The following is a 72,089-nucleotide window of genomic DNA, read 5'->3' on the forward strand; positions in this document are numbered from 1 at the left end:
ACATGTAGGAGCATGTAAGACTCAGACTATGCAAAGGCCTTAAATTCCATATAATGAAAATGATTTGGGCCTCATCCTAAAATGAGTAGGAAGTATGAACAATCTAGATGCTAAATTAAGGAGTTAAATACCATCCTGATCATCACAATGACCCACTGAAGGATTAAAAGCTGAGTTATCCAGCTTTCAAAAACAATTCTGGTCTCACTTTGTTCACTTAATATTTATTAAGAATCTATTATGTGTCAGGCACAGAACTAGAGAAAAGATTTGCCTATGGACAAAGCAGATGAGGTTCTTGCTCTCTGAAAGTTCACACTCTCTTGGGAGAGATGAATTTGAAGGGAACAAGATGAATCCTGTGTGTCCTCATCTTATAAACTATATCATGATTGTTGCATATTCCAAAGAAACAGAATACTCTAAAGTACATCAAAAAGCAATATGGTCTTAATTGTCTCTTGAGGAGATATCTGTGGGGTAGGGAGCAATTGTGACACTCAAAAATGGTGTCACGTAACACAAACTGCATAAAAAAAATCTCTAAAAATCTTCCTATATAATATTCATTCAAATTTGAGCTTTAATTTAAAGCAAAAAAGATGTATAGATATATAAAGAACATTAGATAATGGAGACCAACATAAAAAAACAAGATGTAGTTTTAGTGAAATTTTATGTACCACATAACATAATATGTATGTAAATAAAAGAAAGATTACAGCAAATAAAAAGGGAAATAAAACCATAATTATTGTAGAAGACTTTACAGGACAACAGAAGACATATATATATATATATACCAGTATATAAAAGATGTGTATATATACCATATATAAACTTATGCAGTTTATATATTTGTCTACATAGCATTTTTATATTTACATGGGACCATAGATCTAATACACAAACTTATAAAATATATAAGTTTGAAGCTTTTTTTTGATAATTTTTCTAAACTGTGGTGGTAGCTAAACTTATATGTTAGGTTACAGTTGAGAGTATCAACTGAGCTATATATGATGATAAGAGTTTATTAATTCTTCTTGAAACTTTTATAAAATATAATAAAAATCTTGTTAAAAAGCAACTTAAATTTCCCAAAAGTATAAATCTATGGACAAATGATTCAGTAAAAGTATAAACTCAAATAAATAAAAACCCTTGAAATCAATCACCTAATGAATAAGCAAGCAAACAAAAACTCTTGGTTAATAATTGACCAATTAAGGAGAGAAGTTTCAAGATGGCAGAAGAGTAAGAGGTGGAGATCATCTTCCTCCCCACAAATACATCTACATGTGGAACAACTCCTACAGAACACCTACTGAATGCTGGCAGAATACCTCAGACCTCCCAAAAGGCAAAAAACTCCCCAAATACCTGGGTAGGGTAAAAGAAAAAAAAAAAAACTGAGACAAAAGAATAGGGATGAGATCTGCACCAGTGGGAGGGAGTTGTGAGGGAGGAAAGGTTTCCACACACAAGGAAGCCCCTTCTCGAGCAGAGACTGTGGGTGGCAGAGGGGGGAAGCTTCAGAGCCATGGAGGAAATCACAGCAACAGGGGTGAGGAAGGGAAAGCAGAGAGATTCCCACATGGAGGAGCAGTGCCAGCCAGCACCCACCAGCTCAAGAGGCTTGTCTGCTAACCCGCTGGGGTGGGTGGAGGTTGAGAGTTCCACCACCTCCAGTGGAAGCTCTGGAGTTCAGACCACAAGGAGAGGACTGGGTTTGTCTGTGTGAGCAGAGCCTGAAGGGAGCTAGTGCAACACAGCTAGTGGGGAGTGTGTCCAGGAACAGGTCTGGAACTACCAAAGAGGCAAGAGACCTTTTCTTGTCTCTTTGTTCCTTGATGTGCAAGGAAAGGGGATTAAGAGCACTGCCTAAATGATCTCAAAGGATGGACATGAGCCATGGCTATCTGCTTGGACCCCAGAGACGGTGTGAGATGCTAAGGATGCTGCTGCAGCCACCAAGAAACCTGTGTGCAAGCGCAGGTCACTATCCACACCTCCTCTTCTGGGAGCCTGTGCAGCCAGCCACTGTCAGGGTCCTGTGATTGAGGGACCACTTCCTCAGGAGAACACACGGCATGCCTCAGGCTGGTGCAATGTCACGTCAGCTTCAGACAACAGGCTCATCGCCCATTCTATACCTCTCCCTCCTACTGGCTTGCATGAGCCAGAGCTCCCTAATCAGCTGCTGCTTTAACCCCATCCTGTCTGAGCAAGGAACAGATGCCCTCAGGCGACCTACACACAGAGGTGGGGCCAAAACCAAAGCTGAACTACAGGAGCTGTTTGAACAAAGAAGAGAAAGGGAAATCTCTCCCAGCAGCCTCAGAAGCAGCAGATTAAATCTCCACCATCAACTTGATGTACCCTGCATCTGTGGAATACCTGAATAGACAACAAATCATCCCAAATTGAGGCAGTGGAATTTGGTAGCAACAATACATATATATTTTTCCTTCTTCTCTTTTTGTGAGTGTATATGTGTATGCTTCTGTGTGTGATTAAGTCTATATAGCTTTGTTTTTACCATATGTCCTAGGGTTCTGTCTGCCATTTTTTTTTTTTTTTTTCTTAGTATACCTTTTAGCGCTTCTTATCATTGGTGGATTTGGTGGTTTTTTTGGTTTGGTTTCTCTCTTCTTTTTTTCTTTCTTTTTTTTTAATTACTTAAAAATATTTTTAGTAATTATTTTTTATTTTAATAACTTTCCTACTTTATCTTGTCTTTCTTTTTTTTTTTTTTTCTACCATTTTCTACCATTTTCTAGCCATGTGGATGACATGGTCTTGGTGCTGCAGCCAAGCGTAAGTCCTGTGACTCTGAGATGGGAGAGCCGTGTTCAGGACATTGGTCCAGAGGAGACTTCCCAGCTCCATATAATATCAGACGGTGAAAATCTCCCAGAGATTTCCATCTAAACACCAAGACCCACCTCTACTCAATGACCAGCAAGCTACAGTGCTGGAAGCCCTTTGCCAAAAAGCTAGCAAGACAGGAACACAACCACACCCATCAGTAGAGAGGCTTCCTAAAATCACAATAAGGTCACAGACACCCCAAAACACAACATCAGATATATACTAGCCCACCAGAAAGACAAGATCCAACTTCATCTACCAGAACACAGGCACTAATCCCCTCCACCAGGAAACCTACATAACCCACTGAACCAATAATAGCTACTGAGGGCAGACACCAAAAACAATGGGAACTAAGAATATGCAGCCTGCAAAAAGGAGACCCAAAACACAGTATGTGAAGCAAAATGAGAAGACAGAGAAACACACAGCAGGTGAAGGAGCAAGGTAAAAACCCAGCAGACCAAACAAATGCAGAGGAAATAGGCAGTTTACCTGAAAAAGAATTCAGAATAATGATAGTAAAGATGCTGCAAAATCGTGGAAATAGAATGGAGAAAATAAAAGAAACATTTAACAAGGACCTAGAAGAACTAAAGAGCAAATAAACAATGATGAATAACACAATAAATCAAATTAAAAACACACTAGAAGGAGTCAACAGCAGAAAAACTGAGGCAAAAAAATGGATAAGTGACCTGGAAGATAAAGGAGTGGAAATAACTATTGCAGAGCAGAATAAAGAAAAAAGAATGAAAAGAATTGAGGACAATCTAAGAGACCTATGGGACAACATTAAATGCACCATCATTCGAATTATAGGGGTCCCAGAAGAAGAAGAGAAAAAGAAAGAGACTGAGAAAATATTTGAAGAAATTATCATTGAAAACTTCCTTAATATGAGAAAGGAAATATTTAATCAAGTCCAGGAAGTTCAGAGAATCCTCTACAGGATAAATCCAAGGAGAAGCATGCCAAGACACATATTAATCAAACTAGCAAAAATTGAATACAAAGAAAAAATATTAAAAGCAGCAAGGGAAAAACAATAAAAAACATACAAGGGAATCCACATAAGGATAACAGCTGATCTATCAGCAGAAATTCTTCAAGCCACAAGGGAGTGGCTGGACATATTTAAAGTGATGAAAGGGAAAAAAACTACAACCAAGATTACTCTACCCAACAAAGATCTAATTCAGATTCGACAGAGAAATTAAAATCTTTATAGACAAGCAAAAGCTAAGAGAATTCAGCACCAAAAAACCAGTTTTACAACAAATGCTAAAGGAACTTCCCTAGGCAGGAAACACAAGAGAAGGAAAACACCTACAATAACAAACCCCAAACAATTAAGAATATGGTAATATGAACATACATATCAATAATTACATTAAATGTAAATGGATTAAATCCTCCAACCAGAAGACAGAGACTGGCTGAATGGATACAAAAACAAGACCCGTATATATGCTGTCTACAAGAGACCCACTTCAGACCTACAGAGACATACACACTAAAAGTTAGGGGATGGAAAAAGATATCCATGCAAATTGAAATAAAAAGAAAGCTGGAGTACCAATTCTCATATCAGACAAAATAGCCTTTAAAACAAAGACTATTACAAGAGACAAAGAAGAATGTTACATAACGATCAAGGGACCAATCTAAGAAGAAGACATAACAATTGAAAATACTTATGCAATCATCATAGGAGCACCTCAATGCATAAGGCAAATGCTAAAAGCTATAAAAGGGGGGAATGACTGCAACACAATCATAGTATGGGACTCTAACACCTCACTTTCACCAATGGACAGATCATACAAAAGGAAAATAAATAAGGAAACACAAGCTTTAAATGATACATTAAACAAGATGGACTTAATCGATATTTATAGGAAATTCCATCCAAAAACAAAAGAATACACTTTCTTCTCAAGTGCTCATGGTAGAGTCTCCAGGATAGATCATATCATGGATCAGAAATCAAGCCTTGATAAATTTAAAGAAATTGAAATCATACCAAGTATCTTTTTGCACCACAACCCTATGAGACTAGATATCAATTACAGGAAAAAATCTGTTAAAAATACAAACACATGGAGGCTAAACAATACACTACTTAATAACCAAGAGATCACTGAAGAAATAAAAAAATACCTAGAAACAAATGACAATGAAAACACAAAACCTATGGGATGCAGCAAAAGCAGTTCTAAGAGGGAAGTATATAGCAATACAATCTTACATTAAGAAACAAGAAACATCTCAAATAAACAACCTAACCTTACATCTAAAACAATTAGAGAAAGAAGAACAAAAAACCCAAAGTTAGCAGAAGGAAAGAAATCATAAAGTTCATATCAGAAACAAATGGAAAAAAAATGAAGGAAACAATAGGAAAGATCAATAAAACTAAAAGCTGGTTCTTTGAGAAGATAAACAAAATTGATAAACCATTAGTCAGACTCATCAAGAAAAAACGGGAGAAGACTCAAATCAATAGAATTAGAAATGAAAAAGGAGAACTAACAACTGACACTCTAGAAATACAAAGGATCAGGAGAGATTACTACAAGCAAATATATGCTAATAAAATTGACAACTTTGAAGAAATGGACAACTTCTTACAAAAGCACAGTCTTTGGAGACTCAACCAGGAAGAAATGGAAAATATAAACAGACCAATCACAAGCAGTGAAATTGAAACTGTGATTAAAGATCTTCCAAAAAACAAAAACCCAGGATCAGATGGCTTCACAGGTAAATTCTATCAAACATTTAGAGAAGAGCTAACACGTATCCTTCTCAAACTCTTCCAAAATACAGTAGAAGGAGGGACACTCCCAAACTCATTCTACAAGGCCACCATCACCCTGATACCACAACCAGACAAAGGGGTCAAAAAGAAAGAAAACTACAGGTCAATATCACTGATTAACTTAGATGCCAAATTCCTCAATAAAATACTTGCAAAAAGAATCCAACAGCACATTAAAAGAATCATACACCATGATCAAGTGGGGTTTATCCCAGGAATGCAAGGATTTTTCAATATGCAGAAATCACTCAATGTGATACACCATATTAACAAATTGAAGAATAAAAACAATATGATCATCTCAATAGATGCAGAAAAAACTTTCAATAAAATTCAACAGCAATTTATGTTAGGAACACCCAAGAAAGTAGGCATAGTGGAAACTTACCTCAACATAATAAAGGCCATATATGACAAAGCCATAGCCAAAATCATCCTCCATGGTGAAAAACTGGAACCATTTCTACTAAGATCAAGAACAAGTCAAAGTTGCCCATTCTTATCACTATTATTAAACATTGTTTTAGAAGTTTTACCAGTAGCAATCAGGGAATAAAAAGCAATAAAAGGAATCCAAATTGGAAAAGAAGAAGTAAAGCTGTTTGCAGATGACATGATACTCTACATAGAGAATCCTAAAGATGCTAACAGAAAACTGCCAGAGCTAATCAATGAATTTGGTAAAGTAGCAACATACAAAATTAATGAACAGAAATCTCTTGCATTCCTATACATTAATGATGAAATATCTGAAAAAGAAATTAAGGAAACACTCCCATTTACCATTGCAATAAAAAGATTAAAATATTTAGGAATAAACCTACCTAAGGAGACAAAAACCTGTATTCAGAAAACTATACGACACTGATGAAAGAAATTAAAGTTGATACCAACAGATGGAGAGATATACAATGTACTTGGATTGGAAGAATCAACATTGTGAGAATGACTATTGTACCCAAAGCAATCTAAAAATTCAATGCAATCCTTATCAAACGACCACTGTCATTTTTCACAGAACTAGAACAAAAAAATTCACAATTTGTATGGAAACACAAAAGACCCTGAATAGCCAAAACAATCTTGAGGAAAAAAAAAAAAGCACAGAGCTGGAGAAATCAGGGTCCCTGACTTCAGAATATACTACAAAGTTATAGTGATCAAGACAGTGTGGTACTGGCACAAAAACAGAAATATAGATCAATGGAACAGGACAGGAAGCCCAGAGATAAACCCAAGCAAATATGGTCACCTTATCTTTGATAAAGGAGGCAAGAATATACAATGGAGAAAAGACAGCTCTTCAATAAGTGGTGCTTGGAAAACTGGACAGCTACATATAAAAGAATGAAATTAGAACACTCCCTAACATGATAAACAAAAATAAACTCAAAATCGATTAAAGAATAAAATGTAAAGCCAGACACTATCAAACTCTTAGAGCAAAACACAGGCAGAACACTCTATGACATAAATCACAGCAAGATCCTTTTAGAGAAATGGAAATAAAAACAAAATTAACAAATGGGACCTAATGAAACTTAAAAGCTTTTGCACAGCAGTGGAAACCATGAACAAGATGAAAAGACAACCTCGGGAGAAAATATTTGCAAATGAAGCAAGTATCAATAGATTAATCTCTAAACTTCACAAGCAGCTCATGCAGCTCAATATCAAGAAAATAAACACACCAATTCAAAAATGGGCAGAAGACCTAAATAGACATTTTTCCAAAGAAGATATACAAATTGCCAACAAACACATGAAAAGATGGTCAACATCACTAATCATTAGAGAAATGTAAATCAAAACTACAATTAGGTATCATCTCACACCAGTCAGAATGACCATCATCACAAAACAATAAATGCTGGAGAGGGTGTGGAGAAAAGGGAACCCTCCTGCACTGTTGGAGGGAATGTAAATTGATACAGCCACTATGGAGAACAGTATGGAGTTTCCGTAAAAAGCTAAAAATAGAACTACCATAGGACCTAGCAATCCCACTACTGGACATATACCCTGAGAAAACCATAAATCAAAATGAGTCATGTACCACAATGTTCATTTCATCACTATTTACAATAGCCAGGACATGGAAGCAACTTAAGTGTCCATTGACAGATGAATGGATAAAGAAGATGTGGTACATGTATACAATGGAATATTACTCAGCCATAAAAATAAACAAAATTGATTTTTTTTGCAGCAAGGTGGATGGATCTAGAGTCTATCATACAGGATGAGGTTAGTCAGAAAGAGAAAAACAAATACCATATGTTAACACATACATATGGAATCTAAAAAAAAAAAAAAAAGGCTCTGAACAACCTAAGGGCAGGACAGGAATAAAGGTGCAGATGTAGAGCATGAACTTGAGGACATGGGGAGTGGGAAGGGTAAACTGGAACGAAGTGAGAGAGTGGCTTTGACATGTATACACTATGAAATGTGAAATTGATAGCTCGTGGGAAGCAGACACATAGCACAGGGAGTTCAGCTCAGTGCTTTGTGACCACCTAGAGGGGTGGTATAGGGATGGTGGGAGGAAGATGCAAGTGGGAGGGGATATGGGGATATATGTATACATATAGCTGATTCACTTTGTTGTACAGCAGCTACTAACAGCAATGTAAAGCAATTATACTCCAATAAAGATGTTAAAAAAAAATAAAAAACAAAGAAAGATATCGTGTAGTACCTTCACCAGAGGAGTAAACGATTATATCTAGGAGCTATGTGGTTCACTGAATTTCTTCTTTATTCCCCGTTTTACTTTCAGTAAAAATAGTCACTAGGAAACTATGGCAACTCCCAAAATACAGCATCACTGAATACTTTGAATCTTTAGGGATGAAGATATGGTTAACTTCATTTAAGAAAAATTCCTGAGGTAATGGCCCAGGGTAAGAAGAACACACACTAAGATCCGTAATTATCTTTTTGGGGGACTCCATTATCAGCTCCCGAATTAAGAACTGTAGTTGCTATATTTTAGTGTATTGAATTATTTTTCTCCTTTTTTTATACTTTTCTCAAAGAGTATGATGGTGCTTAGTTACAATTTAGGTTCCACGTGAGGGTATCACCTGAACTAAGTCTCGAGACTTAGTTTGGCCATAGAATGTGGTAGAAGTGATAATTATGCAAGTTCTGAGTCCAGATTTCAAAATGCTTTTCACACCTTTCTTGAAACCCTACCTAAAGTATGAATAAGACTATGCTATCTAGTTGAGGATGACCAATAACATAGACTAAGTCAAGCTCTTTGTCCCAGCTGAGACCCCCAAAATGTGAGAGTGCCTGCTTATTTTGTTTAAAATAACAAAATGTCCCTGCCCAATCCAGAGCAGGAGGAAATCCAGCTGATACCAGAAGAACCACTCAGGTGTTTCCAGTCTATAAGTTCAGATCTATTGTATTGAGAGACAAATAATTGGTTGTTCTTTTAAGCCACTATGTTTTGGGGTAGTTCATTACACACCAACAGCTAAGTGATACAGACTCAGACACAGAAAATGGGACATGGCCTCATCATTCTCTCTCTTGGAAATTACTGTTGATTTGGGGGGAAATCACATAATAGTTCTTGAGGCAACAATAGGCCAGATTATGATAAAAACACAGTGTAATTTTGAAACTCTCAATAGATACTACTAACAGAGGCACATTAATCTATAGCCAGATTTTAGCAACTTTTAAAACTTCAGCCTACTCTTAATGTATGTTTAGCTCACTTAATTTTGGCATAACTACAGGCATTGTCTTTAAAGGAAAATTTATCTACCCAGCCTATAATAGACACTCACATTTTAAGTTATATGGGTTTAAGGTTAGCTCCCATTTTCTACCACGTACCTAGTAATGAATGGGCAAAACTAATCTGAGGATAAAAAGGAAAAAATGGAAAAACAGAGGAAAGCTCATTCCATGGAATGATAAAAAGTGAAATAACTAGCTGATAACTCTTACTTTTCCATCTGGCTTACATTTAATTGTTGCAGACACTGTCTCTGAGATAAGCTTCTAGCATTTCACTAGATGAATTTTTATTTAAGAAATAATGAATCTGTTTCTATTCTTTGCAGCCAAATATTATTTAACAAGCATTGAATATCACTTTCTATGAAATAGTATTTGAAAGTACTAGTGCATGCCTATCTCAAATGATCTTTGGTTATTCATTGGGAATCATTAAGTGGTGATGTCTACCTGTGTGACTCGGCTCCTGAAGAAGTTTGTCACTCATTTCCAACTTATCTAGGCTCATATTGACTGACAAGAACCAAGAATTGTGCTTGCTGGTTGTTAAACATAGCCATTTTTAACATTACACTATATGACATTACAATTAATGCTAAACTGAAAGTTTTCAATTTAATGAACATAATTCATATGATTGTGCAGAAAATTTTAACAGTAGATTATAGTGCACTTATTGGAAAAGAGTAGATTGTGAGTTTTAAGTATTTGTATATCTTGTATAACAGTCCTTTATAAGATGTGTATTTTGCAAATATTATTTCCAGTCTGTGGCTTGTTGTCTAATTCTCTTTATATTAACTTTGCAAATCATAAGTGTTTTAATTTTAATGAAGTCCAGCTTATCAACTATTTCTTTCATGGATAATATCTTTCATGTTGTATCTAAAAAGACATCACCTTACCCAAGGTCATCTTGGTTTTCTCCTATATTATCTTCTAGGAATTTTATGATTTGCATTTTACATTTAGGCCTATGATCCATTTTAAGTAAATTTTTGTAAAGGATGCAAGGTTTTTACAAATTTTTATAAAGGATGTAAAGGTTTGTATCTAAATTTGTTTATTTATTTACTTATTTATTTTGCATGTGAATGTCCAGTTGTTCTAGCATCATCTGTTGAAGACACTATGTTTGTTCTATTGTATTGCTTGTACTCCTTTGTCAGAGATCATTTGACTATATTTATGGATGTCTATTTCTGGGCTCTTTACTAGATTCATTGATCTATTTGTTCTTTTGTCAATAAAACACTACCTTGATTATGTAGATTTATACTAAGTCTTGAAGTCGGGTATTATCGTTCCTCCAAATTTGTTCTTCTCCATCAATATTGTGTGAGTTATTCTGTGTCTCTTGCCTTTCCATGTAAACTTTGGAATCAATAGGTTGACATTTATAAAATAAATCTTTTCAGTTGTTATTCATAGTCATTATACAGGAAACTAGTTGGTGTGGCAGCAAGATATGGGTGAGAGGGAGCTTTCTATAATCCTATCATTAAATGTCTATCTTTTAGTGGGTGTATCTTAGGGCTGTGATCTTCACAAGTGTTTCCCCAGTGGTATAGTTTCCCTCCTCACCCCCACCCTATTCTCCTAGCTCCCTTCCTAATTACACAATTCCCAATTTATTTCCTTGAAGATCTGATCCTTAATGACTATTTTTCTCCTCCCTTTGAGATAAAAGTCTAGAGAAGACTAGAGTGGGAAAAATGCTCTTCCTCAAGTGGGATAAGACAATATCAGAGTCTCTTCCCTTTAGAGTTGGTCTTCACTATGGAGAAAGCTCAGGGCATATTTCATAATAATTAGTTTTCCACTCTACTTTCTAGCATCATGAGGGTAGGTTTTTTGCTTCTTTAACATTTAAAGCTGTTGGGGATTCTGGTGCTAATGACCACTATTATTGGAAGTCTTCCTAACACTGAAGTCCCCCAAAGCTTCTCACTCTCATACTAGTCTACATTCAGCCTCAGGAATTTGTCAAAATTACCACTGAAGTATTTATACTTATTTATGGCTCTGGAGACTTCTGCTCCAGGTAAACAGGTTTTGGCTGTGATCATCTGCACACATCCCACTCTCCTGATTTTGAGATAGCAAGTTGCCCTGAAAATTCAATTTTCTGCTAAGTTTACAAAAAGTTATCAGTTTTAGTTTTTCCTTGTTGTAAAGATGAGAGTAAAAACTTCTAAGCACTTTACATATTGAAGCTGAAACCAGAAGTCCCCATCGTTACTTTTTTTTTTTTTTCTGTACGCAGGCTTCTCACTGTTGTGTCCTCTCCCATCATGGAGCACAGGCTCAGGATGCTCAGTCTCAGTGGCCATGGCTCACGGATCCAGACACTCTGCAGCATGTGGGATCCTCCCGGACGGACCGGGGCAAGAACCTGTGTCCCCTGCATTGGCAGGAGGACTCCCAACCACTGAGCCACAAGGAAAGCCCTATTACTTTTTGTTTAAATGTTTTTTTCTCTCTTAAACAATGATTAAAATATTCCCACTTTAAAATCCTTCTTCATCCACAAGCTAGCATTTGTCTACCTTTAAAATAATATATTTATATATGAATGCATGTATGTGTGTATTTATGCTATATACTTGTTGAATAATGAGGATATTAAGAATAATGATATTTTCATGCATTAAAATGTCTTTCTTATAGCGGGAAACAAACACCAAAGGTTTTGAATATCATAGGAAAAAATGAGCCTTTTTTTTCCCTAGGCTTTTATTTCCAGTTTACCACTTACTAACTGGATGATCTTGTGAAAGTAATGCTCTCCATGCAGTATTGCTGTGAAGATTAACTGATGCAATGTAAGAAAACTGCCTTGTCAGGACTCAGCTAAATCTAGCTATTCTTATGAATTAAGATCACTGTCAATTGATAATACAGTTGCTTTAATGAAGGAGTTGACAGAACAGCATGAGTGCAGAAAAAATTATGCTTTAGGCTGCCTGATAATGTTAAGAAAGGTATCATACAGGATGTAGGATTTTTAAAATCAGGATGTATCTGAAAGAAGAATAAGTAGACACATTTGGAAAAGGCATTCCATGCACAGGGAACCTCATGTAAAAAGGTATGCTTTGGCATTTCAGTAACATTTCAGCATCTCTCAAATGCAAAGTAAAAATTGTAAAGTGATCAGAGATGAAACTAAATAGTAAGCTGGAGCTAATCATGGCAAACATCTCCTTAAATGTAAATGAGTTTAGATTTTTGTCTAAATATACAGAACTTTTTTAGTTGAAGAGCAGCATGATCTAATTTAAATATTAATTCTTATTATATACCAGAGTTGGATTTTCTTCATTTCTAGTCAGGAATCTCAGAAGAGATTCAAAGGACATCAAAATAAGTAAAGACAACTCATCAAGAATGAGAATTAAGAATAATGTAGATGAATTTTATATTAATAATCCTTGAACTTTAAACTTTAGTTACATGACTTCCTTATGGTTTAGTTTCTTGCTTATAAAAATGGGGAATATAAAGTGTACCTCAAAGATTAGTCATTAAAAGTAAAAGAAATGAACGATGTACATGCAAAACTCCTAGTCAAATGCTTAGCATAATACAGGTTCTTCCCTGTTGACATCACTCGTAAAAGTGTAGTTTATTAAAAAAAAAAAAAAAACAGAGAAGTTGCTTGATATTTCTTACTATATTTTTTCAAAGATAACTGCTAATTTTCCTATTTGACAATTCTTTCTCACCTCCTTTATTTTAACCCTTGAGTCATTTTTGTGTTTTCTTTTTCAAAGCTTGTTACAAAAATTCTCAGTGACAAAATAAAAATGATCACGTTTTACACAGGATCACCTGGTCTCTTAATGAACAAGAGCAAAAACATTTTGGAGCCAGCTGATAAACATAAATGGAAGAAAAATAAGTAAGATCTAAGAGTAAAAGTATTTACATGGTCTTTTAAATGAAAAAAAGAAAGAGCAGAAACAGAAATCATCATCATAGTAACCCTGGAAGAACAAAAATGGTTAAGCAGTTGTATATTTGTTCCTCCTGTTTTGCTGGTTTTACATTTTGTTTACTGGTGTTTGTTCCAGTTTCTCTGGGAAACATTTTACCTTGCTGAGGTACTTTTGCTTTCTCTAAAATGGCCATACTTAACTTTCCCTCCCTCATTGCCTACCTTACTTCTTATTTACCTTCCTTATTCTTTCAGTCATAGGTTTCAGCTCGAGGCTAATCTTGAGTTAGTCTGTACAAACAAAATGAAAAATGAAAAAGAACAAATATTTGGAAATAGATACACCATAATATAACAAGGACTTTGGTACATGGAATGCATGCTTCCAGGCTGAAAGCAAAGAAACATTGCTGAACTCCTCCTATGGGCTTGGCTAAGTGTCATTTATATTCATTTACGTAATTTTTATTATAATTCTATGACATGATATTATTTTCTCTATTTTTCAATCAAGGAAAATTAATGTTCTCAGGGCAAGGAAGTGGTTGAGGTAATAATTTGAGCTTTTTGAATAAAGACATCTGTAATTTTCTTAGCTTTGCATCGTCTCTGCATAGCATTGTGCATGACCATGGCAGCCCTCACACAAAATGCATGTTTTCTAAAAGCATGAATTGAAAGTCATATGTTTTCAATGCCAAAAGGATAGAAATCCTAGAGGAAAGTGGTTCATTCTGCTTTAGGATGAGGAAAGTGGGCAAAGGAGAATTGAGAAAAAAGCTTTCATGTAGTAGTTGACCCTTGATTTGGGTCTTTAGTAAGTAAATGCTTGCTTATAAATAGGTTCCTTACTGCAAATATATTAAAAAGGATACTCTACTTCTTTTATTATCCATTAAAGAAAAGTATATAGTTATATAATTCCCTCAGCTATTTCAACATCTTCCTCATCATACAAAATATATATATTTTTTTAAATTTAAATGGTCTTTAAAAAAAGCAACAAGTTTTCATCTCTGATTTTTTTTTTTGGTGATATATCACAATGCCCACATTTTTCCTTTGAGGAAAGTCGTGGTTTCTTTGAGATTTTTCAAATAATCAATTATTTTCACATCAGGTATTTTCTCCCTTTTTTTCTCATCAGAACTTGCAACCCAATTCTTGTAAAAAATGTTGTAACACATGTTTACAAACATAAGCAGACTTAAGTTTAATAGTTTAACTTTCTTTTAAAAATATTATTACTTTAAACTTATTCTGTTGTCTCTTTATTTAAACGTTCTCCTAAATAGCAAAGTTTTGCCCCCAAGTCTTCTAAAACTAAAATATTAGGTTACCATGGGCAGCTGAATTCTTGAACTCTGATGGTTGTTGAAAAATTAGATTTACGTCTTCATCTTCAGATTGGAGCACTATGTTTACCAGCTACTAAATTAGTTCTATAAAAAATAAGACTCTACCTTCTTTATCTTCTCAATGAAAGACAACATAATCTGCCATTTTGATTTCTTTAAATTCACCCAAGGAAAGAAAACTACTGTAAACACCTTCAATCTAGTTTGACCATCTCTTACATTTCTCATAATTTTGATTCCACCAATTTTGGCATCTCACATTTGCTCCTTGATTTTCTCAGTATTCCTGCTCAAATTTCATTACCTTCAACAAAATGTCAGTCTCTTAATTACTGTTACAGAAACTGGTACCTTCTTCCATTCTTTGATAATGTTATATTATACTTACCTACCAGCCTCTTGATTTATTTTTAATTTATTTATTTTTTTAATTTTTATTTTTTTTGCGGCATGCGGGCTTCTCACTGTTCTGGCCTCTCCTGTTGCGGAGCACAGGCTCCGGATGCGCAGACTCAGTGGTCATGGCTCACAGGCCCAGCCGCTCCGCGGCATGTGGGATCCTCCCAGACCGCGGCACGAACCCGCGTCCCCTGCATCGGCAAGCGGATTCTCAACCACTGCACCACCAGGGAAGCTCTCAGCCTCTTGAAAACAGAGAGTTCTTATCCTTGATAATTTCTCTCATATTGTGAATGTCTCCCTATTCCAATGGGATTTTTGTTATATTTATAATCTATCAGATTCTGCAGCTTTTCAAATATTGATAGTTGCTATTATCATTGCATGAACAAAAATAAAGATAAGTTGCATATCATATTTCATCTTTTTTGCACTTAATGCAAGAAATCCTATTTATGTCCAGCACTCACATTTTACCAGTCCAGCTCTTCTATGAGAAATGTTCCTATTTATCTGACTTAAATGTCTCTTGCTTAATTGGCTTTCATTTACTTTTTATTGAATCCTTGGAGACTTAAGCAATAACCCACTAATAACTGACTTCATCATTCTTTATAAATATTTTTTGAAATACTGCTTGCTCTTCTCTAGGGTAGCACTTTTCAGTGCATATTATTCCATGGGACAATGGTTCTGTAAATGCTGGGTAGGGAAAAAACAAAGGTCTGTTGTCACATGAGTTCAGTTACTGCCACAAAACATGCTCCTTTCTTGAATGCCCATTAATTAAACTATTAGTGGTCCTGTGAAGATTCAGAACAAAGAAGCATGTTTAACTTTATTTTACTCAGCACTTCTCAATATTATTTCACTATGAGCTTCATTTTTCATGCAACATCTATGAACACTTTATGAAAAATGCATTGGGAAATGCTAGCTCAGTTATTCTTTTTTTTTTTTTTTTTCACTTAGCCTACTTTCCATGATTTATCTTATTAGTTTTAATATGTCAATATATTTTTATAACATTTTTATTGGAATATAATATCTTTACAATGGTGTCTTAGTTTCTGCTTTATAACAAAGTGAATCAGTTATACATATATATTTATCCCCATATTTCTTCCCTCTGCATCTCCTGCCATCCCACCCTCCCTATCCCCACTTTCTAGCTGGTCACAAAGCACTGAGCTGATCTCCCTGTGCTATATGACTGCTTCCCACTAGCTATCTATTTTACCTTTTGGTAGTCTATATATGTCAATATATACAATACCACTCTCTCACTTTGTCCCAGCTTACGCTTCCTCCTCCCCGTGTCCTCAAGTCCACTCTCTAGTAGGTCTGCATCGTCTTTATTCCTGTCTTGCCACTAGGTTCTTCATGACCATTTTTTTTTTTTTTTTTTTTAGATTTCATATATATGTGTTAACATACAATATTTGCTTTTCTCTTTCTGACTTACTTCATTTTGTATGACAGACTCTAGGTCCATCTACCTCACTACAAATAACTCAATTTCATTTCTTTTTATGGCTGAGTAATATTCCATTGTATATATGTGTCACATCTTCTTTATCCATGCATCTGCTGATGGATACTTAGGTTGCTTCCAAGTCCTGGCTATAGTAAATAAAGCTGCAATGAACATTGTGGTACATTACTCTTTTTGAATTATGCTTTCTCAGGGTATATGCCCAGTAGTGGGAATGCTGTGTCATATGGTAGTTATTTTTTTGTTTTTTTAAGGAACCTCCAAACTCTTCTCCATAGTGGCTGTATCAATTTACATTCCCACCAACAGTGTATGAGGGTTCCCCTTTCTCCAAACCCTCTCCAGCATTTATTGTTTGTACATATTTTGATGATGGCCATTCTGACTGGTATGAGATGAGATCGCATTGTAGTTTTGATTTGCATTACTCTAATGATTAATGATGTTGAACATTCTTTCATGTGTTGGTTGGCAATCTGTATATCTTCTTTGGAGAAATGTCTATTTAGGTCTTCTGCCCATTTTTGGATTGGGTTGTTTTGTTTTGTTTTTTTGATATTGAGCTACATGAGCTGCATGTAAAGTTTGGAGATTAATCCTTTGTCAGTTACTTCATTTCCAAATATTTCCTTCCATTCTGAGGGTTCTCTTTGCATCTTATGTTTTCCTTTGCTGTTCAAAAGCTTCATTAGCTCCCATTTGTTTCTCTTTCCATTACCCTAGGAGGTGGGTCAAAAAGGATATTTCTGTGATTTATGTCATAAAATGTTCTGCTTCTGTTTCCTCTAAGAGATTGATAGTGTCTGGTCTTACACTTAGGTCTTTAATCCATTTAGGGTTTATTTTTGTGGATGGGGTTAGGGAGTGTTCTAATTTCATTCTTTTAAATGTAGCTGTCCAGATTTCATGGCACCACTTATTGAAGAGGCTGTCTTTTCTCCATTGTATATTCTTGCCTCCTTTATCAAAAATCAGGTGACCATATGTGCATGGGTTTATCTCTGGGCTTTCTATCCTGTTCCATTGATCTATATTTCTGTTACTGTGCCAGTACCATGCTGTATTGATTACTGTAGCTTTGTAGTATAGTCTGAAGTGAGGGATCCTGATTCCTCCAGCTCTGTTTTTCCTTTCTCAAGATTGCTTTGGCTATTCGAGGTCTTTTGTGTTTCCATACAAATTGTGAAATTTTGTGTTCTAGCTCTCTGAAAAATGCCAGTGGTTGTTTGATAGAGATTGCATTGAATCTGTAGATTGCTTTGGGTAGAATAGTCATTTTCACAATGTTGATTCTTCCAAGCCAAGAACATGGTATTTCACTCCATCTATTTGTATCATCTTTAATTTCCTTCATCGGTGTCTTATAGTTTTCTGCATACAGGTCTTTTGTCTCCTTGAGTAGGTTTATTCATAGGTATTTAATTCTTTTTGTTGCAATGGTTAATGGCAATGTTTTCTTAATTTCACTTACAGAATTTTCATCTTTAGTGTATAGGAATGCAAGAGATTTCTGTGAATTAATTTTGTATGCTGCTACTTTACCAAATTCATCAATTAGCTCTAGTAGTTTTCTGATAGCATATTTAGGATTCTCTATGTATAGTATCATGTCATCTGGAAAGAGTGAGAGCTTTATTTCTTCTTTTCTGATTTGGATTTCTTTTATTTATTTTTCTTCTCTGATTGCTGTACCTAAAACTTCCAAAACTTTGTTGTATAATAGTGGTGAGAGTGGGCAACCTTCTCTTGCTCCTGATGTTAGTGGAAATGGTTTCAATTTCTCACCACTGATGACAATGTTGCCTGTGGGTTTGTCATATATGGCCTTTATTATGTTGAGGAAAGTTCCGTCTATGCCTACCTTCTGAAGAGTTTGTATCATAAATGAGTGTTGAATTTTGTTGAACGCTTTCTCTGCATCTATTGAGATGATCAGATGGTTTTACTCCTTCAATTTTTTAATATGGTGTATCACGTTGATTGATTTGTGTGTATTGAAGAATCCTTGCATTCCTGGGATAACGCCCACTTGATCATGGTGTATGATCCTTTTAATGTGCTGTTGGATTCTGTTTGCAAGTATTTTGTTGAGGATTTTGCATTTATGTTCATCAGTGATATTGGCCTGTAGTTTTCTTTCTTTGTGACATCTTTGTCTTGTTTTGGTATCAGGGAGATGGTGGCCTAGTAGAATGAGTTTGAGAGTGTTCTTCTCTCTGCTATATTTTGGAAGAGTTTGAAAAGGGTAGGTGTTGGGTCTTCTCAAAATGTTTGATAGAATTCACCTGTGAAGCCATCTGGTACTGGACTGTTGTTTGTTAAAAGATTTTTAAGAACAGTTTCAATTTCAGTGCTTGTGATTGGTCTGTTCATATTTTCTGTTTCTTCCTGGCTCAGTCTTGGAAGGTTGTGCATTTCTAAGAATTTGTCCATTACTTCTAGGTTCTCCATTTTTTGGCATAGAGTTGCTTGTAGTAATCTCTCATGATCCTTCATATTTCTGCAGTGTCATTTGTTATTTCCCCTTTTTCATTTCTAATTCTATTAATTTTATTCTTCTCCCTTTTTTTCTCGATGAGTCTGGCTAATGCTTTATTAATTTTATCTTCTCAAAGAACCAGCGTTTAGTTTTATTGATCTTTGCTTTCATTTCTTTCATTTCTTTTTGATTTATTTCTGATCTGATCTTTATAATTTCTTTCCTTCTGCTAAGTTTGGGGTTTTTTTGTTCTTCTTTCTCTAATTGCTTTAGGTGTAAGATTAGGTTGTTTATTTAAGATGTTTCTTGTTTCTTAAGTAGGATTGGATTCCTATAAACTTCCTTCTTAGAACTGCTTTTGCTGCATCCCATAGGCTTTGTGTCATTGTGTTTTCATTGTCATTTGTTTCTAGGTATTTTTTTTTTATTTCTTCAGTGATCTCTTGGTTATTAAGTAGTGTATTGTTTAGCCTCCATGTATTTGTACTTTGTTTCCTGTAATTGATATCTAGTCTCATAAAGCTACAGTCAGAAATGATACTCAATTTTCTTAAATTTAGCAAGGCTTGATTTGTGATCCAAGATATGATCTAACTTGGAGAATGTTCCATGTGTATTTGAGAAGAAAGTGTATTCTGTTATTTTGGGGTGGAATGTCCTATAAATATCAATTACATCCATCATTTTTAATATATCATTTAAAGCTTGTGTTTCCTTATTTATTTTCATTTTGGATGATCTGTCGATTGGTGAAAGTGGGGTGTTAAAGTTCCCTATTATGATTGTGTTACTGTCGATTTCCCTTTTATGGCTGTTAGTATTTGCCTTATGTATTGAGGTGCTCCTATGTTGGGTGCATAAATATTTACAATTGTTATACATTCTTCTTGGATTGATCCCTTGAACATTATGTAGTGTCCTTCTTTGCCTCTTGTAATAGTCTTTATTTTAAAGTCTATTTTGTCTGATATGAGAATTGCTACACCAGCTTTCTTTTGATTTTCACTTGCATAGAATATCTTTTTCAATCCCCTCACTTTTATTCTGTATTTGTCCCTAGGTCTGAAGTGGGTCTCTTGTAGACAGCTTATATACGGGTCTTGTTTTTGTATCTATTCAGTCAGTCTATATCTTTTGGTGGGAGCATTTAATACATTTACATTTTAGGTAATTATCGATATATATGTTCCTATTACCATTTTCTCAATTGTTTCTGGTTTGTTATTGTAGGTCTTTTCCTTCTCTTGTGCTTCCTGCCTACGGAAGTTCCTTTAGCATTTGTGGTAAGCTGGTTTGATGGTGTTGAATTCTCTTAGCTTTTGCTTATTTGTAAATTTCTCTGTCAAATCTGAAAGAGATCCTTGCTGGATAGAGTAATCTTGGTTGTAGGTTTTTCCCTTTCACCACCTTAAATATGTCCTGCCACTCCCTTCTGGATTGCAGAGTTTCTGCTGAAAAATCAGCTGTTAACCTTATGGGGATTCCCTTGTATGTTATTTGCTTATTTTCCCTTTCTGCTTTTAAAATTTTTTCTTTATATTCAATTTTTGATAATTTGAGTAATATGTGTCTTGGCATGTTTCTCCTTGGATTTAATCTGTATGGGACTCTCTGTGCTTCTTGGACTTGATTAACTATTTCTTTTCCCATATTAGGTAAGTTTTCAACTATAATCCCTTCAAATCTTTTCTCAGTCCCTTTATTTTTCTCTTTTTCTTCAGGGATCCCTATATTTTAAATGTTGGTGTGTATAATATTGTTCCAGAGGTCTCTGAGACTGTCCTCAATTCTTTTCATTCTTTTTTCTTTATTCTGTTCTGCAGTAGTTATTTCCACTATTTTATATTCCAGGTCACTTATCTCTTCTTCTGCATCAGTTATTCTGTTATTGATCCCTTCTAGAGAATTTTTGTTTATTGTGTTGTTCATGATTGTTTATTTGCTCTTTAGTTCTTCTAGGTCCTTGTTAAACATTTCCTGTATTTTCTCCAATCTATTTCCAAGATTTTAGATCATCTTTACTGTCATTATTTTGAATTCTTTTTCAGGTAGACTACTTATTTCCTCTTCATTTGTTAGGTCTGGTGGGTTTTTGCCTTGCTCCTTCATCTGCTGTGCATTTCTTTGTCTTCTCATTTTGGTTAATTACTGTGTTTGTGTTCTCCTTTTTGCAGGCTTCAGTTTCATAATTCCTGTTGTTTTTGGTGTCTGCCCCCAGTGGCTATGGTTGGTTCATTGGGTTGTGTAGGCTTCCTGATGGAGGGGACTAATGCCTGTGTTCTGGTGGATGAGGCTGTATCTTGTCTTTCTGGTGAGCAGGTCCAGGTCTGGTGGTGTGATTTGGAGTGTCTGTGACCTTATTATGATTTTGTGTAGCCTCTCTGCTAATGGGTGGGGTTGTGTTCCTGTCTTGCTAGTTGTTTGGCATAGGGTGTCAAGCACTGTAGCTTGCTGGTCGTTGAGTGGTTCTGGGTCTTGGTGTTGAGATGGAGATTTCTGGGAGATTTTCACTGCTTGATATTAGATGGAGCTGGGAGGTCTGTGGTGGACCAATGTCCTGAACTTGGCTCTCCCACCTCAGTGGCACAAAACTGACACCTGGCTGGAGCACCAAGAGACTGTCATCCACACGACTCAGAATAAAGAGGAGATAAGATAAAAAGAAAGAAAGAAAAATATAAGGTAAAATAAATTAAAATAAATTAAAAAGTTATTAAAATAAAAACCAAAAAAATAATTATTTAAAAAAAATTTAAAGTAATTTAAGAAAAAAGAAAGAAAGAATGAAGAGAACAACCAAACCAAAAAACAAATTCACCAATGATAAGAAGCACTGAAAACTATATGAAAAACAAACAAAGACAAACCCTAAGACAAATGGTAAAAGCAAAGCTATAGAGACAAAATCAGAGAAGCATATGCCTACACACTCACAAAAAGAAAATAGGGAAAAATACATATATATATCATTGCTCCCAAAATCCACCTCCTCAGTTTGGTATGATTCATTGTCTATTCTGGTATTCCACAGGTGCAAGGTACATCAAGTTGAGTGTGGAGATTTAATCCACTGCTCCTGAGGCTGCCAGGAGAAATTTCCCTTTCTCTTCTTTGTTCATACAGTTCCTGGAATTCATCTTTGGATTTGGCCCTGACTCTGCATGTAGGTCACCTGAGAGCATCTGTACTTCACTCAGACAGGAGGGGTTAAAGTGGGGCTGATTCGAGGGCTCTGTCTCACTCAGCCCAGGGGGAGGGAGGGGTATGGATGTGGGGCGAGCCTGCAGATGTAGAGGCTGGTGGACGTTTCTCCAGCTTGAGGCATGCCATGTGCTCTCCTGGGGAAGTTGTTCCTGGATCACAGGACCCTGGCAGTGGCGAGCTGCACAGGTCCCAGGAAGGGAGGTGTGGAGATTGACCTGTGCTTGCACACAGGCTTCTTAGTGGCTGCAGCAGCAGGCTTAGCACCCCATGCCTATCTCTGGGGTCTGCACTGGTAGCCGTGGCTTGTGTCTCTCTCTGGAGCTCCTTTAAGCAGCGCTCTTAATCCTCTCTCCTCACGCACCAGGAAACAAAGAGGCAAGAAAAAGTCTTTTGTCTCTTCAGCAGTTCCAGACCTTTTTCTGAACTCCCTCCCAGCTAGCCATGGTGCACTAGCCCTCTTCAGGCTTTGTTCACACAGCCAAACCAAGTCCTCTCCTTGCGATCCAACCGAAGCCTAAGCCTCAGCTCCCAGCCCTCGCCTGCCCCGGTGGGTGAGCAGACAAGCCTCTCGGACTGGTGAGTGCTGGTTGGCACCAGTACTCTGTGCTGGAATCTCTCCACTTTGCTCTCTGCACCCCATTGCTGAACTCTCCTCCATGGCTCTGAAGCTTCCCACCACCACCACCCACAGTCGCTGCCTGAGAAGGGGTTACCTAGTGTGTGGAAACTTTTTCTCCTTCACAGCACCCTCCCACTGGTTCATGTCCCATCCCTATTCTTTTGTCTCTGTTTATCTTTTTTTCTTTTGCCGTACCTATGTACATGGGGAGTTTCTTGCCTTTTGGGAGGTCTTAGGTTTTCTGCCAGCATTCAGTAGGTGTTCTGTAGGAGTTGTTCCACATGTAGATGTATTTCCTATGTATTTGTGGGGAGGAAGGTGATCTCCACCTCTTACTCTTCTGCCATCTTGAAGCTCAACCAATATACTTATTTTTGAAGAGTTATGTTATGATTGTACACTATATTCTAGTAAGAGTCAGATGAATATTAAATAGAATGGAAAAGTATTTTCAGGCTCTTGCAGAACATGAGGATTTTAATATATATTTTAACATCGTCTTTATTTATTTTTTTATATTATAGGAAACTGCCACTGCATGGATGTCAATATCAAATTATAATCTACATTGTCCTCTATGTTTTTCCTTTTTGTTCTTTAGCCTTTCCAGTTAAAAATGAATACTTTCCTTCTTTAAAATTCTAATGGTTACATAATGTAAAATGATATTAAATTCAATTAAGCTGGAACATTCCCCTTTCCTTCACTACATATTTGTCAGAGTGTTGAATATTTCTATAAGTGTACAAAGGTTAGTACTTCTGTATTTTTTTTTAACATCAAGAGAAAAAGATGAAGAATTAAGTGAGCTGGGCCAAAGCAAATCTTTGAAGCCCTGAGATATCAGGTGGTAGTTAATCCATGAATCATGCCATCTCCCAGCAGATAACTAGCACCTATTCCAATGCAGGTCAAAAATGAAAACTGTATATTAAAGGAAAGCATAAAGAATCAGTGAAGTATTTAATAGTTTGATATGACCTATACTCTGAGTACAAAATATCAATAAAAATCATAGTAAAACAGTTTTTCTTTTCATTTTGATGATGCTCTATTCCCATATGAATCAAAACAGATATCTGAAACAACAAAAATCACACCCAAAGAAATGTTTTCAGATATGAAAATGGTCACATTTACCACCTTAATGTTTCAGGTAACTAGGACATGAAGAGATTTATACCACCCAGTAACTAAGCTGAAAAAGCATGGATTGGGGCTTGAAAACTCTCAGTGGTATGCCCTATGTGCACCAAAATTCTTTAATTAGGTTGGTTTGGCTGTGTATTATCATATAAAATTATAGCTTGGACTTTTACTTAGAATTTTCCAGTATATACCTCGTACTACTATCTGTGTTATCTTTCTAAATTTAGATCTGTTAATGACATTTCTTTTCCAAAAATTCACTTGTAGTAAGAACCCTACTGAGTATGGGATAGATACACATTATTTATAATAGCATTCCGTGCCTTTCTCAGCCTGGCACAAATCTTCATTATCCTGTTTACCACAGCATCCTCAGTGCCCCACTAGTGAGCCACACACACCTTGTGGTCTCTGCAGGTTGTGCAGTGTACAGACATTCACATAGGCTACAGGTAAGTGCTCCCCCTGCAGTTGAGTAATGTGATATTCCTTCTCTTTACTCACAATACCTTTCCTTATCTTACTGTGAATTTTACACTAAATTTTGTTCTTTTTTTGACACTATGGTTTTCTCTTACACCATTGCCAATTTTCAGATACCCTTTCTTTTACCTAAGATGACTTTTATGCTGTTTAATCTACAAACTCAGAGACTTTCTTCAGGACCCAGATAAAACATCACCTATTCTCTGAAACCTAAACTACTATGACTCAAAATTTATTACTGCTTACTAAGAATTGTACGTGTTTTAATTTATTGCACTATGTGGCTTTTTTACACCTCTCTTTTCTTATGGCTTTATTTACTTGCCTCTTACTACTACTACTACTGCATTAGTTTCCTACTATTTCTATAATAAATTGTCACCACTGTGGTGGCTTAAATCTACACAAATTTATTCTATTATAGCTCTAGAGGTTAAAAGTCTGAAACAGGTGCTACTGGGTTAAAATCAAGGTGTCAAAAATGTCAATCAATGATGGCAATGCAAGGGGTGGGATAGGGAGGGTGGGATAGGGAGGGTGGGAGGGAGACTCAGGAGGGAGGAGATATGGGGATGTACGTATATGTGTAACTGATTCACTTATACAGCAGAAATTAACACACAATTGTAAAGCAATTATATTCCAATAAAGATGTTAAAAAAAAATGGCAATGCTGTCTTTCACTGGTCTCTGAATTTGCCATAGTCATTCCTGAGCTCAAGACTCCTGAAATGCATTTCCCCTCTTTTCCATCTTTTCAACTTTTGCTTATTTTTCCAAATGCAGCTGTAGGTATTTCTATTACACAAAGTCTTTTCCAAATAGTTCTGTCCCCTTTGGTCTGCTTCATTGATAGAACTGGATACTTATCGTTTTGGTATAATTTACCTCAAAGTTTCCCAGTCTCCTTCTGGATATTAGAATTCTTGAGTGTGAATTAAATACAGAGATTATCAGATATTTCTCCCATAAATTCTAGTTCAATAGAACTGAGATGGGGCTTAGGAGTATGTACTGAAGTGTTCACAGATAATTTATTTCTCTGGGGAATTTAAGCAAACACTCTGCCTTTCACTGACAATTCATGATATTAACAACATTAACAGCAGGATGAGCCCTTAGAGTCAAATAACCCAACCATTCTTCTTGGGCTGAAATCTCCTGTAAACTTTTCTACTACATATCCATCCGTTTTATGCTCCTGAAGAAACCTTCCACCTTTTATGGTTTGAGAGCAAATTGTTTTTCATATGAAGCTCAAATCCATTTTCTTCATAGTTTTCATTTATTTCCTTACTTTGAACTTTGGGGATATGGAGAGCAAGTTAGATCTTTCTTTTAAAGGACAGCCACTCAATTATGAGAAAGAGGCTATTGTTCCCACTTGACTCCATTATTTTCTAAAATTCAAATCTTCTATTCCATTGACCTTCTCCAAAAGCCAAGATTTCACTCTCTTAACTACCAGCATCTTGACCTGGATGTCCAGTATTGTAGCAACTATCCACATGTGCCCACTGAGGAAATAAAATGTGATGAGTGTTACTATAGGATTGAATTTATAATTTAATTTAAACATGTTTATATAGCCACATATAGCTAAACATAAAGTGTAAGTTCAAACACGGAGAGACTTCTCTAGGAAATATTTACCTAGCTTCATGAAAAAGTGAGTAAAACTGAAGTTTCACAAATATATGATTCAATTACATGTGAAAAATAAAAACTTATAGTTGTAATGGGAAGAAAGGTAATTACATTTGCAAAAGGTCAAAGATGTGTATTTACAAGACTTTTCCCTTAGATAATATGTATGATTCATTGGAAAGTAGTTTGGGGAAACTTACATAGTTGGTGATAATGTTTGGTTTATTTTGGTTAGGTGTTTATGCCATTGAAAGTAAGTTCAACTTTATTTTAGAGGCAACAGAGGATCATTGGAACTTGTGAAGCAAGAAAAATAAATCTCAGGGGGTATATGTAGCTGAGGCATGAAGACTGTCTTCTATTTAGAAGCATTATCAATAATTTTTTTTTCTAAAAAGAATAATACTAAGGTACTAGAATTTTTTAAGAAAGGGTGAATATTCTTTCTTCATTTCAATGACACCTAATAAGTTTAACTCTGTTTTTTTTTATCATGGAAGGATCTTAATATTTAATATGTTCATAATTAAATTATGGTCCTACACAATTCAGATAGTATAGGTATTTTGATATAGCAGCAGCTTACTATTTTTCATTGCCTATCCAGAAAGAAATAACTTTTAAACTAAAACTTAAATAAATAATTGTCATTTGGATGTTTAAGGAAATACATGGAATGTATCTGATTCTTTACAATGTCTAGGCAGTTTAGTCTAGTAGATATTACAGCCAAATAAAGCCTCTTCTAAGTCTAGCTGTGTAACCTTCAGCCTCAAGTTTTTTCCTGTGTTTTCTTCAGATTTCAATTCAAAAGTCACCTATTCAGTGAGACTTCCTGGGTGCCTGGTATGAAATGGCATCCACTTCTTAATATTTCATATTATCTCCTTGATACATATGACTCCATCTGTTTACTATTTTATAATGATAAACTATCTCACATAATTCTCAACATAATTTTCATTATCAGCTGCATATTAAAGAAAAGGAAACTGAGGCTAAAGAAATTTTAAATTGACTGGCTGAATTCAGAGTTTGTAAATGCAGAGTCAGATCAGTAGTATTTTCACTGTGCTATGTTATCCTTTTATAAGGACAGGCATTTTATCCCAAGTCTTAATAATGTCTTTTAAATGTGTTTCAATTATTTAGCTTTTGTATTTTCAATCTGAAACAAGCATGCAGGGGTAATAGTTTAAAATATTGACCAGGCCTATATTTTCATGATTGGTTCCCTATTGTTAACTGTATCTTCTATGACCTACGTTTATAATTAAAAACAAAAAAACCCCACCAAAACCTATAGGCCTATATTCTAGCTCAATGGATTCATTCTTGTTGAAACTTTTCTAATTATTATGTGACTTTTTCATATCATTATTATGTGAATTTTTCATGTCATTTACCATTTTGAATTACTGTTGATTCAAAAGTAAAAACTTGGATTAAATTATCTCTAAGGGCTCTCACCCTCAAATTTTCTAACAATCTTATAATGGTTCTTATAATGACTTATAAAACCACTTATAAAAGTGGTTCTTATAATGAATGAATGACCAATTGCCAATAGGGTAAAGCAATGCTATCCATTTTATTACCTCTCTTGTCTACTCTGCTGGCTACCCTTACTCTATTTATAACCTGAATATAAATACTTTACTAGAGGACCCAGAAAGTTGGTTAAATAACCACTCTAAATAAAAGTAATGAAATTCTATAAGACTTCTACCAAAGTATCTGAAATGAAAGGTAAGAGCCAAGAGGGAGTTATAAAGTCCATTATGAGACATCAGAACAAGAAGAAGGACTTGTTTTATAGAGACATTCTGAAGTAGTTAAGACCTAATTAATTTAGTTTCAGGAAGCCTGCAATTTAGTCCAGATTTTGATACATAATGGCTAGACAATCCTGAGTGCATAAATATAGTTCTCCGAAGCTCAGTCTCTTCATGGATCAAAAGAAATAAATAACTCGTCCTTCACCATATCCTCTGGTAGCTTTCCAGGAACTGGATGGGGGGCAGTGCAGGGGGAAAGTAAAATAAATGTACAAAGATAACTATAACCCAAGATCGAATGAGAGCATCTCAGATAAGGTGCTGTCAAGGTTCAGAAAAAGAATTCTTTCCTGCAAGGTGGGTGAGCCAATTGGTAGAGTATCATTCTGAGTACATATAAATGAATGGAATGGTGACAATTTCTAATTGGTTTTCTTAAATATTGTGTAATAACTTGTTTTTCAAAATAAAGTGTTTATATTGTTTGTTCATCTCATAAAACTAATACGTGACCATTATGGAAATAATAATGTCCACTCTTTATTCAACATTAATTATGCACCAGCAACAAATAGTGCTTGGTGTCTCTTAATATCACCTCATTTGATTTGCACCATCTTTATATTAGATGGAAATTATTACTAACCATTTTGGAGACGAGAAACTGAGAATCAGAAAAGTTTACAATGAGCCCAAGATCATGGAGCTAAGACGGGAGCAAAAGAGTTCAAATCCAGATGTGTCTAATTCCACAATTTCTACTCCTAAATATCAGGCTTTACAGAAAATACAGGTAAAAGATATATGTAAACATTTGTAGTACCACTCACCCAGGGATTAACAGTGCTAATGTTTGTTAAGTTATATAAACACACACACAAACACACACGCAGGTACATTTATTCAGTGTTCAACGTGAAAACTTCAAATGACGCTAAAGTTCTAAGATGAAAAGTAAAAGTGCCCAACTTGACACTATTTTTATTTTTCTCTCATGTAATAACCACTATGCACAGATTCTTATATAGACCTTCATAAATTTGAATAGATATATATCTGAAACTCATTTTAAATTGACTCCCCAGAGTTTAACAAGTCTGTCATTGTTATATATTTAGCTTAACTACATAGAAATAGAAAAATCCTGTGACATTCTACATAATGCAATATCTTCACATAATTTTCAATTCAGTTTTTGAAGGGTGCATTTGATTAATTGACAAATCTACATATGAATGCTTGACATAAAATAATAGCAATGTTAAAACAAGCTACCATTGATTGAATACCAGCTATTTTAGACATGTACATGTAATTTTAATATTCATGGTATCTGTACATGTTAGTTTTATTTCCACTGTACATTTGAGAAGGCTGAAACTTAGGACAATCGAGTAACTCACTCTATGTTACATAACCAGTCATAAAGGGGAATTGATCTAGAATCTGTGACTATAAAATCAGTTCTCTATTCACTGTAATGACTTCACTCTGCTGCTTTTTGTGGTTTGAGACCTTTCCTTCACAGCACAGAGTTTAGTTTTGTATAAACATACCCACATTGATCAAATTTGCTAAGTAATTATCAAATTTTACTTTTCTTTGTACTATGTGACTATAAAATCTGGTTTTCTAAGCGGTTGCCAAAATTCAGTGAATGGAACAGTCCAAAGAACGATATAGATTTTTTGTTTCAGATAAACTCAGCAAGTCAAATTATCTACCACAAAGGGAACTTGAAAGTTGTACTTTTGTTCTATATCTTTCCAAGACATTGGAAAAGGCATTAGTCTCAGTTCAATATATCTTTGTAGGCTTCCTGTTATTTCAATCATATCCATGAAGTGGAACATTTAAAGTCTTTCTGTAAAAGCTTAGGCACGTGAGGCAAAGTAGAGAAATAAATACTCGTATTTGCTTTAAGCTTCTTTTTCTTTTTGGACTATAGGGAGAGTCAGTTGGGATAATTTCTATCAGAATTTGCTGCTTCCTTTGTTTAAATCTAACAGTAAATATTGGATTATAAATGTATAATAGATGGTATGGCATTCCTAGCGAATGTATCAAAACCATTAACCTGTATATTTATCATGATATTAATTAACTTAGAAGGTATATTAACCCTGTTTTCTTCCTTCTCTTCCTCTTTCCCCCCACTTATTCTTTCTCTCTCTCTTTTTTCTTTTCCATCATAGCAAAATATCTCTGGGGGCTCAGGATATAATTCAGAGAAGATACTAAATAAAGACAGAAAAAATCTTAAATAATGGTGGAAAGAAGCCCAGTCTTTCCTTGAGAGTACTGGGTTAGACACTCTGCCCAGCTGACCACGACTATAGCACTGACATCATAGCAACTTTATCTGTGAATCCATCTCCCCACTGTCCCCTGCCACCGTCTCTCTTTTTCTGTCAGTTTAGTGCTCTGGTCTCTGCTTATCTACCTTCCTCCCTTTCACTCTCTGGGATCTACGTTACTGAAGGTTGGTAGGGGACATGTATAAAGAATATACAAATGTTAAATGATTTGCCTGTGATTCAGCACAAGGGAAACATGAAGTGTAATTATGTGGACTTCATGAAGTCAGCCTAGAGAAGTAGATAAGAGTATAAACTTTGGGACCAGAAATAATAAACCTTGAATTTTACTGTGACTGCTAATTAGCTGTATCAACTTGCTCTTAAATGTTTGGACCTCAAAACAGAGATCATATAATACCTTACAGAGTTGGTATCATAACTAGAGTTTAAATGAGAAGATATATATATAGTGTTAAGTATACTGACTTTTACATGGTAAATGCTCCATAAAAGATGGAGCATAAGATGAGTGACATTTTTCCAGAGAGACCTTGTCTGCTAATAGGGCAAACATTGATGGTCAATGAAAGCCTGGCATCTTTCCTTTAAGCACTTTCTAGGAAAGTAGAGCTATTGGAAGATATGCCATTTCAGTCTAGATCTGAGCCTCTTCTACTTAATAGAGAATCTAGATCCCACTGTATGTCACTGATCACAAGATCCTATAGTTAAGGGACACTTGAGGATGTCAGGGGCCTGAAGACAATAGGCTTTCTTATCCCAATTCACTAGCTGCATCACACACACAAATTGAAATGCATAGTCAATTACCTCACTCACTTTACCCACCTGATCAATAGGTGAGAGAGCGAACACAGTTTTGCACAGATCTCTTATTTGTTTTTACCTTCTGTCAGCACTTGCAGCAGTCTCCAACCTTTTTGGCACCAAGGGCCAGTTTTGTAGAAGACAATTTTTCTCTGATGGGTTGTGGGGGGAGGGCATCATTCAGGCGGTAATGCAAATGATGGGGAGAGGCAGACGAAGCTTCACTCACTCACCGGCTACTCACCTCCGGATGTGCGTCCCGGTTGCTGACAGGCCACGGACCGGTACCGGAGTTTAAGGACCCCTGAGCCTTTTTATGATCTCACTCGATGACAAGCACAATAAAAACTCTTCTTTCCTTTAGCTTCCAACCAGTTCTGGCACATAAAATACTTTTAGAAAATTTTCTTTTAAAATGGTCACCAACATCCCCACCTGCAACACTCCCTGCCCTCACCCCCTGGCAATAGCAGTGAAGTACATAGTTTTTGTCTTCGTACATCACAGCCTCAAGCTCTGAAGACTTTTGTGAGCTCTCTTCACCTCTTTTTCTACCTGAGTTACTGACATTGAAGTGCCAAGTACACTTTATTGTCTTTTTATTCTTGACTGGGGTTTCTTAGACTGTATTTACAGTTGTTCATTTGTTTTCCTCCAAAGGATCTACTCCTTAATTCACACACACTCCACCCCACTCAGTTGACAGAAGTAGGCTCCATCTACTTGAAATCTTTGTTGTTTGCTTTCTCCTTAGGCCAGCTTCATGGAATCATCCAGCTGAGGATACAAGTTCATGCTTAAAGATCACCTCTTCTTCCTGAGGACAATCTGTCTTCAGCTGTACAGGGAGATGTCTGTTTTTCCAAGGGTCTCAGAATTCCACTTCAACTGTGTATGATCTGTTCTCATTAAAAACCTAAAATCTAGAGATATTTTTCTTTTTTCTGGGTACATTGCCACTTATAGAAAAGATATTGCATCATTTGTGTATACACAGGTCCTGTGATAGTTTTCAAGTTCTTATGGGGAGTCAGATGGTATCCTATTCATGTTTTTATACCTATAGTATTGAACATATTTCTTGAACAGAGTAAGAAATAAAGACTTTCTTTTGTTTTAAGGAAATACCTGTAGTCTGTGAGAAGATACCAAAATTGGCAAGCTAGAGAATTAAGTAGAGGTCTTCACCATTGACTATTATTTGTCAAAAAAAAAAAAAAAAAAAAAAAAAGAATTTTGATTGAGATAAAGTTTCACTCTATTTTTATATTGCCAAAATAAGTTATAATTTTTTTTGAGTTATTTTCACATTAGATATATTCAACTTCTATATTCTAGAGAAGCTTTTGTTATCTTGTCTTATTATAGTCTTATCACTATCTCAAGGTTGAAAGAAGTTTGAAAACTGGAATTACAGAGCAATAAATGTTTCTTTTTTCTTTTCATGGAATAATGCAACTACTCTCAAATTCTGTACTATCAGAGTGTGTCATTGAAAATATTCCCTCTCTATACACAACAGGCTACAAACTTAAATAGATTTCAGAATGGGGCCCAGTATGGCCATCTGCTGAGTGGCACTGAGTGATATGTACCCCTTCTGAGTTTGTTTTAACACATGTAAAATGGTGGGTGATAATAATAACCCCACCAACCTCCAAGTACACAGGATTGTCATGAAGATAAAATAATACAAAAGAAAGTACTTTCTAAACTTTGAAACTCCTTTTAAGTATAAGATATCATTATAACTTTTGGCTTATAAAATAATACAACACCTAAACATTTGGGATTCAATTTAAATTCAAAGAATAAGCTCCAATTATATGCCTAGTTGTTACTTTGTCTGTTGAAAGTGATATAAAACTAGAAGTTTTATACCCTTTGAGAAAAATTCCTAAATGCAATCTTTATGTTCTAATGGAAACTTTGCTTTAGGATTATTAGTTCACAGTACGAATTTCTTGTCACTTTTAACCTATTTTAGAATCTATAACTATCAGATGTTGAAAAAGTTAAGTTAACATTGCAAATTAAGGATTAAAACTCAATTGGATCTCAAAAATCATACTGGTCTGAGCAAATTAATGCTTTTGAACCTGCAGAAAATTGAAGCTGCAAGTTTGGAGTTTTTTTCCAGAATTAAGAAATGTGATCCCTGGTTCTTCAGTTAGTCAAACTGATTAATTTATAGAGCATAATATGCTTAGCAAGGATTTTATTCATTTATCATGAGAAATAGGAGGGAAACTATTTCATGTAGTAGAAAGAGGAGTGGATTTTTCCTTAAAGACCTTGAATTTGAGTCTTAGCTCAACTACATCTTAGTTGTGGGATCCACCTCTAGGCAAATTACTTTTGCCTATACGTTTCTATTTCCTCAATTATTGAATTGTTTTTGAGAATCAAATCAAATGACTTTCATTCACTAAGTCCATGTATGCATTTATTTATATACATATATAATTTAGCTTTCAAAGATATAAGCAGAGTAGTATTTCCCATTGAAGAAGAGAATACAGAAGCCATGGAATATAGGTATGTATAAGAAAAGCATGTTGTATCCAAAGAATTACAACCAGATCTATGTTTGAGGAATGTCACAGAAAAGACAGGGAATTACTGAAGAAGAAACTAGATAGGAAGACAGAAGTCTGATTATGGAGGACTTTGTAAACAGTGCTAAAGGGGTTGGATTTTATTATTTATGTGATGTGGAGGATTTGAAAGGTTTTACATAGGAAATCAGAATGGTGTAGATCATGCATCGTGTATCATGACCTAGAAAGAGACACTAGTGATGTGGTCTCTATCTATCATTTGAAAGATAGATGATAGATAGAAAATGACCACCTTGTTCAACATGGTCATTTTCATGGTCTCTGAATATGGTCAAGCCCTTTTCCTAACTGCTAGCACATGTTATTGCTGTTCCCTCTGCTAGGAATCTTCTGATCATGCCAAACTCAACAAAATGATGTCACTTCCTCAGAGACAGCTTCTCTGAGACAGTTTCTAATGTGTTCCCCATAACTTACTCTGTCTAAGGACTCTATCACATTAAGGTTAGATTTGTGGAGAACAAGACTAAAGACAGGGAGGAAATTTATGAAGATGACTTTATAGTCCATGTGAGAAATAATGAGTCTTGGGTTAGGAGCAAGCTAGTTAACCTCTTTCTTAGTCACCCCCTATAATATCTGAACTATTTTCTATCAGTGTCCTACCTCATGAGAAAATGAGTCAAATTCAACTCATATATTTGGCACAATGATAAATGCTGCTCTAAACACTGCTCTCTATCTGAAACAAAGTCATGACAAACAGCCCGTTCCTTTGGTCTTGGGCATGGCATCATACTACTGTTGTTATGTGCTGGCTTTCAGAAGAACTACTGGTCTTAACTGGACTTGATGCATTACACAAATAAAGTGGATGATGTGCTGTGTATCTTAAATGATATCAGTTAGGCATGAAAGGAATTAATGTTAAGTAACAGCCTACTGCAACTGTTACGAGGGGTAGACCCATGACTGATATTTATAGGTCCTGGTGCAATAATATAAATGGAGGCAATACAACCTATGTTCAAATATTTAAAAGCTATAAATCAAGCTAACAACTTATTAAATAAAATATATTTTATTCTGTACCTTGAAATGTATGCCTTAATATTGTAATTTTTAAAGTAATTTTATGATTTTTATATATTACATATCATCAAATGGTAAACATGATTGAAATTAATAGTTTCAATATATGTCTGGTGTTCTGTTGACAAGAATTGCTGAAGAGAAACTAGACAGGAAGACAGAAGCCTGATTATAATGTGTAATGAAACATAATTCAAAAGATATGTCTAGCTCAAAAATCATTTTCTTGCCCTCAATGCAATCTCTCACAACTATCACATAAATATGTAAGAATCTACTTCATTATTGCTCTCTGAAAATCTTTATCAAGTTGCTTATTTTTTTTATTCCTTTTATCTAAAAACTTCCATTGCTCAAATCCTCCCTTCACTCAGCAGACTTTCTTCATATCAGCAGTAATGTTATCATATGCTTTCAAACTTTTTGCACATATTTGCCTTTCCTTTCAAAGATATAGAGTAAGGGTTTGGTAAAAATGTTTTCCTGAAGTCTAGATGCTGTTGAATATGAGAGTAGATATTTTGGTTTATGAGATATGTTGTGCCAGAACTGAGCACAAGATTCTGAATTCCTGAGACACCCATGTGTTTTTTAGTAATGTTATTTATGTGTATTTGTGAAGTCTAGTGCTATCTAAAATGTAGAGCTCAAAGCCAAGGATAAACAAAAAGGTCCTACTGTATGACATGGAATTATATTCAGTATACTGTGATAAACCATAATGGGAAAGAATAAGAAAAAGAATGTATATATATATATATATATATATATATATATATATATATATATATATATATGTGTGTGTGTGTGTGTATAACTGAATCACTATGCTATACAGCTGAAATGAACACAACATTGTAAATCAACTATACTCCAATAAAATAAATTTTAAAAAGAAAAATAAAATATTGAAAAACTTACACAAAAGATAAAATGAAAAACATGGAAATTTACTATAAGAAAACAAAACAGAATATGAGAAAGAAAATATTTCAGTTAATTAAAATTCTCCCTGTTACCATGCAAAAATCCTGAAACAGAAGAAAATTGTACACCCCACTGCAAACTCTGAATTAAATGCTTAAAGGAAAACTTAGAGGTTAAAAACAAACAAACAAACAAAAAAACAGGCAAACAAAATCAAATACTAAACCAGAAATTCAAAATCTCATAATATAATTGGGAAAAAAAAAACTGAAGTATACAAAAAGAGAGCCATTTGATTTCAGTAATAAAAATGAAATAAAAGAATGTTTAATCCTAGAAATAATTTACATTAAACAATGTTCAAGAAAATAGATTTGATTAAAAATATAATAAATAACATCAAGAAAAGATATGAAAATCTGCCTTAGAAGTGAAATGAAGTTAAAAAAGAGAAGGAAAGATAAATATAGAAAATAAGCAATAGATTTCCAACATATGTATAACTGGAGTCCCTGGAATCAAAACAAAACCAATGGTTATAGAGGGGTGGGATAGGGAGGGTGGGAGGGAGGGTGATGCAAGAGGGAAGAAATATGGGAACATATGTATATGTATAACTGATTCACTTTGTTGTAAAAGAGAAACTAAAACACTATTGTAAAACAGTTATACTCAAATAAAGATGTTAAAAAAAAAAAAACGATGGTTATAATTATAATCAATGAAAATTCTCTAGAATACAGTTACCTAAAACTACATTTTGAAAGTATATAATATGTAACCAGGAAAATTAATGCAGGACAATAGACTACAAAATATACCCAACTAAAATTACTAGATTTTAAGATTAAGAAAATCTACAGAGCTTCCAAGGAAATTATCCTGTCACTTACAAAGAAAAGAAAATTAGATTGGTACCGGAATTTTCAGATGCAAGGTACAAAGAAAAGCAATATTGGAACAATGATTTTTTTAAAAATAGAGAAGCAGGAGGTAAGCTAAGAATTTCACATTAGCTGAGATATTACTTAAGGACTAGAATATATATATATATATATATATATATATATATATATATATATATATATATATCTTCAGAGAATTTTATGCACATAATATAAAACTTAATGAAACAAGATTGTGGATGTTTGGTAAGGAGTAAAAGAGGTAAAGCATGAGATTTCTTGGAATATGTCTTTTTATACAGTTTCGAGTTTTTTAATGAGGTTACTCTTTTACCTAGTTGAAAAATAGTTGTATATTTATATATATAAAGAAGGAGACAACCCCACTAAATTTGTATACAAATATAAATAAATAATTCTAAGTAATCAAACTAAAAATACAAAGGAAAAAATAATAAAGTCCTATGTATATCCTCAATGAGATATAATCTTAAAACAAAAAGTACTATTAAGAGACTGTTAATTTGCTTAGATGATTTGGTCTTGATACTACTATTAGTGTAGTAATCTCCCCCAATTTTTTTTTGGCTCAGATAGTGTATAAACATACTGATGAGGCCCTCATATCTCACTGTAGAAGAAAAGACATTACAAATTAACAAATAAGCAAGCAGAAAAGGAGAAAATGGAAATTCTTTCATAGCAAATTAACAACTTATAAACGTAGAAGCAATGGTAAAATTAGAAAATCACCATTTAACAACATTCATTGTAATAATTCCCTTTGGCAATGATCATCAATTTATGCTTATCCAAATCAAATCAAATGTTACTTGATATTAAAACAAAATAAAATTTACTTTCTTGCCTTCACAGTGGATCAACTGGCAGTCATCATAACAAAATGACTAAATCTAACCTCACTAATAATTGCTCAATTTGCTATGGTGTGCCTACCAATGTGTTGCACTGAGGACAGAATATCACCTATGTAGTATTCTTGCTAAAATATATATGTAACTTGAATTTAATCAGACAAGTAAAAGTGAAGAACATTTTGTCAATCAAATGCTGTAGATGCCTTAAAATGTTAGTGTCAAAAAAAAAACACTAAACAATGATGACAACAACAGAAAACAAGCTAGTGAATGTCACTAAATTTTTAAAAAAAAGAAAAAAACTGAAGACAAATGACAAGTAAATGAAACAAGTTGATTGGAAAAAGGAAGAGACAGCTATAAAGGTAATTTGGGGATAGTTGTGGAAATTTGGATATAAATTTCAATAGGTCCTTTATATAGAAAATAGGATTGTAGCAAAGTTAAATTTCTTGAGAGAATGAACTGTATAGTGGTTTTTATGATAACTTCTTGTTTTTCGGAGAAGCATGAAAAAGTATTTAATACTGTGTCATGACATCTACAGCTTCTCACAACAGGTATACTTCTGTGTCAGGGATGGTGTGACTTGTGTGTATGTGTGTGCTGTGTGGTGAATAAAGGTGAAGATTATATGGAAGTTAATTGAATAATTCTTTCCATTTTTCTGTACATTTTAAAATAAAATTTGCTTACATTAGTGAAATATTACACCTATGAGTGAGATATTTCACAGAGATAGTTGCAAAATTTTTATCATGACAATGTTTTCTTCTCTGAATTAATAAACAGTAATAATGATGATAATAATAGCTCAATGCTTACCATACATTAAACACTGCTGTTCTAAGTATCTTATGTTTAGAATGTCATTTAAACTTCCAATAACCCTGTGAGGTAATATTATTATTCCCATTTTACAGATGAAGATACTTACATAGATAGGCTTAACCTACAGCTTCTCTCTTAAAAGTCATAAATGGCATATATTTGGAGTAATCTGCTGTAAATGTAGTATTAGCATTGATTTGCACAGCCTCACTATACCTAATGTACATATATGTGTGTGTATATATGCATGCATATACATGTGCATATACACACATATGCACATGTAAACAAGTAGATATCTATACTCCTTGTTTCTGATGTGCATCTTTAAGACAATAGGTCAAGGCATATAGTTCAAAATAAAAAGCTAGAGAGCAAAGAAAAGATATCTATCTTGTTTATATGACAGTGATTAATGTTAGAAGTTTCATATTCAGGATCTAGAAATAATTGGTGGGCTAGCTCAGCAATACTGAGGTAAAATTTTCATTCATTTATTCAGTCCACGACAACATACATTTATTGAGTGCTTATGTATTCATTGTGGTAGAAGCCAGGATTATACTGATAACTAAATAATTCTGTCTTGTCCTCAAATATCTCATGGACTCTCTAAATAATTATTATGCAATATGATCACTGCTATGGTTTAAAATGATTATAAAATTATTGAAAGTCCAAAGGGCTCTATCTGGAATAATTGTCAGTGAAAGTTTTATTTTAAAAGATAACATTTAATTCAACCTAAGAGAAAAATAAAAATTCAATTAAGGAGAAATCTTTATACAAGTTTTGTGAATTTTATTAAAATAAGTGTATTTTTTCGGTAAATGACGTGAGCAATTCAAATCCATGAAAGTGCTGAGAACATGAAGAAATGCTACTTCTTCTACAAAGGAAGCACAAAAAGATTTACTGAAAAAGTTAAAAAAGAAAAAAAGAAGGCAAAGATAGTGTCTCTCCCTAACTGCTCCCATTTACATAGTGTACATCTTGGTCCATGATTTATCTGCAAAGAAGATGATTTCACAGATTCAATTTTATTTAGTTAGTATTTTCTAACTTGTCAGATGACCTAATTTTAATTAGATATCATTAGAAGAAGTGTTAAGGAATCATTGATGTCAGTAATGGGAACAGTCTTAGAAAGTTTGTATTTTAAAACATCTGAAAATTTATCACCAAACTCTCAACAAAAGTAATAAAATTTATGGCTCTGGTTGAATTTGCATCCATTATGCAAACTGAGGAATAGATAGACACGTGTTGCTCCACTAGCTGGCTGAAAAACAAATACATTTCAATGAAGCCCACATTATCTTGTGAGGTATATATGATCCATTTCTGCCCATGAACCAAGGCGAATTTAGCAAATCTATCTTTCAAAGTAAATGCAGGAGAATTTGTCACCCTTACTGGAACAACTCTGAAGTGGATGCTCTCTAACTCTGGAAGTAAAAGAAAGAACCACAAGATTTGGGGCTTTGCTCTTGTGTGAACGATGTTTCTTTCATTGTTTTTATCTCTCTCCTATTTCCCTGCCGAGAGTTCATTTTCACATGGTTTTGGCCTATAACAAACTGTTTTATTATCAGGCTGTTTAGGTTTCTTTTTAATATTGTTGTAATGCCACTTCTCAAAATTATCCATGTTGCAGATTAGGACTTTTTTTTTTTTCAGTTTGAGTTGATTATTCTGTAAATAATGCTCAGCTAAGACACAAGAAATAAAATGCTAAGGCACATTGTTTTAAGCTATGAGAGTCTTTAAATTGAGTACAGCTGTGCCATGTACAATCTCAGTTTTCAAAGGGATGTGTGCCACCACATTCTACTATTTCCAATTTGGCAAATTATCTCCATTATACTGGGGCAATGATGATTCTTGGTGAAGTCTTTGCAGCATATACTTGACAATTGTATTATCAAATGATTCTAGGTCCATTAAGAAATGTTGAGATTATTAAGGACACTATGCTTAATCCTCAAAAAAGCATATAATGAGATATAAGTGATTGAATGCTCTGGAGATTCATTCTTTATAAGAATATTACTTCAATAATGAGCACGTTAGGGCTTCCCTGGTGGCGCATTGGTTGAGAATTCGCCTGCCGATGCAGGGGACATGTGTTCGTGCCCCGGTCCGGGAAGATCCCACATGCCGCAGAGCGTCTGGGCCCATGAGCCATGGCCACTGAGCATGTGCGTCCGGAGCCTGTGCTCCGCAATGGGAGAGGCCACAACAGTGAGAGGCCCACGTACCACAAAAATAAATAAATAAAATAATAATAATAATGAACACGTTTTGAAGAGTCACTTTCTCCAGAGTTGGCTTCATGCCCCTCCATGGGTCATTATAGACCAAGTTCAGGGAGAAAAATTTAATGTCTATTTTAATGAATTTCTATAAAATTAGGGCAAAAAATAAAGATAAACAAAACACACTAAACAATATGTGGTTGGAATTCTTAAAATTGCATATTATTGTCTTTGGAAATATTAAAGGGAATTACTAAGAAAATGCCTACTAGTTGTTCTCCACCTTCAAAAGGAGCATGACCTAAACAAGAAATAGAACTCAAATTCACCTGTTGGAAAGCAGGGAGCCAGATCCAAAGACCACTTAAAATGAGTTCCAGATCTAAGATTATAGAAAATAAAATGCCTTGTTTTAAGAGTGTTGAACTATGTACAGGCTGTCAGAAGGGTTGAGACCATCTATTTATGAACAATTTCAACATGTTTTAATGATTCCATTTGTGCATATAAATAAAGTTATTAACCTTCCATGAGAAAAGCATGTACTTTTGGTTATTTGCCCACTAGCAGTGGTTTATTTACATTCTTATTTAATGCACACTGTCTGGAACTCTAGGGGCAAGCAAACTTAATTGACTCACATGAGGTTTAAACTTGTAACACTTGATTCATTAGCACCAAGCAAAAAGAGCTAGCCATCTGAAACAAACCACACCATAATATCTTAGGGAAAAAAATTAACCATCTAGGTTCCAATACATATTTTGTTGGAAGCAAAAATAGTAGACATAATAAATTGTTGAGCCCTCTTGCTTCACTGGGATTCTATGAGTCTATAAGTGAGTCTTACAGGAGAAAGCCATGGATAGATTCTTCCATGCTTGACAGTATAATCATTTAGACTGATGCAAAGGTTTTAGACAGGACCCAAACTAAAATGACTGAAGCCTACAGAAAGGAAAGGTTATTTTTTTTTTTACCTCATTTGCTGATCTGAAATGCAACGCCCTGATTCTTTTTCATTAAGCCACTAGCCACTATGGTAACCACTTTATATTATTACTCAACCTGGTCAGCAGTTAAGCCAGTATTCAAGGAGTGGGAGTTTTAGAATAGCATTAACAAAAAGAATTCTCCTCCAATAAAAGATAAGCAGTTTCCAGAATGAAAGATTTGGCTTGAAGCCTTCCTGTTTACTGTAAAAAGCAAAAGATAAATCAGATATATTCCCACTGTGGAGCAAGTAGAAGATGATAGTGTATTTTTGTAGGCATAGAAATGGGAGTTAAATAACCCATATAACTTCTGCTGACAATGTGAGAAAACCTTGGAGAGCAGAATCATTTACTTTCTGTAGGTCTTGAAGTGCTGACTTCAATTCAGAGAAGAAAACCCTGAGCAAAGGGAAGACTTTGAAATATAGGAATAAGTAGCAGTGGCAGAATCCCAATCTCATTCAAATGAAGCCAGTGCTGTACTAGAGGGAGTTGAGATTTTTAAAAAGGGGGCTAAATTTTTTTTTCACCAAGAGAATGACTAGATAATACAATAATTTACTTCTACCTGCAACTTCTAGCATTCTCTTAGACATGATGGGGGAAGGCATTTTTGCAGTTTTATAAATGTTTCTCAGAGGAAAGAGCATGATACGCATAGATGTCTTTTATATATGTCAAGTAGATACATTACTAGATTATAGAATATATAGAACCTGGGCAAGGTTGCTAATAGAATATGAATATTGACTGTCATTTTGAGAATCACTATTTTCCCTTTAAGTAGAGGATTTTTTTTCTCCCCTTCAGAGCTACGACAAAGTTCACTCAGGCCCAAAGAATCCTTGATTATGAGTTCAGATGAATCATCTGAAGAGCAAGAGGACGGGGAAAGACAGAGAAGAAAATCTGTCCAAGTTACCCACTGCCTTTGATCTCAGTAGGAGCCAGTAAACCCATTAGGGCATCTCTCATTTTCTCTGAGCCCTGGTAAGTAGAGCCTGAGTCAGACTGTTAACCTCTGAGCCTGTCTGAAACAGGCTCCTGAACTTCATGCTTAAACTCTGGTACTCTAGAATCCTTGAGTTCCGTCAATTAGCTTCCTTAACCTGGAGGGGAGTCAGAAAATGTCTGTAGTTTAATAATTAGTTTTTTAATACAGAAGAGAAAGTAGAATGCTTCCCCCACCCCAACATCCCTAAAATATGAAAATTGTGATATTTAAATCAATTCAATTTGTCTAAGTGTCAACTTTGATGTCATAGGGCATCAAATACACTTTCCTGCTGACTAGGTATTAGCGCAAGTTAAGACAAGTTCATGTGCCCGACGAGGCCAAATGAACCGAATTGAAATGTTGGGGTTTGGAGCAGAGAAAGGTTGATTGCAGGTCCATGCAAGGAGATGGGTGGCTTATGCCCTGAAATGCCCCAAGCTCCCGGAAGGGTTTCAACAGAGCACTTTTTTTTTTTTTTTTTTTTTTTTTTTGGTGGTACGTGGGCCTCTCACTGTTGTGGCCTCTCCCGTTGCAGAGCACAGGCTCTGGACGCACAGGCTCAGGGGCCATGGCTCACAGGCCAAGCTGCTCCGCGGCATGTGGGATCTTCCTGGACCGGGGCACGAACCCATGTCCCCTGCATTGGCAGGCGGATTCTCAACCACTGCGCCACCAGGGAAGCCCCAACAGAGCACTTTTAAAAGCCAGGTGAGGGAGGGGTGTCACAGGGTACATGATCAGCTCTTGCACATTTCTCTGATTGGCTGATGGTGAGGGAACAGAGCTGTGTCATGGGGGTTAACATTTTCAGTCCTTAGGCTCCAGGAGGCCTGGGGCTATGTGCTTACAGTCATCAAATAGTTAACATCTTCCATTTGGTGGCGGGTTTTCACATCTATAAAACAACTCAGGAAATGTGTATTAAATATTGTTATCTAGGTACTGCAGAGAGGAGCTAAAGCAGAGGATATGGGGGAAGGCTTGTTGGGGAGGCCTCATAGGGTCCTGCTCCATTAAAAAAGGAAGAAAATAAAAATCTTCTCGCACCCACTTTTTTTGAGGCTTATTTCTAATTGTGACTTGCTCATATTTGGCCATATGTTTTTTGTTTTTTGGGTTTTTTTTGTGATACGCAGGCCTCTCACTGCTGTGGCCTCTCCCATTGCGGAGCACAGGCTCTGGACACACAGGCTCCTCAGCCATGACTCCGCGGCATGTGGGATCCTCCCAGACTGGGGCACGAACCCACGTCCCCTGCATTGGCAGGTGGACTCCCAACCACTGCGCCACCAGGGAAGCCCGGCCATATGTAGTTTTATCAGTAAGAATTCTTACATAAAAAGGATAGAAGGATAGATAATTCATATTTAGTCATTGTCTGCTTTGTTTCAATGTACTGAGGCCTTATATATTTATTCATCCTCCAAAACATCCTAAAAATTCTCTGTATTTGACCATGAATTTGCAGAGAAAATGCTCCAAATCCCACCTTTCATTCTCAGTCTTGAAGCTTTCTCCAACAGCCCCTTCATACTTAATCTATCAGCTTTGCATGTAGTCATCTCTCTGTCTAGCCTCCCTTTCACAGATGACTTAGTTAGATGCATGTGCTTCTCTGCAATGATTCAGCACTTCCCTAGGCGGTTGTGTCACTTAACAGGTCTCTGTGCCATGATCAGATCCTGTAATCATGTGATGCCATTCTCCAAGTTCTTGAAAGGTATAGGCCTGGGCCTGTGATGGTCTAATGGCTCAGTACATATTTCCTGTTCACCTTCTTCAAGCATATGGCAGGATGGCCCTTCTTCACTCCCTTTAGAGTTAGATATGACCATGCAGTGTATTTTGGCCTGTTAAATGTGAGCAGAAGAGATGTGTGTCCTATGTTTCTAGGAGTTTTAAGAGCCATTGCACAGTATATATTCTCCACTTTGTGCTCCAGTCATCAGTCTGGGAGCCCCATCACTCTGGATCCTTGAGTGACTACAAAGGTAGAGTTTGCTTGCAGACCTTCATTGGACAGCTAGTGCATATGAAAAATTAATGCCTGTTATTTTTAAGCCACTGAAATTGTATGTTATTTGTTATATTTGTCATAATATCAGAATTATATGGCCTATCTGTCTGATATAAGGTTCATATAAGTTAAATGATTTAGTGCTTTTTGTTTGGGATAACAGACCACATAGCATCATTCTCTAGTACTTGGTTATCTGTACAGATATACATTCTAGAATGAGAGTTTAGATTCTATCAATTTCTATTTATTTTCCTTTTTTCAAATTCTCACATCATTAAAAAAGAGAAAAAAACCCTCCCCGAGTGGAACAAATTCCAAAAAGGTAATTTTAAATGTGTTCAGATAGTATCTTGTTTAAGTCTCTTCCAAGGAATTATCTGCAGAACTTCAGTGCCAAATGATTGTATCTCTAAGAAATATTTTGGCATTTACAAGGCCAACATAAATGTGGTATGGAATTTGCAGATCGTTCTTAGAGCATAAGACTAAAAGGAAGAGTTTTTAAAAGTTCTCAGCTGGTATATATCAGCATGTCCTTTTAAATAACAGAAGGGAAAAAAGCTGAAGACTTACGACTTTGGTATTTTATATAAAAGAATAATGTTTTTTATCCCCAGATCACTGATTTTTATCTGTCTTAAGTCAATTTGCTAAGGTTTTTGATGGCTTTTATGAAAAGTAGGTGGTCTGACCTTACTATAAAATAAGCAGATGTGTAGGCCAAAAAAGCAAGGTTTAAAAGACTGAGCCTATTGTGACTAAATAAAAGGAATGAAAGGCTAAAGGAAGGTCTATAAATCATATTACTGGTCAGTTAATGAAAAGTATATTATATATATACTATATTCTTTTTTCGATTCTTTTCCATTATAGTTTGTTACGAGATATTGAATATAGTTTCCTGTGCTGTACAGTAAATACTTGTTTATTTTTTGCAGTTTTAAGATATGGTTTTAAGATATCTATCTTAGACAATTTCATTCTAGAAGTAGGAAAGAATCATCTTCCATAGCCCATAGATTTAACTGTCCTACTCCCTTCTCAAATCTAAATGCTTTCTCCTGATTGTGTAACTTCCTTCAAAAACCATCTGCTCTCTTGTTCTATTTTGTGAGACTTCATCCTCTTTCTCTGAACTTTACATTTTTATAATTTCAGTTTGATAAACAATAATATTAAGTGTATTTTATGGTCAGGGCACCATAGATAATTATTTAAATATAATTACTTTGCCATCACATAAACAGAGATAGTATTAGAGCATTTAAATGGTAGAAGTCCAAAGTATATGTAAATATAATCTAATGAGCCAAATAAATAAAATAGTGGAGCTTTCAAATGGAAAAAGAAATGCTGTAAATACAATAACATTTACAAACATCTAGCTTTGAAACCACATTTTAAAAGGATTAGATGTTTATAAATAATATTTATGTTGTAAATATTACCACTAAATTTTTTAAAATGCCAACTCATCACAATTTGAGTCAGGAGGATGACAAACTATTTGAGGGAGGAATGCTCCTGTAAAATTCCCAGAAGAACATCTAAATGCTCAAGTATACAAAAAATCGAATGTTAAAAAAAAAAATCTGGGATGCTTTTCTCAAGCCCATGACTAAACACTGATCAATTTCTTCATCTATTTTTCTTTATAGCTGATTATGACATTTTGATTTCCCACTACTTATTTTGGACCAGTTGGAAGCAAAAATGAAAGTGGGCATGGTAAATGTGTCAATGTATCAGAGCAGTCAACGAGAAAGGAACCATTCATATCTATCCTCCTCCAGTGTCCCAATGTAAATTCTGTGAAACTATACAAAGGAAAGGTGTATTATACTCAAGCCTATATCACTGCTGAATTTTAGCTAAATCAAAGCCCCGAAATTATAAGACAATGTATTCAGGTAGGAAAAAATTAACTTTGGTCGGGCTTCCCTGGTGGCGCAGTGGTTGAGAGCCCGCCTGCCAATGCAGGGGACACGGGTTTGTGCCCCGGTCCGGGAAGATCCCACATGTCGAGGAGAGGCTGGGCCCGTGAGCCATGGCCGCTGAGCCTGCGCGTCCGGAGCCTGTGCTCCGCAATGGGAGAGGCCACAGCAGTGAGAGGCCCGCATACCACAAAAGAAAAAAAAAAAAAAATTAACTTTGGTCTACTTGTCATTGAGACTCCCCTCCCCCTTTTTATTCCTAATGTGCTTTTAAGGATGTTAACCATCATTAATATCAGTATCAGCACCATCAACGTCATTATCATTATCATTGCCAAGTGCATTCATGAAACTTCAATCTGTTTGTTGCATATTTAAAGCAAGTAAAACATATATGTGCCTTAACTTCTAAAAGACCACTTTTTGTAAATCCAGTTTTACTCAAATATATTTTATATATAATAACATTTAGTCATTTTTAGATGTATAGTTCTATGAATTTTGACAAATTTATGTAGTTCTGTAACAGAGCCCCCAATTTTCTCTGTTCCCCTTTGTAATCAATCCCCACCTCTAACTCCTAGTACCTAGTACATATTGATAGATTTTTGTAACCATAGTTTTACATTTTCCAGAATGTCAAATAGATGGGATCATGCAATATGTAGCCTATTATTCTGGTATGTTTCATTTAGCAAAAACTTTTTCACATTTGTCCATACTGTTTGATGTTTCAGTAGTTTATTCATTTTTATTACTGAGTAGTTTTCCATTGCATGATTACACCATAGTTTGTTTATCCGTGCAGCAGTTGATTGATATTTGGCTTGTTTTCAGTGCGCACAATTATAAATAGAGCTGATATTAACTTTTGCATTCAGGTTTTTGTGTTTAACTAAAAGCATTTAAATAATGACTTTAACTCACTGCCACGTGAATATGCCATGAATTATAGTAAGGCCTTAACTTTTTTTTTTTTTTTTTTCGGTATGTGGGCCTCTCACTGTTGTGGCCTCTCCTGTTGTGGAGCACAGGCTCTGGATGTGCAGGCTCAGCAGCCATGGCTCATGGGGCCCAGCCGCTCTGCGACATGTGGGATCTTCCCGGACCGGGGCACGAACCCGTGTCCCCTGCATCAGCAGGCGGACTCTCAACCACTGCACCACCAGGGAAGTCCATGGCCTTAAAATGTTTGATTGAAGAGATGATTAATAATTACTTCAACAACAGTGTTTCATATATTATATATAGAACAGCAATATATTAATAGAGGTTGAACTCTTATTTATCACATATATATGAATTATAATATAGTCATATTTATTCTATTCATTAACAATAGTCATCAAACGTAGAGGTATAGAGAAAATCTACAAATAGCCTGGTGTTGTTATTAGTAACATTATTAGCATTATTTACATTGCAGTAGGAATGTTAAGACTCTCTCCTAATTTCTATTTTCTCCTATTTTTAACTTGGCTCTGTGCTTTCTATAGAAGACTCTAATTGAATAAGGGATATTATATTTGCATAGTGCCAGGAAATTAAAGGACTTTGCTGATATGCTCAGCTCTGCAAACATTTCCTAAAAATAAGAAGCCTCAAGATTTCCATTCTCCTTAAAAGTGGTGATGGGATCCACATTTCTCCAGTTAGCCTCTCCCTCTTCTACTACTGCTTACCAAGGAAAGGAAAAGGACTTCTGTACATGGGAATGCTATTCCACCAAGTAGGTTCTTTAAAAAGACAAAATTATGTAATAAAGTCATGATATGATCTGTTTTCCCAGACCTCACTATTTAAATTTTTGGGAGCTTAACTAGGCTGGGCTGCCCTACAGGTAGTTTTAAATAGGTACATAGTCAGATGACATGGCATTCAGGTTATGGAGAAACTTTCCCTCCTTCTACCAATTCACTCCATAATCCCAAGGTATATCCCCTTTAAGTCAACAAGACATTAATTATATCCAATGTTTTGATTAAAGGTATGTTCTCTATATTTTAGAAACCCATACATTCTGAAATTTAAAGCAAGACTTTTAATTAAAATGTATAATAATATCATAAGTCTCTTAGGGATTCTGAATTTCTTTTGACTATGGCTAATGAGGTATTATAAATTTTTTGTTTGAATTATGCTGGTAACTGTGGAAATAGCTTAACAAATGTTATATATGAACATATCTTATTATACATGCTGCATGATAGTGTGCTCATGTCAAGATGTGTTCTGTGTTTAGTATTTCTTTGATAGTTTTTACATTATTTTTAAGATTTATTTTACAAATGTAATTTTGCTTTCTCAGTTGGCACCCTCTAGAGTATACCTATGTCTTCTACACAGTTCTTGAGGCCATTCACTGTAAGAGATTTTGGTCTGATCATTATTCCAACATTAATAAGTTGGAATGAACATAAATGGCCTCTATAGAGCCAAGGATAGTTCTCTTCCTGACCCAGGTTATTAACTAGACTTCCAAGGTGTATGAGGATGTGCACATTAACTAAGCCTACAATTCATGTTGTCTTGGGCTAACCTTAGGTTTACTGGTTTTCTAATTTCTTTCTATCCCAACATCAAAGGCTTGATTGGAAGTCTATAACTAACTGCCAGAGGAGGCATCAGTCTAAAATTTTAATCATCAGCCAGCTGCTGTCCCCTCTTCCCTATTTCAGAGAAATATCAAAATAGTATAGAAACCCTTTTTCAGAAAAATATTCATATTAAGGGTAAGGTATTGTCTTCATCAAAAGCAATTGTATTTCTCTTTCTGACTTACTTCACTCTGTATGACAGTCTCTAGGTCCATCCACCTCACTACAAATAACTCAATTTCATTTCTTTTTATGAATGAGTAATATTCCATTATATATATGTGCCACATCTTCTTTATCCATTCATCTGTTGATGGACACTTAGGTTGCTTCCATGTCCTGGCTATTATAAATAATGTTACAATGAACATTGTGGTACATGTCTCTTTTTGATTTATAGTTTTCTCCGGGTATATGCCCAGTAGTGGGATTGCTGGGTCATATGGTAGGTCTATTCTTAGTTTTTTAAGAAATGTCCATACTGTTCTCCATAGTGGCTGTATCAATTTACATTCCCACCAACAGTGCAAGAGGGTTCCCGTTTCACCACACACTTTCCAAACTTATTGTTTCTAGATTTGTTGATAATAGCCATTCTGACTGGTGTGAGGTGATACCTCATTGTAGTTTTGCATTTCTCTAATAATTAGTGATGTTGAGCATCTTTTCATGTGCCTCTTGGTCATCTGTATGTCTTCTTTGGTGAAATGTCTATTTAGGTCTTCTGTCCATTTTTTAATTGGATTGTTTGTTTTTATGATATTGAGCTCCATGGGCTGTTTGTATATTTTGGGAGATTAATCCTTTGTCTGTTGTTTCTTTTGCAAATATTTTCTCCCATTCTGAGAATTGTCTTTTCATCTTGTTTATGGTTTCCCTGGCTGTGCAAAAGCTTTAAAGTTTAATTAGGTCTCATTTGTTTATTTTTGTTTTTATTTTCTTTACTGTAGGAGATAGAGAATGAAAATTCTATAGCACCTGTTTCCTTCTAACATACCCGTTGGCCTTTGTCTATAAGCCCGTATATATTTTAATGCAGTAAATGATACTTCATGTTTCATCCTCAGTAAACTGAAGAGGCCATTGTCATTGCCCACTTAAAGTCGTTATTTACAGCCCTTGATAGATATTGAAGTTGTAATATGAGAGAGTATTTATAGAAATAGTACGTCCAACAATAATGGTTACTACAAGCAAGCACAAAGAATCCATGATATCTTGTTAAAGTGTTTACTAAATTTTGAAATCAAGGTTTTCAGTGCCCTCTTACTGGCAGTTTGAGTATGAACATATTTGGTTTATGCCTCAAAGCATCTTAAGATAAACAAGTTTTCTGTGATTTCTCCAGCGCTTTTGGTTTCCAGGCGTAGTTTGGGGTGGGCTTGGAAGCTATGGAAACTTCTCTGTTAAAACAATAACTATTGTTCTTACCAGCAGACACTTTGAATTCTCCTCTTGTTAAGTGACAAGAAATTGATGGTTTTCTGCTCTGTCTGGGAATCAAAGATACTGCAAAACTTAACAAATAAAAGTTCTGAGTAGGAGGAGGACACTATGAACTCTGGATGTTACCAATAAGGACAGTGTTGTGTAGTTTTTACATAACAATGAAAGATTTATCACAATTTATTGTAATTACTTGCTTGGTTTTTCTTTGCCAAAACAGTCTTCCTGTTTCCATTCTATTTATCTGCTCCAAGATCTGGTAGTGTATGGTACATTGTATGTTTTGAACAAATGAGTAAATCAAAGTATAAAGCATCAATTCCACTTAGAGTGTACTCAAGTTTTTCTGCATTCCTGTAATAAGGGTGAGAAACTGAGCTCTTTTTCTACAAACTCGTTTTTGTCTTTTTAAAAAAATACAATATTATTAACTATAATCACAATTCTGTGCATTAGCATTTGAAAATTTGTCTTCTAACTGCGTTTGCACCCTTTGACCAACCTTTCCCCAGTTCCTGCAAGCTTGTTTTTCACTTTGCATCTATACGATCTATGTGAACCTAATCATCATCCACTTACCAGACAGTCAAAACCAGAACTTGAGTTATCATAATCTCCTCCCCACTCCATGTCCAATTTATAAGCATCACCAGGTCTTATTTATTTTATCTCTTTATATTTTTTTTTCACCTAACCCAACACTCCCATTATCTCCACTGTCCCTTAGAAGTTGAACTTTGGCTATAGTCTCCTAATTTGTCTCTCTATCACAATCATTCTCTGCCTTCAGTACAGCCTCACTTGCAATCTGATATAAACATTTATTTTGTTATAATTTCTATTCTTTCAAGTTTCAGTTCATTCTTATATCTCTAAGAGGTCTCCTTTACTCCTGACCCATGCTCTGGGATCAATTTATATATTCTTCCCCTGCAATCCCATACCCTCCTTATGAATATATTTACTATAAAACATATTACTGTTTTACTCTTCTGTCTCTTCCATTGAAATGTAAATTCTTTAACATCAATAATAATAATATATTTGTTGCCATATACTAGCCATTCAATGAATTAAATGAAGTAAAATGGAATTAATAAGTACTTTATGAGAACTGTTGCAGTAATAAATTTGCTTTAAAAAAAGTCATTAAGTCCCAAACTTGGATGAGTATTTAATATTTTTGTACAATAACCTTATGTCACATGACAAGTAATGAGAGCTGACCGTTTCAAATCAGTCATCTGTTGAGGGAAAAATAAACTGGACTCTAGACCCAGCAAGGGTTAGCAAGCAATTACTGTAAAATTTATATAGTCATAGTTTTTAGGCTTTGAGGACCATAAAATCTCTGTCACAATTACTCAACTCTGTTACTGTGGCAGGAAAAAAAAGCCATAGATGATATGTATTGATAAATTAATGGGCATGACTCTGTTCCAATAAAACTTTATTCACAAATACAAGGAGCTGATTAGATTTAGTCCACAGGGCTTGTAGTTTGCACCGCCCCTCCTCCAGACCTCAGGAAAAAACTACTTATTAATATTGCATAGCAATATATTCAAATGTATATACTGATCTTGTATCCTGCAAGCTCATTGCATGTTTATTAGTTTAATAGTTTTTTTTTTTTGTGTGTGTGTATGGATTCCTTAGGATTTTCTTTATAAAGGGTTATATCATGTATGTACAGAGATAGTTTCATTTTTTTCCAATTCACATGAGTTTTATTTCTTTTTAATGCCTAATCATCCTGCCTAGAAACTGTAGTACAAGGACATCTTTGTCTTGTTCCTTACATGAGGGAGAAAGTATTCAGTCTTCCATCACTAAGTGTGATGTTGGCTGTTGGTTTTTATGTAGAAGTTCTTTATTAGGTTGTGAAAGCTCCCATCTATTTCCAGTTTGGAGCATATTTTTATCATAAAAGGGTATTGAATTTTGTCAAATGCCTTTTTTATATCTATTTAGATTATCACATGTTTTTGTCTTTTATTCTATTGATATAGTGTAATGCATTGATTGGTATTTCAATCTTTCCTTCTAGGGATAACTCCCACTTATTATTATTCCTTTTACATGTTATTAGATTTGACTTTCTAGTATTTAGTTGGGAATTTTCATATCTATATTGATAAGAGATATTTATACATAATTTTCTTTTCTTGTGATATCTTTGTTTTGGCATCAGAGAATGCATACATCCTATAATTATTTGGGAAATGTCCTCCCTATCTCTACTTTCTGGAAGAATATGTAAAAGATGATGGTGTTGATGACAATGATTTTATTCCAATAAGGTTGGTAGGGATATTATCTCATGTTTCTGATTTGAGAAATTTGAGTCCTCTTTTTTGTGCTTAGTTGGTCTAGCTAAAGTTTTGTCAATTTTGTTCATTTTTCCAATGAATCAAATTTTATTTAATTTTTCAATTGCCTTCTATTTTCTTAGTTAGATATTTGTTCTCTAATATTTGTTATTCTCTTTCTTCTACTTGGTTTAATTTACTATTTTGTCTAGTTCTTAATGGAGAAGTTTAGGATATTGGTATAAGATCTTCTTTTTTACAATAGGCATGTAAAGCTATCAATTTCATTCTGAACACTACTTTCACTGCATTCATGAGTTTTGGTATGTTTTGGTTTTGTTTTTATTAATCTCAAATAATTTTCTAACTGTAATTTTGATTTCTTCTTTTACTTCTTGGTTCTTTATAAGTATGTTGTATAATTTCCATATATTTTTGAATTTCCTAAATCTCCTACCTTTATTGATATCTAAATAAATTATATTATCTTCAGAGAACATAGTTGGTATAATTTTAATCCTTCCAATTTTATTGAGACTTTTTTGTCTTAATATAATCTATATGATTATAACATTGTTCATGTCTCCCCCTTCCTTGTTAATCTGCTGTTTTGTTGTTTTTATTATTGAAAGTGTGGTATTACAATTATGAATGTTTAAATTTTTATTTATCTCCTCAATTCTGCCACTTTGTTTCTCATATTATGGGACTCTGTTGTTTGGCGAATGTATATTTTTCACTGTTGTATCTTCATTATAGATTTACCCTCTAATCCTTATTAAAACCACTGATTGTCTTTGTCTAAGTAACAAATTTTTTCTCAAAGTCTATTTTGTCTGATATCTGTGGCTCAACTACAGCTCATTTTTCTTGCTGTTTACATGATACATCTTTCATATTTAACTTATCTGTGTCTTTGAATCTAAAGCATGTGTTTCATCATAGCATATATAGTAGCATTATGGTTTTATGTATGTTTATTTGTTGCTTTATCCAATCTCTTCCTTTGGATTATAGTGTAATACAGACCTTGGTACTGAGAGTAATTCTAGAGGAACAGAATCATAAGAATGTTTTTTGAATTGGTTCTGGGATTTCTGGAATTGGTTCTCTAATATAATTATATTTAAAGAAACTAATCAGTCTATTTCCAATGGTAAAAGAAGGCATTGATATATCGTGAAGAATGTGACACAAGTATGAAAATCTCACCATTGGATACTCCTAATCAAATACTTATAAAAGGTAAGCTTCTGGGTAACCCTGTATTTGAGAACTTAGAACATTTTTGTCAAATTATCTAGTAAAATGTGGTTAACTGGCTGATCCTAGTGGTGCCAGAAAAAGTAAGTGGAAAAAAAAAAATAAAAGGATGAACTCAGAGCTTCAAATTACCAGCTCTAGCTCCACAAAAATGATCTGAAAATTTCTATGTCTAACCTGAAAGAAATCTTCATTTCTTATAGACATAGAGCTGAGATTTCTGAAAAACAAACTCAGGCTGTTATTCCATGAATGTCTGAATTACAATGTAAGTTGAATTCCCATCTTACAGTATGTATGCTATTAAATGAGGTAATTGGTTTGGAAGAAATGAGATATTGAAAGTTAGAATGGGGTTATATGGCAGATTCTGATTAGCAGGAAATATTGAACTCCTAAATTCTATTCAATCTTTTTTGCTGGTAGAAGCTGCCCATTTACCCCAGTTTGAGGAGACCCAAAACATCATTGTAGTCTATCAATCAGAGTTGGGGCTTATGAACTTCAGATAATCAATAGAATTTTAGTTCAAGTCCAACTCACAGTAGGTCCGAGTGACTACCCAAAGCCATCCTGTTGTTATATACCCAGTTCCAGAATGTGTTAACTGAAATAGGCACACTCAGCAACTGGCAAAATGCCAACATTTGTTCCTTGACTTGTAGATAGAGGGTCATTATGGTAGGAAAGGGAAAGTGGAAGCCACTAGAACTGTCTCTAACTAGGAAAATTTAAAAAACAAATAAAATATCACATTCCTGGAAGCATTGCAGAGATTAATGTCACCATCAAGGATCCAGGGGTGGTAATAGCCACCACATCCCCATTGAACTCACCTATTTTACCTATGCTGAAAGCAGACAGATCTTGAAGAAAGATGATGGATTATCATAAACTTAACCAGATGGTAACTAGTTGCATCTGCTGTTCCTGATGTAATTTTACTGCTTGAACAAATTAACACATCTCCTGCTACCTCATGGGTAGCTAGTGATCTACAAAGTGATTTTTTCTTGATATCCATTAGTAAAGACTATCATAAGCAGGGTGCTTTCAGCTGGCAAGGACAGAAATTTACCTAAATGGTCCTACCTCAGGGTTATACCAATGCTCCAACCCTATGTCAAAATTTTGCAAGGATCTTGACTGCCTTTTCCTTTAATAAGATATTGCACTGGTTCATTACATTGATAACATTATGCTGATTGGACCTAGTGAGCAACAAGTAGTGACTACTCTAATTTATTGGTAAGACATTTGTGTCATGGGGTCCAGTGATGTGAGACAAGTTGAGATATTTAAGGATATTAAAAGACATTAGAGGATACATGATTGCACCTGGCCCCTCCTACAACCAAAAGAGAAGCACAATGCCTAGTTAACCAATTTGGATTTTAGAGGTATAATATTCCTTATTTGAGTATGTCACTCTGACCCATTTACCTAGTGAACTGAAAAGATGTTGGTTTTGAGTCAGGTCAGCAAGAAAATTCTCTGAAACAGATCTAGGCCTCCATGCCATGTGCTCTGTCACTTGGTCTATAACGATCCAGTAGATCCAATGATATTTGAAGTGTCGGCATCAGATACAGATTGTTTGCGGCCTTTGGCAGTCCTCTATAGATAAATTACAACACAAACTCTTAAGAATTTTGAGCCAAGCCCTGGCATCCTCTGTGAATAACTAGTCTCTTTAAGAAACACCTTTTGCCTTGCTATTGGGCCTCAGTAGAGACTGCATCCTCAACCATGGGCCACCAAATTACCTTGCAATCTGGGACACCTATTATGAACTGGGTGCCGTATGACCCATCAAACCACACATTTGGGTGTGTTGGGAAGCAATACTTCATCAAATGGAAGTGGTATATGCAAGATCAAACTCAAGCAGGCCCTGAAGGCACAAATAAGCTACATACAGAAGTGGCCCAAATGTCCATGGTCCTCACTACTGCTACATTATCTTCTTTATTCCAGCCTGTACCTATGGGAGTTCCCTATGATCAGGAAGAGAAACTTTTGGCCTGGATTACAGATCTTACAGATGGTTCTTTATGACACATAAGCACCACCCATAAATGGACAACTGTAGCACTACAGTCCCTTTCTGGAACATTCCTGAAAGACAGTGGTAGAGGGAATTCCTCCCAGTTGGTAGAGTCTTGAGCAATGCAATTAGTTGTTCATTTTGCTTGAAAGAAGTAGCCAGATGCATGAGTGTATATTGATTTATAGGCTATGATCTATGATTTTGCTCAATGGTCAGGGACTTAGAAGGAATATGATTAGAAAATTGGTGATATGGAAGTCTGGGGAAGAGGTATGTAGATAGACCTCTCTGAATGGGCAAAAAATATGAAGATGTTTGTGTCCCATGTGAATATTCAGAAGAGTGTTACCTCAGCAGAAACATATTTTAATAATCAAGTGGAGAGGATGTCCTATTTTGTGCAAACCAGTCAGCCTTTTTCCCTAGACATTTCTGTCATTGTCCCAATAGGCTCAGAAAAATGTGTCCATGGTGACATAAATGGAGGTGATATATGAGCTTAGCAACATGAACCAGTGAACCACTCACCAACGCTGACCTGACTACAGCCCCTGGGATTGTCCAATCTGCCCATAGAGACCTCCACTGAGTCTCCAATATGGCACCATTTCCTGGTCACCCAGTCAGCTACTTTATAACAAGTTAATTACATTGGACTGCTTCTATAATGAAATGTCAGCATTTCATCCTTACTGGATTAGAAACTTTATGTGGGGGTCATACTTTTTTATTTTGTACACAGGATAGTTGTGTCATGTTAAATGAAACTATTGTCTTTATTTGGAGATTATTTATGCTTTAAGGAGATGTGTATGGGTGCCAAGTTAACAAGAGTAAGACTGTGATGGTTAACTTTATGTATCAACTTGGCTAGGCCATAGTACTCAGGTATTTAGTCAAGCACCAATCTAGGTGCTGTGCAGTTATTTTGTAGATACAGTTAACATCTACAATCAATTGATTTAAATAATGGAGATTACCCTCAGTAATATAGATGAGGCTCATTCAATATGTTGAAGCCCTTAGGAGCAAAAACAGAAGTTTCCTGAAGAAGGACCTTAAGACTGAAGCATCAGCTCTTGCCTGTTTCCTGCCTGCTAGCTGCTCTACAAATTTTGGGCTTGCCAATGCCTACAATCTTGGGAGCCAGTTCCTTAAAATATACGTCAATTGATATTGATTCTGTTTCTCTGCAGAACCTTGAATGACACAAAGTATTTACTCCATTTACTTTTTAATGTAATTACTGATCCAGTAGAATTTATGTCTGCCATTATGTTATTCATTTATTTCTTTATTTTTGTTCCTTTATTTGTCCTTTGGTTTCTTACTTTAAATTAAAAAGAGGTTTTCTAGAATACTATTTAAATTATTTTTGTTTTTTACTATATATTTGACACATTTTCTTAATTGTTTCCCTGGGGATTACAATTAAAATTTAATACAATTAATATCAAATTAATTTTAATAATATACAAAAATTCCAATATAGCTCTGCTTTCTCCTCCTTTTTTGTACAATTATTGCCATATAAATTACTTTCCTTATGCATCATAATTCCTTTAACACAGTTTTACAATTATTGTATTATGCAGTTATCTTTTAAATTAGGAGAAAAAGAGTTACAAACAAAAATGCATTTTTTATTGAAAATAGAGATTTTAAATAATATAACATTTTGCCTCCTTGGGACTTTTGTCATTCCATACAAATTTTAGAATTCCTTTTTTTATTTCTGTAAAAAGTGCCCTTGGGATTTTGATAGGGATCACATTGAATCTGCAAGTTGCTTTGGGTAGCGTGGATGTTTTAAAAATATTAATTCTTCCAAGCAATCATGAGAAAGAATAACAAACCGAGTGCATCACACTTCCTGATTTCAAACTATATTACAAAGCTTTAGTAACCAAAACAATATGATATTGGCATAAAAAAAGACAAAAAGATGAATGAGACAGAAGAGAGACCTCAGAAATTAATCCATGCATATATGGTCAATTAATTTATGACAAAGGAGCCAAAAATATACAATGGGTAAAGAATGTTCTCTTCGATAAATGGTGCTGGGAAAACTGGACAGACACATACAAAAGAAAGAAACTGGACCCCTATCTTACCCTATACACAAATGTCAAATCAAAATGGATCAAAGACTTCAAGGTAAAACCTGAAACCATAAAAGTCCTAGAAGAAAACATAAGGATAAACTCCTTGACATCAGCCTAGCAATACATATTTTTTTCAGATTTAACACCAAAGGCACAAGCAACAAAAACAAAATAAAGAAGTGGAACTACATTAAACTAAAGTGCTTCTTCACAGTAAAGGAAGCTATCAACAAAATGAAAAGGCAGCCTATGGGATGAAATAAAATATTCACAAACCACATCTCTAATAAAGAGTTAATATCTAAGATATATAAAGAACTCATACAACTCAGTAGCAAAAAATCCAAATAACCTAGTTTAAAAATGGGCAGAGGAATAGAATAGACATTTTTTCCAGAGAAGATATACAAATGACAAACAGGTAAATGAAAAAGTGTTTGACATCACTAATTATCAGGGAAATGTGAGTCAAAACCATGAGAACCTCACACCTGTCAGAATGACTATCATTAAAAAGAAAAGAGATAACAAGTGTTGGCAAGGATGTGAAGAAAGGAAAACACAACAAGCATTGTTGGTGGGAATTTAAATTGGTGCAGCCACTATGGAAAATAGTATGAAGTTTCCTCAAAAAAATAAAAATAAAACTACTATATAATCCATCAATCCCACTTCTGGGTCTATATCCAAAGGCAACTAGAATAGGACTTGGAAGTCATATCTGCAGTCAAATGTTTATTGTGACATTATTCACAGTAGCCAAGGTATGGGAAGAAACTAAGTGCCCATCAGTGGATGAATGGCTAAAGATGTGGTATAATGCAATGGAATATTATTCAGCCATGCCTATGCAAACATTAAAATTGGAGATATACATGTACACAAAAACTATACAAACTACATTACCTTGTATAAGATTATGTTTACTTAAAGATAGTAGAATCAGAGTAATATAACCCTCATCATTGAGAATCCTTCATCCAGCATCATTGGTAAGTTGCCAATTATTAATATCTCAATGGGACATATTCTGAAGATACAACTGTGACAGTTGATTTGGAATAAAAGATTTGGCTTTGCTTCTTGGCTTTGACATTTAGAAAACATGAGATTATTAAGAAACCAGTTACACTGTTACTTCTTCAAGTTCCCTACTTATGAAATTGAAATAAACTACAATCCTTTGTCCCCTTTGATTATTAAAGGAAATATTGATATAAAAGTGTCAGCTGATATTATTACACACCTGTACCATCAGGTTTTATTCTCATTCTTATAAACATTGATTGAATTTAGTTCCTATTATCATTTACTGTAACAAACCACTCCAAAATTTAATCACACAAAATAGTGATTTTATTATGCTCTTCGATTCTGTGGGTCAGGAATTCAGGAAGATCACACCAGAGATGGCTTATATCTACTCCATGATATCTGCATCCTTAGCTGGAATGACTTCCATGGCTGAGGATAACTTGGTGACTGAGGGGGAGGGCTGAAATTATATGGAAGCATCTTCACTCATATGACCGGAGATTTATGTTGACTGTCACCTGCGACTTCAGCAGAAGCTTTCAACTGGAGTGCTTTCACATGGTCTCTTCACGTGGTTTGGCTTCTTGTAGTATGATGGCTAAGTTCATAGAGAGAGCTTCCTAACAGGATGCCCAGAGAACAGTCATTTCAAGAGGGACAAGTGGAAACTTCATGGCCTTTTGTGACCTTGAAAGTCACATGACATCACTATTCTTTTGGTTAACAGCCATAAATCACCTGATCTAAACAGATAGACCATAAACCCCAGCTCTTGATGTGAGAACTGTCAAAGAATTTGAAGGCCATGTTTTAGAATCACCAGAGTCATACTATTAAAATTTATAGATTTATTTTACTTCTTCCCATTTCTTCCCTATCCCAGGAATACAATATTTATCTAAATAAGAAATTTATATTCTTACTTCCTCTCATCCAAGTAAATGGAAAATATTCCATCCAACTAGCTATACAACATTCTTTTAATGGCATGATAATAACTTGAAATCCAATCTTTTTCAAAATAAGAAAAAATAGGCAACTTCCCTGTCTTTTTTGATTGTAAATTGTATTTAAAAAATTTGTAAACTCGTTATTCCTATGTAGTAACCAAGTGAAGTTCAGAATTATCAAGCACATAAAATCCCTTTGACATTAAATATCCACATAATTGGGAATGAGTTAATCAATAATGTAGCCTTGAATTACTCAGATATTAGTTTTGATTTACTGATCAACTTTGCCCATATTATATGTATATGCAATTATTTTTAGAAATGCATGTAGGTAATATAGACACTTCCTTTGATGTTTATGTCCTATAGCTGAAGAGCCACAATAAGTAAGTGTGGCTCTGAAAAGTTATGTAGTTAATATTTTATAAGAAAAAATATTAATTTTATTAATGAGCTAATTGTTTTAAGAAATCCTAAGTCAAATTGCAAACTCTGTGGTAAAGTGAATTAATTAGTGATATATGTTTTCAAAATTTGAATGCTACTGTTTTCATTTTGTTTAATGAAAGGTAGACCAGAATTTATTTAACATCAAGGCACTAGTCATAAACAATATAAGCAAATTGTTTTAGATGTTTATGTGCATTAATATCTAATATTTTGAGGATTACTTGCCACAAGAGAGGTGATTTGCTTTCTATAATGCTATGAGTAGGAAGATAATTATTACACTTTGATGATGATGGATAATGGTTATAATTATTTAATTATGATTCTCATTTCACTATTTTATGTAATATTAATACTATAAAATGCACAGTGATCTATACCAATTAAGGTTGTGACTCAACAAATAAAGAATTAAAGTTTATAATCCAAGATCATGTATTAAACACACAAACATAAAACATTTTTTTAATTGTGTAGAAATGTTAATTATTGAATGAACATATTCAATAACAGAATTTCTTTGAAAAGGTCTCTGAAGTTTGTAGATGAATCTGGTATCTGACACTGAAGATTAAATAGGAATGGGCTGTGCGTTGTTTTTCTCCCTGGTAAAACAAAGGAAACCCTTAAATGAATGTTGAAGATGAATAAAGTGAATCAGGATTTGTGGAGAAGGAAATGAGTGTGAAGATTCCTTTTGGAGAATATTTCTAGTGTTTGAAGGAAGGAGATTATGTGTGAGAGGAAAGCTTGGGAAATAAACTGAGGGCCTCTTTCAAGACTAAGCTCATCTGTCATTTGGCACCTTAGAATCTACCAAATGCTTCTTCTAGGTGCTAACTTAGCATCAATTGCATGCATCTTTCCAAAGTTGGATCAGTATTTGGGGGAATTGGGTGGCTTAGTTTGGATACTTCAGGAGCAGGTCATGATAATAGGATACCAGCCCTAGTGATTTATTTGGTAGATGAAGGAGATTTTGGAAGCAGAGCAATGTAGTGAGGTAAGCAAAGGAAAGAAGCCAATAATACATGGTGCATTGTAAAGGCAACTACCACTGTATGACTGGAGCTTAACCCTGTGGGGAAATCATTAGAGAACTTACCCATCAGAGTTATAGCACAAGCAGGGTCATCAATACAGGATAATTATACCCTCACTCTTCTCAATTATTGGTTGTAGGCTTTTCACAGGTATAAGTTTTTCTGATTTCTGCCCTACTTTGGAGAAAACTCTCAAGCACCGAAATGTGAATTACCATCAGAAGGGACTCGGCTGGGTGGTTGGGAGGGATAAAGTGAGAGATTGGGATTGATGTGTACACACAGCTATAACTAATAAGGACCTACTGTATAGCACAGGGAGCTCTACTCAATACTCTGTAATAACCTATGTGGGAAAATAATCTAAAAAAAGAGTGAATATATGTATATTTATAACTGATTCACTTAACTGTATACCTGAAACTAACACAACATTGTAAATAAACTACACTCAAATAAAAAATTCATTTTTAAAAAATTTAAAAAAGAAAAAAAGAAGAGAATATGTTAGAATAAACTGAAGAAGGCCTAGTGCTATAGTCTGGGCACAGAAAAAAACTGATGCACATTTACAGGTTAAATTTCTGCATTCATTGAAGTGGAGATTAATGTATGCATTTATTCATTTTAGTCATAGCTTCAAAAAATTTTTTGACAAGAAGCTAATATATGCCAATACAATTCTTTGGTTCAGCAACCAAGATGTGAACAAAAAGAAAATAAGTAAAATTCTGGCTTTTCTGAAGTGGGTATAAACATGCTGTATCTTCATTGCCTAGAATATACCTGACACTTAGTAAGCCATGTAAGTATGGAATGATTGCAAAAATGAGAAAGTAAATAATAAACCCATAAACAAAAATTTAACCCATAAACACAAATATATGCTATCTGATTGTAATAAAAGATGTGAAGCAAAAACAAACATGTGATATAAAAATGGTAACTAAATGGATAGGCAACTTTGCATCCTGAGTTAGAAAAGGCCATTTTGAAGTATGACATTTGAATATAAACCTTGTTAAAATCTGGCCCAGGTTAACACAGTTATAAATATTTAGTTATTTTTGGCAAATACTGGTACTGCAAAAATATAGAAATAGACAAAGAGCTATTCCTTTTCAAATGTTCTACCCAATCAAAATAAAAGCTAGTCTTTGACTGTATTACATTGCATGCATTTTAATATCTCCAACATAAAGCATTGATAGGAGATAGCTTAATTAATTTCTCACCTCAGTAAGGGAGAACACTACTTCTACATAGCTTTGGTAGTATCTCTAATGCAGAATGGCAAATTTGGATTTTATTGAGAATTTGTAGTTTAGTTTAAGGTGGTTTTTCAATGTAAGAACTTAATTAGGATTTGTTATTTATTATGATATGTTGGTTTAGTATTCATGGAAATAGCAAAACAAGAATTTTGAGTTTAGGGATTCAGTGAATCTTAAGGCATAAACTATCTGTTGATGCTTTCTACTGAAGAGTTGATGGTTCTTTGAGAATCTCCTATAACGAACAGTAAAATTACTTGCCTGAACAAGAGCTTCTAGGATTAATAAACTTTTGGCATTGACATTGGAATAATACCTCACTTTTTGTAGATAGTAAGATGTGTGGAGGTTCTCAATGCAATAATTTATCAGGCCAAATACACTAGTAAACAGGAACAGCAACAACAACAAATTCTTACAATGGCTCTGTTTGATGTACAGTGCCTCAGTTCACTGTTTTTTAGGTGCTCTAGTAGCATCTTGAATGAAAAAACATCAAAACAGACACAATTTTCAAACCTTTGGGAGGATTCAGTTATAGCTGAATCCTTTATAGCTAATCATCAGACACAAATGTTTCTTAAATTGTGGTTGAACATGGGCCTTTTAAAATCAAGTGTCTTTCTGAAAGGTGTAGTGTGGAGGCCTTATTAGACACACATACCCTTTTCATTTATCTCTAAAATAGTCTAGCTAATCCACATTTCCTGAACACCATTAATTCTACCAATAACATCAATTTCTATATTTTTAGAAAAACACCTATTGATGAGAAGAGAAAAAGATGACTCAAGTACTGTAGTGTTAGGTTTTGATTAAATGGAGTTTAAATAGCTGCAGGGGTAACCAACTGCCCACCATGAGAATAGAAACCACAGTTGTTTATGCTTAAATATGTTTTAAAAAATCCAAACTGTATAATAGTTATGAGGGATGATTCCTGCAAGCAGATGGTTCAGCAAGTGTAAATGTCCATGGAGGAGACAGAAATATTGTCCAAGAATCAAAGAGTGGCTGTAATTCAGTAGATAGATTTAAGACGATTTTGGAAGGGAGATCAGGAACCAAATCACACAGTGTTTTACAGTACATGGTAGGGAATTTATATTTTTATTGTAGGAGAAAAATCCAGAATAGAAGAATGGAGACAGTGGGAGAAAAAAGAGGGATAGAGAATGATAGATACAATACAGGTAAATGAAGGATGTGAATTTAAAGAAGGAGAGAGGATGAGATTTAGAGCACAAGCAGAGATACGTGGATTTTAGAGGAACAGATATACTTCCATATTAGACTAGGAGGACAAGCTTAGAAAATGAGATTCAGATTCAGGCTGGTTTGCAGACTTATCCAGGAATATATTGGAATCTTGTTCCCTTTGCTTCTATATTGTCAGTCAAGTATGAATCAATTTTATTAGTTTATACCATACATAAGTGGGGCTATGGTTGTTTTGAGAAGAAAAGGTAATATGAAACTAAACATTAAATTAATATTTGAGTAATATTTATTTAAAGGCGAGGACCCACATGGTACAGAGTGAGAAAATCATAGAAGAATGCTTGTGTGGCATACAGCCTCTCCTCCATCATTTATAATGATTTAGCTCTGGACCCTAATATGTGTGCTCTGATAAAATAAAAATCCCACAATTAATCCAATTCAGAGGCAGTTCAGCGTAACTAATGCTCCTCCTGGAGCTGTTACCTTCACAGTCTCAGTGACTTATATCAAAGCATTCTGTCCAACTACCTTTAATAATGACTCTGGTTGGATGTACTAGCAAGTGAAATATTTTTGTTCTTATATTCTCAAGGATCTTTTAGTACTCCAGATACTTTTTTTCCCAATAGAGACTGATATCCTAGGCAATCTCCTGTCTTTTAATTCAAGTTTTGTTTTTTTCTCTGTAGTTATATTTTTGCTCGACTCTCATAGCCTTTAAACTGAATGTTCTTCCAGAATAGGAACTATCTCTTTTTCTTATTTGTAATTGTTACTAGAATTCAATAGGTACTCAAAAAATGCTTGCTGAATGGAAATGCTAATTCAGGGGAAAACTAATAAGGAGAGAACAGGCCAATGTAATTGTTTTTACCAGATTAAGTTTGACAATTCTACATAAACAAATCAGGTTTAAAGAATCGCACAGTATAATAACTTATTAGTTGTTAGAAATTTTCTTTTTTTTCCACCATAAATTATTTTTTATGACATTTATTATAGGTCTGATTCAAAACTGTAGTTTATGGGAGTTTCAGCCATGGTGGAAGTAGAGTCTGGTTCCAGCAGTGTTGTGGTTGGCACTGTTCTGGATTGACTTTGCTTCACTGTGACAGGCAGACTAAGAGTAAGTGCTGACAGCCAAGGCATTAGTCTGAGGAGCAGTAAAGATAACTATTGATAGAAAGAGGGCAGGGAGATGAGAAGGAAGTAGCACAATTGATTCTTGACTGATGTCCTGAGCTGAGAGTTGTGGGCAACATATCCCCAAGGAATTGTGGGTAATTCAATACCTCTCTTACTAGCTTAGTGGTATCTCACTGAGGTTTTGATTTGCATTTCTTTGATGACTAATGATATTGAGCATTTTTCACGTGCTTATTGGTCATTTGTATATCTTCTTTAGGGAAATGTCTATTCAGATCATTTTGCTTCTGTTGTTGGGTTATTCATCTTTTTATTTTTAAATTGTAAGAGGTCTTTATATACTCTAGATCAAGTCCTTTTTACATATGTAATTTGCAACTATTTTCTCCTATCCTGTGGGTTTTCTTTTAGCTTTTTGGATAGGTAACTTTAAAACACAAAAAATTTTTAATTTTATTAAAGTGTTATTTAGTTATTTTTTCTCTTCATTGCCTGTAATTCTGTTGTCACATCTAAGAAACCATTGCCAAATCTATCATCATGAAGATTTATCCCCATGTTTTCTTCTGAGAGCTTTATAGTTTCAGCTCTTACACTTAAGTTTTTGATTCATTCTGAGCTAATTATTATATATGGTTGGAATTAGGGGTCCAACCTCTTAGTTATTATCTAATTCATAAGGAAAACTATACCTTGTTATATACTTTCCAAATACCAATCCCAGGAGACACAAAATGCACTTCTGCTATCAGAGCAAGCATAAATGTTGAAGAGGTTTTAAATATATCAAAGCTTTTATTTATTAATTTTTTTACTTAGAAAGCAGTGTATCATGGAAATGTACAAAACTATTTGAAAATAAAATGATATGGGTGTGAATTATATTTCCCCTATCATTTTGTGACATTGTAAAAATTAAACAATTTCTCTGATCTTAGAAGTTTCTGTCTAAAGTATAAATGATAATGAATATAGCATAGTATTGTATTGAAGATTAAATGAGATAATTTCTGTCAAATACCTAGTACAATTCCTACAAGTAAAGGTAAATATGGTTCGTTCTCATCTCTACTAAGGTACTGCTTGCCTTAGTTCTCTACTTGTTTTGTTGCTCCAACATCTTCCCTGTGTGGATAAACTTTACTGACTCCCTCCACACAATCCTGACATGTTTAATGTTCACATCATTTAATAGTAAAGCTAAAGTATATGTATAATTTATAGTAGAGAAAAAACTTCTTAGGAAGTGAAAATACCAACATTAGAACAGAAGCAGAAGCCTAAAGGTGGCAGGGAAGCATACTATAAAACAAAACAAAATGCTAAACTGAAAGCAGTTTTGTTTTCATTCAATACATATATGTGAGGTCCCACTATGTTCCAGATTCTGTTAAGCACAAATCATACATAATGTGTAATGCAGACACGATCCTTGCTCTCCTGTATCTGGCAGCTATTGCAGTGAGACTTTCCAATCTAAATGGTAGATAATTGAAGTAGCATTTTCCAACTCATTATTATACCTCAATTGTCTCCAGTGTTTTAAGGATATCTGAGAAAAAGATTTTCCCAAACCACTTTTTTCAACATATATTCCCTGATGATCTGGAACTTTAAAGGTGACCACTGAGTAACTGTTGTAAACAAGCATACATAAGTCCTTCAGATAGCTTGTTACTTGAGCAGGGAGATAAAAATTTACAAAAAGTAGTCAACGTGAAATTTTTAGTGTTTTATTGTTATTACACCAACTAAACCACTTTCAAAAAAGTCCCTCTTTTTCTCTCTCCATCACCCTCCTTCCTCCTCCAACACACACACATTCAAACACACTCAAAGTCACACCACTTGAGAAATAATTTTAAAAGAAGTTAGGTTTCTCATTTAAGTTAACATGGAACCATGAAAAAAAGCATAATAATGTGATGTGAGATGGAAGTTAGATCAAGAGCTCTACAGCTACAAGAACTTAAGATTGTAAGATACTTGGGGTTTGTAAACATATTTGGAAAGGAATAAAAATTTCTAAGAAATGTTTCTATATGTTCATATGGAGAGTTTGAACTTCTTTTAACTCTCAGAACTGCACAGAGGGTTTTAGAGGAGTTTTAGGGGATCCCTGACTTGTAGGTCTTATATCCAGCTTTGCTTTTACCATCAGCTTCCTGGGCCCATAATGTTCTAATATTCACCCTGTCATTCTTTTATTGAGTCATTATGAGTAATTAGGTCTATGTCTAAGACCATATGCTCTGTACACACTGGGAGGGTTACTAGAACTCCTTCACCATGAGTGTGACTTCAAGTTAACATCATAAGTCACTTTTGAACCCCATCCAAAGATAATTATTCTGGAACCTCTATAACCATTGATAATTGGTACTGTTTTCTGAGAAATTCCTTCTCTCATTGTTCTTTAAAAAATGTATATATGTATAAATTATATATATATATAATATAATTTGTATATATATAAAATATATATGTATATAAAATCTATATATATAGATAGATATAGATATATCTTGCTATAGATTAAATTGAAGCTTGTTTGCTTTATTTACATGATACAAAATCATTCATCACCAAGGGGAGTAGAGATCAAAAATATATGTCTAGCATCATGATACTTCTTTAACTGCTGCACCCATTAAATCCATGTTTCCTCTGTATGACTAAACTAACTAGTATGTTAAGCAAACGCAAAGGGAGCAACAGTATGGGGTGGGGGTTGGGATCCTTCCTAAAAACTCGAGCTCATGAATCACTGTCAACCAGTCTCCCTCTGGACCCTTCAGGGGGCAGTGACAGATAAACAATTCCACAAGTCTTGACTTGGAAACTAAGAAAACAAACAACTTGCATAATGCAAAGAACACTTTGGAGCCAGAGCAGGGTTTGAGTTCAGGCTCTACCCCTTACTAATTTTCCAACTATGTGTAAGCTGGTTTTGCCTTCATTCTCTAGTCTCTAAAATGGCTGGGCCAGTACTTGCTTCAAAGGATAACTCTATAGATTACCAGTGATAATAAACATAGAACTATAGAATTCTGTTTTGCATATAGTATTGTTTCTTTCTTTCCTTATGTGTGCTGATCCCATACACACAATACAATAGAGAAACCAAATCTGATGAAACCAAAATATTCAGATTTTTGACTCTCAGCAGACCACTCAGCTAGATGCAGGGAGCACATATGGTTTCCATTTCTCATCCATCAGCACTCATTACTTATGGTAAATGAAGCCAACTGAATTTTGGCCATGCCTGATATTGCTGTATGCACTTAGAACAGCAATAGCAAGTTCAAAGCAGCAAATATGTGAAGAACTAAATTTAGAGGAAGCCCACAGAAAAAAAAAAATGGGACGCTTATTTGGTTCCCACAGCCATAGTTTGACATCTGTGTGTGGACGTGTGTATATGTATTTATACCGTGTGTATGGGTGTATATACATAACATTTATATATGATATTATATACATATATGCATATATACCATTGACCCTTGAACAACACAGATTTGAACAGTGTGGGTCCACCTACACATGATTATTTTTTCAATAAATACCTACTATAGTACTACACGATTCACAGTTGGTTGAATCTGTAGATTTTCAATCAAGACCTAGAGGGATGGGATAGGGAGGGTGGGAAAGAGGCTCAAGAGGGAGGTGATATGGGGATATATGTATACATATAGCTGATTCACTTTGTTGTTCAGCAGAAACTAACACAACATTATAAAGCATTTATACTCCAATAAAAATGTGAATAAAATTAAAAATAAAAACAAAAAAAGAATATGGAGGGTCAACTGTAAAGTTACATGTAGATTTTCTACTGTGTGGAGAAATAGAACCTCAATCCCTGTGTTATTCAAGTGTCAAGGGTACTAATATAAGTAATATATTCAAGACATCCATGGTATTATATAAATTATTTACACATGTATACTAATATAATATACCATGTGTATATATGTGTACAATATATCTATATATATGTGTGTACATATATAGATATAGATATAGATATATATGTCTGCATGTGTTACAAAATGTATGCAACATATAATATATTATGTATTCATATTTAATATTATATAGAATATTATATATACTATATATTATTTTATATTACTATATTCATGTCTGCTTATTTGACTTTGTTCTTTATCTAATTGAAATACGTGTCCCTTAATATATGACATTCTTTCATTTAACCAGACAAGTTCTGCCAAACCATAGACAGCTATTTGGAATCATAGAGGTACATCTTTCTTTTGGAACAGTAAAATCATGTTCTGTACATGTATGATTGGAAAATGCTTCTCCTAGCTATGAAAGATATGCACTAAAGAGAGTAAAACCAAGCTTATCTATTTTCAAGTTCTCAAAAAGTTAAAAAACACAAGTAGCAGCAAGTATTCTGAGGACAGTCATGTATACTTGCCCTGAAAGAGCCCTATGAATCAGCTTTAATATATATGTCTACTAAAGAGATCATTTGGCTTTGAAAATTAGTACTCCAATGGATTTAGTGGTGAGATATGAACATGTAATCATGATCTAGGCATCTAATTATAACACTCAAGAATTCTAAATTGTATAAACTTCTAAATTTTGCATGTGAGTTTTGAGGACTTGCTTTATTCTTGTTTATGGTAATCTAAAAATTGATACATGCCAAAAGTAAAGTGTGAACATTTCAGCAACAAAATAAGAAAGGATTTAATTATCATGTCTCCCATCAAAAACACACCACAGATGTTCATCTAAAAATGCATATCTTTAAATTAGAATTTTCTACAAATAAAAGTGATTCATCTTCTACTCCAGGTCTTAGACAATTGTGTCACTTCTTACATGATAATCAGCTACCATTTTAATTAGAAGTTGTCATTCACCTCAGCACACCAATATCTGGAAGAGATCAAGTAACAGTTTGTACAGCTGCTCCCATGCTTTGCCTGTCATCTTTGGCCTGACTTTGAATTCCTCTCCCCCATTTTTCTTCTCCTTTAGATAAAAACCCTCCTCCTTTTCCTCACTCCCACTGAGCTGTCAAGAGTTGAAATACTGCGATATGAAATCACTGCCTCCATGACTCTAAAAAAAGGAGAGCTTGCACTAGATTTTGATCAAAGAGAATCATTTATAAGATAGATGCAGCAAAAAACCTCAGGGAGGTTTTTTGGGTTTTTTTTTTTTTCCACCCAAAGCATAGGATTATGAGAAATAACAGACAAAGAAACATATTTTTAAACATTCTTTTGCTCTTAACTGCATGATTAAGCTTGGTGCTATACAGTGTTTATCAATTTTTTTTGCCTTGATATTCAGCACCACCTCAGAAGGATGTCACATATGAACATATAATTCCAATAAAAATGGGAAGGATGAGGGATATAAGAATTACAGCTCTCATTGTTATGAGCAACAATACATGGAGAATGAAAAGAGAGCTGTAACTATTTTGCAGGGGCAGGAAGAGCTCTGGGGAAGACCCATAGGTTGCCATAAATTGATAACAAAAATTGGGAAGACTTCTCAGTTGTTTTCAATTCTCCTTGCTATCATTTTTATAAGGATGAATTTATGTTGTGCCACATTCCATTATCATCTTTGCCCCTACAGTAAAGCATGCAGTTGCTATTCTTTAAGGGAGAAAAGCCGACCACAGTGCTTTGTCCTCTAGGAGATGCTGTTTGGTTACTTAATCCCATGTATTAATCTTTGCTACAAGCACTTAAGTGAGAGTTTACACATTAATGTTACAGTCCTATCAAGAAGCTTTCTCACCATTCTTCATGTTGGATATCAAATATTAAAATCCTGATGCCTTCTTCACAATCAGCAAAAATGGCAGCCAGAATCCATTTCCTAGAAGAGATAATAATGATAGTGAGTAATGGAAGCACTGGACATTTTTATCTCTGGTTTTTATGTAACGCTCCTATTGTCTTTGTCAGATGTGGAAAGTGACATTGTTTAAATGTGAAATGAAGTAAAGAATATAGTTTGCATAATGACACACTGTACCCAGAATTTGAAATGCTTATTTATTCATGTTCTGATTTTGAAAATGTAGTCATTTCCTCATTCTCTGGGCACAAATACAGGAAATGATATATCCATTTATAATTTATTCATTTAATTTTTAGTTTTATAAAGCTGCACCCATTGCCATTGTCTCTGGGAGAATATAAAACATGAAATAGACAATAACAAAGACAAAGTCAAGCAATAAAAACAAATTACAGAAATGTTGTGGCTTTGAGATTATGAAGGTCAAAGAACCACGATATTTTCAGATTAATAATATAAAGTCAGTAATATAATTTCATCACTAAGTATTAAGATCTAGAATTAAGCAAAGAAGAGAGGTAAGTGAAAGGAGATGGGATAATTAGTGGGATAAGAGGAGGAAAGTCAGAAGAAATTGTTACAATATGGATAGTGGAAAATTATCCAGGCTCTCCAAATCGGCCCTTCATTTGTTAGCGTAAGTATGATGTGTGTATTTACAGATCTTCCTCCACTTATGATGGGGTTATGTCCCTCTAAACATCATAAACTGAAAATAGCATAAGTCAAAAATGCATTTAATATACCGAACCTACCGAAGATCATAGCCCAACTTAG

This window comes from Kogia breviceps, chromosome 7 (genome assembly GCF_026419965.1).
Source record: "Kogia breviceps isolate mKogBre1 chromosome 7, mKogBre1 haplotype 1, whole genome shotgun sequence".
Classification (NCBI taxonomy): domain Eukaryota; kingdom Metazoa; phylum Chordata; class Mammalia; order Artiodactyla; family Physeteridae; genus Kogia; species Kogia breviceps.